Source organism: Engystomops pustulosus, chromosome 3, assembly GCF_040894005.1.
Source record: "Engystomops pustulosus chromosome 3, aEngPut4.maternal, whole genome shotgun sequence".
NCBI classification, from domain to species: Eukaryota; Metazoa; Chordata; class Amphibia; order Anura; family Leptodactylidae; genus Engystomops; species Engystomops pustulosus.
The window spans coordinates 4,991,718-5,063,075 of NC_092413.1; the positions used below are offsets into that span (position 1 = coordinate 4,991,718).

At 49.1% G+C, this 71,358-nt stretch overlaps 1 protein-coding gene across 1 annotated transcript; it reads left to right on the forward strand.

The window, feature by feature from the left end:
• The first annotated feature begins 5,393 nt into the window (after positions 1-5,393).
• On the forward strand, positions 5,394-47,065 carry CAPN11 (calpain 11). The gene is made up of 22 exons (XM_072139813.1): positions 5,394-5,530; positions 22,395-22,648; positions 22,821-22,890; positions 25,154-25,272; positions 25,725-25,858; positions 25,995-26,163; positions 26,526-26,609; positions 26,730-26,815; positions 27,053-27,127; positions 27,376-27,536; positions 27,618-27,787; positions 28,213-28,224; positions 32,619-32,830; positions 33,080-33,119; positions 33,308-33,373; positions 33,452-33,509; positions 33,810-33,874; positions 45,273-45,341; positions 45,769-45,847; positions 46,038-46,154; positions 46,256-46,314; positions 46,618-47,065. Exons 1-22 carry the CDS (start codon positions 5,416-5,418, stop codon positions 46,642-46,644), a joined length of 2,241 nt encoding a protein of 746 aa, XP_071995914.1. The 5' UTR covers positions 5,394-5,415; the 3' UTR covers positions 46,645-47,065.
• Positions 47,066-71,358: the final 24,293 nt, after the last annotated feature.

Here is a 71,358-nt window from a genome sequence, read left to right on the forward strand (position 1 = left end):
ACTGTATATATACAGGAGAAGTAGTACTGTGCACTGTATATATACAGGAGAAGTAGTACTGTGCACTGTATATATACAGGAGAAGTAGTACTGTGCACTGCCCATATATACAGGAGAAGTAGTACTGTGCACTGCCCATATATACAGGAGAAGTAGTACTGTGCACTGTATATATATACAGGAGAAGTAGTACTGTGCACTGTGTATATTCAGGAGAAGTAGTACTGTGCACTGTATATATACAGGAGAAGTAGTACTGTGCACTGTATATATACAGGAGAAGTAGTACTGTGCACTGTATATATATACAGGAGAAGTAGTACTGTGCACTGTATATATACAGGAGAAGTAGTACTGTGCACTGTATATATACAGGAGAAGTAGTACTGTGCACTGTCCATATATAAAGGAGAAGTAGTACTGTGCACTGTATATATATACAGGAGAAGTTGTACTGTGCACTGTCCATATATAAAGGAGAAGTAGTACTGTGCACTGTATGTATACAGGAGAAGTAGTACTGTGCACTGTCCATATATAAAGGAGAAGTAGTACTGTGCACTGTATATATACAGGAGAAGTAGTACTGTGCACTGCCCATATATACAGGAGAAGTAGTACTGTGCACTGCCCATATATACAGGAGAAGTAGTACTGTGCACTGTGTATATTCAGGAGAAGTAGTACTGTGCACTGTATATATACAGGAGAAGTAGTACTGTGCACTGTATATATACAGGAGAAGTAGTACTGTGCACTGCCCATATATACAGGAGAAGTAGTACTGTGCACTGTATATATATACAGGAGAAGTAGTACTGTGCACTGTGTATATTCAGGAGAAGTAGTACTGTGCACTATATATATACAGGAGAAGTAGTACTGTGCACTGTATATATATACAGGAGAAGTAGTACTGTGCACTGTATATATACAGGAGAAGTAGTACTGTGCACTGTATATATACAGGAGAAGTAGTACTGTGCACTGTATATATACAGGAGAAGTAGTACTGTGCACTGTATATATACAGGAGAAGTAGTACTGTGCACTGCCCATATATACAGGAGAAGTAGTACTGTGCACTGCCCATATATACAGGAGAAGTAGTACTGTGCACTGTATATATATACAGGAGAAGTAGTACTGTGCACTGTGTATATTCAGGAGAAGTAGTACTGTGCACTGTATATATACAGGAGAAGTAGTACTGTGCACTGTATATATACAGGAGAAGTAGTACTGTGCACTGTATATATATACAGGAGAAGTAGTACTGTGCACTGTATATATATACAGGAGAAGTAGTACTGTGCACTGTATATATACAGGAGAAGTAGTACTGTGCACTGTATATATACAGGAGAAGTAGTACTGTGCACTGTCCATATATAAAGGAGAAGTAGTACTGTGCACTGTATATATATACAGGAGAAGTTGTACTGTGCACTGTCCATATATAAAGGAGAAGTAGTACTGTGCACTGTATGTATACAGGAGAAGTAGTACTGTGCACTGTGTATATACAGGAGAAGTAGTACTGTGCACTGTATATATACAGGAGAAGTAGTACTGTGCACTGTATATATACAGGAGAAGTAGTACTGTGCACTGTATATATACACTGGAGAAGTAGTACTGTGCACTGTATATATACAGGAGAAGTAGTACTGTGCACTGTATATATACAGGAGAAGTAGTACTGTGCACTGCCCATATATACAGGAGAAGTAGTACTGTGCACTGCCCATATATACAGGAGAAGTAGTACTGTGCACTGTATATATATACAGGAGAAGTAGTACTGTGCACTGTGTATATTCAGGAGAAGTAGTACTGTGCACTGCATATATACAGGAGAAGTAGTACTGTGCACTGCCCATATATACAGGAGAAGTAGTACTGTGCACTGTATATATACAGGAGAAGTAGTACTGTGCACTGTATATATACAGGAGAAGTAGTACTGTGCACTGTATATATACAGGAGAAGTAGTACTGTGCACTGTATATATATACAGGAGAAGTAGTACTGTGCACTGTATATATACAGGAGAAGTAGTACTGTGCACTGTATATATACAGGAGAAGTAGTACTGTGCACTGTCCATATATAAAGGAGAAGTAGTACTGTGCACTGTATATATACAGGAGAAGTAGTACTGTGCACTGTATATATATACAGGAGAAGTTGTACTGTGCACTGTATGTATACAGGAGAAGTAGTACTGTGCACTGTGTATATACAGGAGAAGTAGTACTGTGCACTGTATATATACAGGAGAAGTAGTACTGTGCACTGTATATATACAGGAGAAGTAGTACTGTGCACTGTCCATATATAAAGGAGAAGTAGTACTGTGCACTGTATATATACAGGAGAAGTAGTACTGTGCACTGCCCATATATACAGGAGAAGTAGTACTGTGCACTGCCCATATATACAGGAGAAGTAGTACTGTGCACTGCCCATATATACAGGAGAAGTAGTACTGTGCACTGTATATATATACAGGAGAAGTAGTACTGTGCACTGTCCATATATAAAGGAGAAGTAGTACTGTGCACTGCCCATATATACAGGAGAAGTAGTACTGTGCACTGTATATATATACAGGGGAAGTAGTACTGTGCACTGTATATATATATACAGGAGAAGTAGTACTGTGCACTGTATATATACAGGAGAAGTAGTACTGTGCACTGTATATATACAGGAGAAGTAGTACTGTGCACTGTATATATACAGGAGAAGTAGTACTGTGCACTGCCCATATATACAGGAGAAGTAGTACTGTGCACTGTATATATATACAGGAGAAGTAGTACTGTGCACTGTATATATATACAGGAGAAGTAGTACTGTGCACTGTATATATACAGGAGAAGTAGTACTGTGCACTGTATATATATATACAGGAGAAGTAGTACTCTGCACTGTATATATACAGGAGAAGTAGTACTGTGCACTGTATATATATACAGGAGAAGTAGTACTGTGCACTGTATATATACAGGAGAAGTAGTACTGTGCACTGTATATATATACAGGAGAAGTAGTACTGTGCACTGTATATATATACAGGAGAAGTAGTACTGTGCACTGTATATATACAGGAGAAGTAGTACTGTGCACTGTATATATACAGGAGAAGTAGTACTGTGCACTGTATATATATACAGGAGAAGTAGTACTGTGCACTGCCCATATATACAGGAGAAGTAGTACTGTGCACTGTCCATATATAAAGGAGAAGTAGTACTGTGCACTGTATATATACAGGAGAAGTAGTACTGTGCACTGCCCATATATACAGGAGAAGTAGTACTGTGCACTGCCCATATATACAGGAGAAGTAGTACTGTGCACTGTATATATATACAGGAGAAGTAGTACTGATCACTGTGTATATTCAGGAGAAGTAGTACTGTGCACTGCCCATATATACAGGAGAAGTAGTACTGTGCACTGTATATATACAGGAGAAGTAGTACTGTGCACTGTATATATACAGGAGAAGTAGTACTGTGCACTGTATATATACAGGAGAAGTTGTACTGTGCACTGTATATATACAGGAGAAGTAGTACTGTGCACTGTCCATATATAAAGGAGAAGTAGTACTGTGCACTGTATATATACAGGAGAAGTAGTACTGTGCACTGTATATATATACAGGAGAAGTTGTACTGTGCACTGTATGTATACAGGAGAAGTAGTACTGTGCACTGTGTATATACAGGAGAAGTAGTACTGTGCACTGTATATATACAGGAGAAGTAGTACTGTGCACTGTATATATACAGGAGAAGTAGTACTGTGCACTGTCCATATATAAAGGAGAAGTAGTACTGTGCACTGTATATATACAGGAGAAGTAGTACTGTGCACTGCCCATATATACAGGAGAAGTAGTACTGTGCACTGCCCATATATACAGGAGAAGTAGTACTGTGCACTGCCCATATATACAGGAGAAGTAGTACTGTGCACTGTATATATATACAGGAGAAGTAGTACTGTGCACTGTCCATATATAAAGGAGAAGTAGTACTGTGCACTGCCCATATATACAGGAGAAGTAGTACTGTGCACTGTATATATATACAGGGGAAGTAGTACTGTGCACTGTATATATATATACAGGAGAAGTAGTACTGTGCACTGTATATATACAGGAGAAGTAGTACTGTGCACTGTATATATACAGGAGAAGTAGTACTGTGCACTGTATATATACAGGAGAAGTAGTACTGTGCACTGCCCATATATACAGGAGAAGTAGTACTGTGCACTGTATATATATACAGGAGAAGTAGTACTGTGCACTGTATATATATACAGGAGAAGTAGTACTGTGCACTGTATATATACAGGAGAAGTAGTACTGTGCACTGTATATATATATACAGGAGAAGTAGTACTCTGCACTGTATATATACAGGAGAAGTAGTACTGTGCACTGTATATATATACAGGAGAAGTAGTACTGTGCACTGTATATATACAGGAGAAGTAGTACTGTGCACTGTATATATATACAGGAGAAGTAGTACTGTGCACTGTATATATACAGGAGAAGTAGTACTGTGCACTGTATATATACAGGAGAAGTAGTACTGTGCACTGTATATATACAGGAGAAGTAGTACTGTGCACTGTATATATATACAGGAGAAGTAGTACTGTGCACTGTATATATACAGGAGAAGTAGTACTGTGCACTGCCCATATATACAGGAGAAGTAGTACTGTGCACTGCCCATATATACAGGTGTCATAAATTATGGGTTATGAGTTCCCTTCTTATGATAGGAGAGTCACCTTTGCCCTATAAGATAACGTAATTAAGGACATATACCATAGGGCAACAGATCCCACCCCCCTCTGTGATCCCCTTTGTTCTCTTCCCCCCCCCTTATCAAAAGAATTGGTAACTGGTTTCCTCTGTCCCTTGGAGGTGTTAATTAGTTTCCTGTGAAATGGTAGACTGGGTGTCTCCAAGGGCCTCATGGTTTTTCATGTGTCTTAAAATGACTCCTTAAGAACATGAAAAATTATACTTCAAAGAAAACTTAGTCATAAAGCAAATATTTTAATTTCTGGTCAACGGTTCTGGATCAGTATCCCCTTATATAGTCCTGGGGTGTCAAGCCCAAAGGATTTGAGAGGAAGGAAGCCAAGAAAACGCCTATTAGACAATTGGGCCAACATTTAATAATGGTGTTTGGTATTGTTAGATTTGTTAATTCATGCTGGTAAATGTGGTGGGCATGTCTTCTTATCAGGGGACTCTTGGGAAAAGATATAACATATTTTGGAAAAATGTCCCTGATTTTCCATCTTGATTAAGGTGTAGCCACACCCCTCTCACATGACCGAGGGGGCGGATCGATTATGTAGTTAAAAGTAACATGCCAGCATTGAATCCTTGTTGTCCATGGGGAATGCCTTCAAGCTGGCAGGACTTCCAAAATTTTCATCGGTTTTCCCCACCGCGGATCTTTATGCCAATCCAATTAGTAAGAGGTCTGTCTTTTCTTTTATTTTATCCCTTTTTATTTCACTGTTTGCTGTTATGTATGTCTGTTATTTTACCCTTTTTGTAACCATTAAGCATTGTGCCTATTTTGCATATTAAATAGTCCTTTAATAAGTTTTTCCTTGTGCTCTATACGTTCCCATACTTCTGGAGAGGGGAATTACCGCTAAGCTGTGTTACCGTGTGAATATCTTTGTGCTAGTAGTAGCTATAGACCGTGTGGGTCCAGGTGAACTGTACTGCATCTAGAAGAGTGTGTGTCTGGGTGTGTGTGCGCGGTCCTGGTGTAGGTTTCTCGTAAGCCGTAATTACGAGTGGTGGCAGCCGTGAAAAGTGAGTTGTATGGAACGGGTGACTTTCGGGGTGCTGAGTGGCCCTGTGTAGTAGCGTTCCATAGGCACGTAAGTGGTAGGGGGGTACATAGTGTGGTTGTGCGCCCCCTGGGCTGTGCGTGTGTAGTGTCTGGGATCCGAATGCGTTTGGTTTCCCTGACATGAGAATTCAGACTGAGTGGGTTTGCCGTGTGCTAGGAGAGTAGGAATTAGCGTAAGGACGCCATTTTGTGTGAGTGGGCGGAGCTTAGGGCTAATTTGCGTGGTCTCCTGGCGTACGTGAACCCCGTGTTTGGAACCCGGCGACTCGGGTTTGTGACAACAGGAGAAGTAGTACTGTGCACTGCCCATATATACAGGAGAAGTAGTACTGTGCACTGTATATATATACAGGAGAAGTAGTACTGTGCACTGTATATATACAGGAGAAGTAGTACTGTGCACTGTATATATACAGGAGAAGTAGTACTGTGCACTGTATATATACAGGAGAAGTAGTACTGTGCACTGTATATATACAGGAGAAGTAGTACTGTGCACTGTATATATATACAGGAGAAGTAGTACTGTGCACTGTATATATACAGGAGAAGTAGTACTGTGCACTGTATATATACAGGAGAAGTAGTACTGTGCACTGTGTATATACAGGAGAAGTAGTACTGTGCACTGTATATATACAGGAGAAGTAGTACTGTGCACTGTATATATACAGGAGAAGTAGTACTGTGCACTGTATATATACAGGAGAAGTAGTACTGTGCACTGTATATATATACAGGAGAAGTAGTACTGTGCACTGTATATATATATACAGGAGAAGTAGTACTGTGCACTATATATACAGGAGAAGCAGTACTGTGCACTGTATATATACAGGAGAAGTAGTACTGTGCACTGTATATATACAGGAGAAGTAGTACTGTGCACTGTATATATATACAGGAGAAGTAGTACTGTGCACTGTATATATATACAGGAGAAGTAGTACTGTGCACTGTATATATACAGGAGAAGTAGTACTGTGCACTGTATATATACAGGAGAAGTAGTACTGTGCACTGTATATATACAGGAGAAGTAGTACTGTGCACTGTCCATATATAAAGGAGAAGTAGTACTGTGCACTGTATGTATACAGGAGAAGTAGTACTGTGCACTGTGTATATACAGGAGAAGTAGTACTGTGCACTGTATATATACAGGAGAAGTAGTACTGTGCACTGTATATATACACAGGAGAAGTAGTACTGTGCACTGTATATATATACAGGAGAAGTAGTACTGTGCACTGTATATATACAGGAGAAGTAGTACTGTGCACTGTATATATACAGGAGAAGCAGTACTGTGCACTGTATATATACAGGAGAAGTAGTACTGTGCACTGTATATATATACAGGAGAAGTAGTACTGTGCACTGTATATATACAGGAGAAGTAGTACTGTGCACTGTATATATACAGGAGAAGTAGTACTGTGCACTGTATATATACAGGAGAAGTAGTACTGTGCACTGTATATATATACAGGAGAAGTAGTACTGTGCACTGTATATATACAGGAGAAGTAGTACTGTGCACTGTATATATACAGGAGAAGTAGTACTGTGCACTGTATATATACAGGAGAAGTAGTACTGTGCACTGTATATATATACAGGAGAAGTAGTACTGTGCACTGTATATATACAGGAGAAGTAGTACTGTGCACTGTATATATACAGGAGAAGTAGTACTGTGCACTGTGTATATACAGGAGAAGTAGTACTGTGCACTGTGTATATACAGGAGAAGTAGTACTGTGCACTGTATATATACAGGAGAAGTAGTACTGTGCACTGTATATATACAGGAGAAGTAGTACTGTGCACTGTATATATATACAGGAGAAGTAGTACTGTGCACTGTATATATATATACAGGAGAAGTAGTACTGTGCACTATATATACAGGAGAAGCAGTACTGTGCACTGTATATATACAGGAGAAGTAGTACTGTGCACTGTATATATACAGGAGAAGTAGTACTGTGCACTGTATATATATACAGGAGAAGTAGTACTGTGCACTGTATATATATACAGGAGAAGTAGTACTGTGCACTGTATATATACAGGAGAAGTAGTACTGTGCACTGTATATATACAGGAGAAGTAGTACTGTGCACTGTATATATACAGGAGAAGTAGTACTGTGCACTGTCCATATATAAAGGAGAAGTAGTACTGTGCACTGTATGTATACAGGAGAAGTAGTACTGTGCACTGTGTATATACAGGAGAAGTAGTACTGTGCACTGTATATATACAGGAGAAGTAGTACTGTGCACTGTATATATACACAGGAGAAGTAGTACTGTGCACTGTATATATATACAGGAGAAGTAGTACTGTGCACTGTATATATACAGGAGAAGTAGTACTGTGCACTGTATATATACAGGAGAAGCAGTACTGTGCACTGTATATATACACAGGAGAAGTAGTACTGTGCACTGTATATATACACAGGAGAAGTAGTACTGTGCACTGTATATATACACAGGAGAAGTAGTACTGTGCACTGTATATATACAGGAGAAGCAGTACTGTGCACTGTATATATACACAGGAGAAGTAGTACTGTGCACTGTATATATATACAGGAGAAGTAGTACTGTGCACTGTATATATACAGGAGAAGTAGTACTGTGCACTGTATATATACAGGAGAAGTAGTACTGTGCACTGTATATATACAGGAGAAGTAGTACTGTGCACTGTATATATATACAGGAGAAGTAGTACTGTGCAGTGTATACATACAGGAGAAGTAGTACTGTTCACTGTATATATATACAGGAGAAGTAGTACTGTGCACTGTATATATACAGGAGAAGTAGTACTGTGCACTGTAAATATATACAGGAGAAGTAGTACTGTGCACTGTATATATACAGGAGAAGTAGTACTGTGCACTGTATATATATACAGGAGAAGTAGTACTGTGCACTGTATATATATACAGGAGAAGTAGTACTGTGCACTGTATATATATACAGGAGAAGTAGTACTGTGCACTGTATATATATACAGGAGAAGTAGTACTGTGCACTGTATATATATATACAGGAGAAGTAGTACTGTGCACTGTATATATACAGGAGAAGTAGTACTGTGCACTGTATATATACAGGAGAAGTAGTACTGTGCACTGTATATATACAGGAGAAGTAGTACTGCGCACTGTATATATACAGGAGAAGTAGTACTGTGCACTGTATATATACAGGAGAAGTAGTACTGTGCACTGTATATATACAGGAGAAGTAGTACTGTGCACTGTATATATATACAGGAGAAGTAGTACTGTGCACTGTATATATACAGGAGAAGTAGTACTGTGCACTGTATATATATATACAGGAGAAGTAGTACTGTGCACTGTATATATATATACAGGAGAAGTAGTACTGTGCACTGTATATATATATACAGGAGAAGTAGTACTGTGCAGTGTATACATACAGGAGAAGTAGTACTGTGCACTGTATATATACTGGAGAAGTAGTACTGTGCACTGTATATATACAGGAGAAGTAGTACTGTGCACTGTATATATATACAGGAGAAGTAGTACTGTGCACTGTATATATACTGGAGAAGTAGTACTGTGCACTGTATATATACAGGAGAAGTAGTACTGTGCACTATATATACAGGAGAAGTAGTACTGTGCACTGTATATATATATACAGGAGAAGTAGTACTGTGCACTATATATACAGGAGAAGTAGTACTGTGCACTATATATACAGGAGAAGTAGTACTGTGCACTGCCCATATATACAGGAGAAGTAGTACTGTGCACTATATATACAGCAGAAGTAGTTCTGCAGCACATCTCCCCTCCACTCTCTGCAGCACATCGCTCCTGCTGCGGCCCCTGACATCTGCAAGGAGAGGCTGTTGTAGCTTTAAGACACGAGTCTCCTCCCCCTGTGCAGAGCTCCGCCCCCTGAGTGAGGGAGTGACTGAGCTGATACATTGTAGCAGAGCAGCTGCAGGGATTCCTCCTATACACATATATATATATATATACACACACAGGAGACCCCTGAGCGGCGCCCCCCAGCACCCGGACCCCAGCAGTGCACGGTGAGTGTCATTACTATTTCTTATCTGTGGGACACGCCCAGTTGCGGGTCTAGACTCTGTGGGTGACAGCACTTAACCCTTTCCTGTATCTCCGGGCCCCCACCCTTCCTCTCCCAAACTTCTTCCTCAGCAGCCGGTTACCCCTGTCACTGGGGGGAGAAGCTCCGGGTGCAGGATCCTGTCTGTAGTTTATTTTGGGTGGTGCAGATTACCCAGAACCCCCCGGGGGGCGAGAGGAGGGGGGGGGGGGATAAACTTCCGTGACATCCAGGATCACGAGAGGGGGATACTATCTATTACTCTCTGTTATCAGCCATTACATCCCGGGGAGAGGAGACTGTACAGGGGGGATACAATCTATTACTCTCTGTTATCAGCCATTACACCCCGGGGAGAGGAGACTGTACAGGGGGATACAATCTATTACTCTCTGTTATCAGCCATTACATCCCGGGGAACGGAGACTGTACAGGGGGATACAATCTATTACTCTCTGTTATCAGCCATTACATCCCGGGGGGAGGAGACTGTACAGGGGGGGATACAATCTATTACTCTCTGTTATCAGCCATTATATCCCGGGGAGAGGAGACTGTACAGGGGGGATACAATCTATTACTCTCTGTTATCAGCCATTACACCCCGGGGAGAGGAGACTGTACAGGGGGGGATACAATCTATTACTTTCTGTTATCAGCCATTACACCCCGGGGAGAGGAGACTGTACAGGGGGGATACAATCTATTACTCTCTGTTATCAGCCATTACATCCCGGGGAGAGGAGACTGTACAGGGGGGATACAATCTATTACTCTCTGTTATCAGCCATTACATCCCGGGGAATGGAGACTGTACAGGGGGATACAATCTATTACTCTCTGTTATCAGCCATTACACCCCGGGGAGAGGAGACTGTACAGGGGGGATACAATCTATTACTCTCTGTTATCAGCCATTACATCCCGGGGAGAGGAGACTGTACAGGGGGGGGATACAATCTATTACTCTCTGTTATCAGCCATTACACCCCGGGGAGAGGAGCCTGTACAGGGGGGGATACAATCTATTACTCTCTGTTATCAGCCATTACATCCCGGGGAGAGGAGACTGTACAGGGGGATACAATCTATTACTCTCTGTTATCAGCCATTACATCCCGGGGAGAGGAGACTGTACAGGGGGGGGGATACAATCTATTACTCTCTGTTATCAGCCATTACATCCCGGGGAGAGGAGACTGTACAGGGGGGATACAATCTATTACTCTCTGTTATCAGCCATTACACCCCGGGGAGAGGAGACTGTACAGGGGGATACAATCTATTACTCTCTGTTATCAGCCATTACATCCCGGGGAACGGAGACTGTACAGGGGGATACAATCTATTACTCTCTGTTATCAGCCATTACATCCCGGGGAGAGGAGACTGTACAGGGGGATACAATCTATTACTCTCTGTTATCAGCCATTACATCCCGGGGAATGGAGACTGTACAGGGGGATACAATCTATTACTCTCTGTTATCAGCCATTACATCCCGGGGAGAGGAGACTGTACAGGGGGGATACAATCTATTACTCTCTGTTATCAGCCATTACATCCCGGGGAGAGGAGACTGTACAGGGGGGATACAATCTATTACTCTCTGTTATCAGCCATTACATCCCGGGGAGAGGAGACTGTACAGGGGGGGATACAATCTATTACTCTCTGTTATCAGCCATTACATCCCGGGGAGAGGAGACTGTACAGGGGGGGATACAATCTATTACTCTCTGTTATCAGCCATTACACCCCGGGGAGAGGAGACTGTACAGGGGGGATACAATCTATTACTCTCTGTTATCAGCCATTACACCCCGGGGAGAGGAGACTGTACAGGGGGGATACAATCTATTACTCTCTGTTATCAGCCATTACATCCCGGGGAGAGGAGACTGTACAGGGGGGATACAATCTATTACTCTCTGTTATCAGCCATTACACCCCGGGGAGAGGAGACTGTACAGGGGAATACAATCTATTACTCTCTGTTATCAGCCATTACATCCCGGGGAGAGGAGACTGTACAGGGGGGGATACAATCTATTACTCTCTGTTATCAGCCATTACACCCCGGGGAGAGGAGACTGTACAGGGGGGGATACAATCTATTACTCTCTGTTATCAGCCATTACATCCCGGGGAGAGGAGACTGTACAGGGGGGGTACAATCTATTACTCTCTGTTATCAGCCATTACACCCCGGGGAGAGGAGACTGTACAGGGGGGATACAATCTATTACTCTCTGTTATCAGCCATTACATCCCAGGGAGAGGAGACTGTATAGGGGGATACAATCTATTACTCTCTGTTATCAGCCATTACATCCCGGGGAGAGGAGACTGTACAGGGGGGGATACAATCTATTACTCTCTGTTATCAGCCATTACATCCCGGGGAGAGGAGACTGTACAGGGGGGGATACAATCTATTACTCTCTGTTATCAGCCAATACACCCCGGGGAGAGGAGACTGTACAGGGGGGGGATACAATCTATTACTCTCTGTTATCAGCCATTACACCCCGGGGAGAGGAGACTGTACAGGGGGGATACAATCTATTACTCTCTGTTATCAGCCATTACATCCCGGGGAGAGGAGACTGTACAGGGGGGATACAATCTATTACTCTCTGTTATCAGCCATTACATCCCGGGGAGAGGAGACTGTACAGGGGGGGTACAATCTATTACTCTCTGTTATCAGCCATTACATCCCAGGGAGAGGAGACTGTATAGGGGGATACAATCTATTACTCTCTGTTATCAGCCATTACATCCCAGGGAGAGGAGACTGTATAGGGGGATACAATCTATTACTCTCTGTTATCAGCCATTACATCCCGGGGAGAGGAGACTGTACAGGGGGGATACAATCTATTACTCTCTGTTATCAGCCATTACATCCCGGGGAGAGGAGACTGTACAGGGGGGGATACAATCTATTACTCTCTGTTATCAGCCATTACATCCCGGGGAGAGGAGACTGTACAGGGGGGGATACAATCTATTACTCTCTGTTATCAGCCATTACACCCCGGGGAGAGGAGACTGTACAGGGGGGATACAATCTATTACTCTCTGTTATCAGCCATTACATCCCGGGGAGAGGAGACTGTACAGGGGGATACAATCTATTACTCTCTGTTATCAGCCATTACATCCTGGGGAGAGGAGACTGTACAGGGGGGATACAATCTATTACTCTCTGTTATCAGCCATTACACCCCGGGGAGAGGAGACTGTACAGGGGGGATACAATCTATTACTCTCTGTTATCAGCCATTACACCCCGGGGAGAGGAGACTGTACAGGGGGGATACAATCTATTACTCTCTGTTATCAGCCAATACACCCCGGGGAGAGGAGACTGTACAGGGGGGGATAGAATTTATTACTCTCTGTTATCAGCCATTACATCCCGGGGAGAGGAGACTGTACAGGGGGGGATACAATCTATTACTCTCTGTTATCAGCCATTACATCCCGGGGAGAGGAGACTGTACAGGGGGGGATACAATCTATTACTCTCTGTTATCAGCCATTACATCCCGGGGAGAGGAGACTGTACAGGGGGGGATACAATCTATTACTCTCTGTTATCAGCCATTACATCCCGGGGAGAGGAGACTGTACAGGGGGGATACAATCTATTACTCTCTGTTATCAGCCATTACATCCTGGGGAGAGGAGACTGTACAGGGGGGATACAATCTATTACTCTCTGTTATCAGCCATTACACCCCGGGGAGAGGAGACTGTACAGGGGGGATACAATCTATTACTCTCTGTTATCAGCCATTACACCCCGGGGAGAGGAGACTGTACAGGGGGGGGGGATACAATCTATTACTCTCTGTTATCAGCCATTACACCCCGGGGAGAGGAGACTGTACAGGGGGGGGGGGGGATACAATCTGTTACTCTCTGTTATCAGCCATTACATCCTGGGGAGAGGAGACTGTACAGGGGGGGATACAATCTATTACTCTCTGTTATCAGCCATTACATCCCGGGGAGAGGAGACTGTACAGGGGGGATACAATCTATTACTCTCTGTTATCAGCCATTACACCCCGGGGAGAGGAGACTGTACAGGGGGATACAATCTATTACTCTCTGGTATCAGCCATTACACCCCAGGGAGAGGAGACTGTACAGGGGGGGGGATACAATCTATTACTCTCTGTTATCAGCCATTACACCCCGGGGAGAGGAGACTGTACAGGGGGGGGGATACAATCTATTACTCTCTGTTATCAGCCATTACATCCTGGGGAGAGGAGACTGTACAGGGGGGGATACAATCTATTACTCTCTGTTATCAGCCATTACACCCCAGGGAGAGGAGACTGTACAGGGGGGGGGATACAATCTATTACTCTCTGTTATCAGCCATTACATCCTGGGGAGAGGAGACTGTACAGGGGGGGATACAATCTATTACTCTCTGTTATCAGCCATTACACCCCGGGGAGTGAGTGACTTGCAATCATCTCTTGCTCAGTTTTCACTAATTTATCCACATTATATAAAGGACTTAAAGAATCAGAGATATCTTCATTTCTGCGGCTCCTTTTATCATCACTTTGGAGTTTCTGCCCCTTTAAGACATTTGTTACTGTTAATATTTGTTTATTCAAAACATTTAGAGAAACTGATACATTGTATCCAGGAGCATAGAACAACTACTCCATACCAGGTTATACTGTCCTTCCTACAAAAGATAGGTGTGATGTCAGCAGGGGGCGGGGCTGTGACTACCTCTCACACAGGATATACAGGCAGGGGGCTGGGCTGTGACTACCTCTCACACACAATATACAGGCAGGGGGCGGGGCTGTGACTACCTCTCACACAGGATATACAGGCAGGGGGCGGGGCTGAAACTACCTCTCACACAGGATATACAGGCAGGGGGCGGGGCTGTGACTACCTCTCACACAGGATATACAGGCAGGGGGCGGGGCTGTGACTACCTCTCACACAGGATATACAGGCAGGGGGCGGGGCTGTGATTACCTCTCACACAGGATATACAGGCAGGGGGCGGGGCTACCTCTCACACAGGATATACAGGCAGGGGGCGGGGCTGTGACTACCTCTCACACAGGATATACAGGCAAGGGGCGGGGCTGTGACTACCTCTCACACAGGATATACAGGCAGGGGGCGGGGCTGTGACTACCTCTCAAACAGGATATACAGGCAGGGGGCGGGGCTGTGACTACCTATGAGGTAAGGGCTGGTGGTTAGCAGTGATAGATTGTGTAGGTGAGGATCTCTTGCTGTAATTTTGGGCGAGGTTCTTCCTTATCTCTTCTAATGATCCTCCAGTATAATCTTTACCTCCGGCTGCACATAATTCTCATTTTGCAGAACAGCAAACCCTGTTCTTGTAGTTTTCAGGGACTACTCTCCCATCATTGTCCTGGTTGCCTGTAGTAGTTTTTTCAGTATTTTTGGGCTAGTTGATGATGAGCAGGGGTGTGATTGGGGTACGGGGTGGCCATGACTTGGGGCGGGGGAGTCCTTAGTCCCTGGCTGTGTCACTTCCTGCAGGGTGTGAGCGGGCCCAGGTACACATCCAGAGCTGCCAGATTCCTCTCTATTATTTACCTGTCGCAGGTGAGGCGTGAGAGAGCAGACAGCGCTATTCTGTCCCCTCCTGTGTGCAATATTTACCCGTCACAGGTGAGGCTTTGCTCCTCTGTGTGAGAAAATGTGTGAGTTTTTGCAATTTGTTGACACTGATACATTGTAACAAACCCTCAGCAGTGAGAGCCGGGCACGTCTGGCTCCTTTCAGCTTCTCTGTGGCTCTTCCCTGATGACGGAGCGCACAGATATTCAAGGAATGTGAGAACTGTTTGAAGTTTATACGGCACCCGGCGGAGATGCCGCAGCCGAAATCATCTGGAGTCTGCAGCATAGAATCTCCTGACACCTGTAATGACATTAGATTGTCAGTTCCTGGGGTCAGTAGGGTGGGATCATATATGTGTACACATGCAGTGGACCAGTAGAATCGGCAGTGGCTTCCGCTCATTTATTATCCACCCATTTCCAGTAATTGATAAGGACTGGACATTTCCTTGTGATAATCAGTAGGAAATTCTATGGGGGGGGGGAGGGTGGGGAGAGAGAATTTACCAAAACTGAGCCCTATTAATACAGACCACGTGCCATAGCGCCCTACACTCCCCAGAGATGGAGGGAGGGAGTATTTCTTGGGGTAACGTGCGTGCCCATGGCGGTTCCAGAATTCTGGTTCTGCCCTTCCTCTCCTTTCATCAGTGCAGGTTCCTATAGCCTCCACCTATATGATCACACATACTACATCCCAGTATCTCTAGAGTTAGAGACATTGGTGATAATCTGCACAAAAAGGGATTGAAATGAAAACCCCAACCCCCACTGTCCACCAGATATACCAAAAATGTTTATAGGATCTAAAGCGGGAACATATGAGAAGTCTACAACTCTATGCTAAAAATGGGAAACCGAATAGGACCTGCAACATAAGAAGAAATATACAGGCGGCCCCCTACTTAAGAACACCCGACTTACAGACGACCCCTAGTTACAAACGGATCTCTGGATGTTGGTAATTTCCTGTACTTTAGTCCTAGGCTACAATAATCAGCTGTAACAGTTATCACAGGCGTCTGTAATTCAGATTTATTGTTACTCCTGGTTCTTAAGACAATCCAACATTTTTAAAATCCAATTGTCACAGAGACCAAAAAAATGTTTTGACTGGGCTTACAATGATAAAGTATATGGTTTCGACTTACATACAGACTCAACTTAAGAACAAACCTACAGAACCTATCTTGTGTTGACTGCCTGTATACCTAAATCTTTACTTAAATTCTATGCTTTGTGAACTAAGTAAACATCTTTCATTAAATGCGTTGAAGATCACAGGCTCGGCAAAGGGTAGAGTGGCGATGAAGGGCCCAGGTGTCCACCTCTAAAAAAAAGTATGAAACTGATTGAAAATGGTAAAAAAATAGCATAGATTATAAAATATGGATTGTAAAATCATGAAAACATATATGTTCGTGAAAAAGTCCCGAGAGCGAATTCTTTGTACTTCATGTGCTTCTTGTAAACAAATGAAAAAGTAAAAAATAATAAAAAGTAAAAAAAAATGAAAAAGTAAATGAAAAAATAATTTCCTTCATCATCTGACAAACCCAAAGTAACTGGTGCCGAACGTTCCAGGAGTCACTGACTTTGAATAAATGTTCTGCTGTTCCAGAGTGAGTGAAACTCTCCGGCAGCAGGAAAGGAGGGAACCTACCAGCCGGAGCAAGAGGAGTTGTCCCAAGTCTGTGATTTCTAGAGTATTTCATCTTTACATTTTTCATTTAAGTCCCCCAAGAAGTCCGGTCACCCCGAAAGGCAAAGAGAGGACGGGATAATGCGGAGAATCTCCATGGGGAATCCTCTCATCACTGCAGATGGAATTGCCGCCAGTTCAGCGCTGAATAGGGTGCAAGCCGATTCTTCCGTGACCAAACCTCTCATTAACAGAAAGAATCAGAAGACGAGACTCCCCGATACTGAGGAGCCGGTTGTGTGGACAGAGAAGTGTCCTCAGCTCATTTAGTGATGGAAGCAAGTCTACTGTATTCATATCTGATGGGAAACATTACTGGTCCACATACTGGGGAAAGACTGAAGCCAAAGTGTGTAAAGCAGTCAGTGAGAGGAGGTGGAGGAAGTGTCCGGGTTTGGAGAATGTTTTCTGCAGGAGTTGGACCTCTCATACAGATACAGGCAGAGGGAATACAAGTGTCAGAACCTTCTACACTACGTGGTCCATTCCTTGATCTTCACTCAATAAGCAGCAATTTCCTTGCAGGACAAGTCCTGGTCTGAACCCAATAGAAAACCTCTTGAAAATCCTTGGTGACAAAGTTCTTGCCAGGAAACCCACAAGAGTCACAGAACTAAGGAAGAGACTGGAAGAAGAGCGGAGCAAATCCCAGCTGTGTGAGAGACTAGTGAGGTCCTGTGTCCCGGGGGCTGAGGTCCTGTGTCCCGGGGGCTGAGGTCCTGTGTCCCGGGGGCTGAGGTCCTGTGTCCCGGGGGCTGAGGTCCTGTGTCCCGGGGGCTGAGGTCCTGTGTCCCGGGGGCTGAGGTCCTGTGTCCCGGGGGCTGGGCTCCTCTGTGTCCCGGGGACTGGGCTCCTCTGTGTCCCGGGGGCTGGGCTCCTCTGTGTCCCGGGGGCTGGGCTCCTCTGTGTCCCGGGGGCTGGGCTCCTCTGTGTCCCGGGGGCTGGGCTCCTCTGTGTCCCGGGGGCTGGGCTCCTCTGTGTCCCGGGGGCTGGGCTCCTCTGTGTCCCGGGGGCTGGGCTCCTCTGTGTCCCGGGGGCTGGGCTCCTCTGTGTCCCGGGGGCTGGGCTCCTCTGTGTCCCGGGGGCTGGGCTCCTCTGTGTCCCGGGGGCTGGGCTCCTCTGTGTCCCGGGGGCTGGGCTCCTCTGTGTCCCGGGGGCTGGGCTCCTCTGTGTCCCGGGGGCTGGGCTCCTCTGTGTCCCGGGGGCTGGGCTCCTCTGTGTCCCGGGGGCTGGGCTCCTCTGTGTCCCGGGGGCTGGGCTCCTCTGTGTCCCGGGGGCTGGGCTCCTCAGTAACTACAGGGGCTGTTTCTTTTAGGTTTGTGTTTGCTCACTTGGGGGGCTGTGCGTGCCCACGGCGGTTCCAGATTTCGGCTTCTGTTTTTCCCAGCATATTTCTGGGCTCGGTGCAGTAGATAAGTAAAATATATATCTACATTTTTATACTGTATTCTGGTGCCTACACAGTGTACCCCGGCTGTGTATATGTACTGTGTGCACCGGAACTATAGTGACCGGCTCTTATAGGTTTGTGTCCGTTAGAGGTTATGTGCATGGCCATGGGGGTCCAAGTTTTCAGGTTCTTCCTGGACTCCAGACCAGTAGTGTGTGTATAACCCCATATAACCCATACTATCCGTGCTCCCACATCAACATGTTGCCTATAACCTGTAATAGTCTTATAATGTCCGGCTTGCATGGCTTGCTACCTGCGACTCCTTTGCTTTGTTGCTTTTTCCTTTTCTCACCATTTTTTATTTATTTTTTTTATTCCTCTTACCTGCAATCAACATCTCTGCGGCGTCCAGCTCTCACTCACACTGCTGCTTGGAGTAAGCACTCATGGCCTTCCCAGGTATGTAGGCTTTAGGTGGTCAATGTCGGCAGCATATGGTGTAAGGACGTTGGTGGTGGACTTGTTGGCTCATACTCTTAATGGGTCTTATGTTGGAGTTTGGTGATGAATTCCTGGACTTAGAGGCCCGGGAAGGGATGGAGGCTGGCATAGAGGCCCGGGAAGGGACGGAGGCTGGCATAGAGGTCCAGGAAGGGATGGAGGCTGGCATAGAGGTCCGGGAAGGGACGGAGGCTGGCATAGAGGTCCAGGAAGGGATGGAGGCTGGCATAGAGGTCCGGGTAGGGATGGAGGCTGGCATAGAGGTCTGGGAAGGGATGGAGGCTGGCATAGAGGACCAGGAAGGGATGGAGGCTGGCATAGAGGTCCGGGTAGGGATGGAGGCTGGCATAGAGGTCCGGGAAGGGTTGGAGGCTGGCGTAGAGGTCCGGGAAGGGATGGAGGCTGGCGTAGAGGTCCGGGAAGAGATGGAGGCAGGTGGAGGCTGGCGTAGAGGTCCGGGAAGGGATGGAGGCTGGCGTAGAGGTCCGGGAAGGGATGGAGGCTGGCGTAGAGGTCCGGGAAGGGATGGAGGCTGGCGTAGAGGTCCGGGAAGGGATGGAGGCTGGCGTAGAGGTCCGGGAAGGGATGGAGGCTGGCGTAGAGGTCCGGGAAGGGATGGAGGCTGGCGTAGAGGTCCGGGAAGGGATGGGAAGGGAGGGGGGAAGGAGCCAAATGAGGAGGGGACTGTACCGGAGGTGGGGGGGAGACCACTGAGGAGGGGACTGTACCGGAGGGGGGGAAGGAGACCACTGAGGAGGGGACTGTACCAGGGGGGGGGGAGACCACTGAGGAGGGCACTACAGGGTCGGGGGGAAGGAGACCACTGAGGAGGGGACTGTACCGGAGGGGGGAAGGAGACCACTGAGGAGGGGACTGTACAGGAGGGGGGGGGGAGGAGACCACTGAGGAGGGGACTGTGCCGGATGGGGGGAGGAGACCACTGAGGAGGGGACTGTGCCGGAGGAGGGGAAGGAGACAACTGAGGAGGGGACTGTGCCGGAGGAGGGGAAGGAGACAACTGAGGAGGGGACTGTGCCGGAGGAGGGGAAGGAGACCACTGAGGAGGGGACTTTACCGGAGGAGGGAAGGAGACCACTGAGGAGGGGACTGTACCGGATGGGGGGAAGGAGACCACTGAGGAGGCGACTGTACCGGATGGGGGGAAGGAGACCACTGAGGAGGGGACTGTACCGGATGGGGGAAGGAGACCACTGAGGAGGGGACTGTACAGGAGGAGGGGGGGAGACCACTGAGGAGGGGACTGTACCGGATGGGGGAAGGAGACCACTGAGGAGGGGACTGTGCCGGAGGAGGGGAAGGAGACAACTGAGGAGGGGACTGTGCCGGAGGAGGGGAAGGAGACAACTGAGGAGGGGACTGTGCCGGAGGAGGGGAAGGAGACCACTGAGGAGGGGACTGTACCGGAGGAAGAGGGGGAAGGAGACCACTGAGGAGGGGACTGTACCGGATGGGGGGAAGGAGACCACTGAGGAGGGGACTGTACTGGATGGGGGGAAGGAGACCACTGAGGAAGGGACTGTACCGGATGGGGGAAGGAGACCACTGAGGAGGGGACTGTACCGGAGGGGGGAAGGAGACAACTGAGGAGGGAACTTTACCGGAGGAGGGGAAGGAGACCACTGAAGAGGGGACTGTACCGGAGGGGGGAAGGAGACCACTGAGGAGGGGACTGTACCGGAGGGGGGGAAGGAGACAACTGAGGAGGGGACTGTACCGGAGGGGGGAAGGAGACAACTGAGGAGGGGACTGTACCGGAGGGGGGAAGGAGACCACTGAGGAGGGGACTGTACCGGAGGGGGGGGGGGAGACCACTGAGGAGGGGACTGTACCGGAGGGGAGGGGGAGACCACTGAGGAGGGGACTGTACCGGAGGTGGGGGGGAGACCACTGAGGAGGGGACTACAGGGTCGGGGGGATCTTTATGGAGTCAGGTGACAGAAACTCATCTGAATTACAATTTATTAACCCCAAACACATCCGCCTATTGTACGGGTCTGCGGGGGAAGTGTAAATATTTACATAATTAGTCATAATAACGATCCTTATTAGGTGGCGCGTGACTCTGAGCCCTGGGGGATTCTGGGTAATGGAGAGACAGCGGCAGTCAGTGACCTGCAGATTGTGAGGTCATCAGACATTATGGCTCAGGTGATGTCACAGCGCTGCCGTGATGTCATCAGAGGGGTCATGTGATGTCCTCGCCTCTCACCGCTGGGATTTGGATGGGAGTCTGTGCTGAGTCAGGGAATATCTATGGGGGAGGCTGGCGATCTCCGCTCTCCGGGGGGCACTGACCGCGCTGGACTGCCCGGGTGTAGTATAATCCTCACATTATTCCACACCAGTGACCTCCCCGCAGATCATCACTCCCGTTATCTCCTTGCATATATAATGATCTCTCTGCAGATCATTTCTCTGCCTCCTCCTGCAGATTATTATTCCTGATCTCTCTGCAGATCATTTCTCTGCCTCCTCCTGCAGATGATTTCGCACCTCCCTCCTTACACTTCATACAGAGCCTCCCTGTGTACATAAGGCGCTGAATCCGTGTCCCATCAGGGAGGGGCCGATGGCCCAGAGTAAATATATATACAGTAAGAGGGGTGGGGGGGCAGGTACATAAGTAAGTGCCCACCTTCATATTCTGATTACCTGTCACCAGTAGGAGGGATATACAATATATATATATATATATACCGCGGCAGGTGATGTCATCACAATGTAATATACTTGTATGGGAGGTCAGCTGCTCTATGACCTCACCAGTGACATCATCGCTGTATAACACCTGCAATGGGGATATCGCTCTGCCCACCACTGGTCATTCAATTCACAACAAGCCGTAAAGTGAGAGACATTTCATTGCTAACCAAGTCGTGTGTACTGCCATCTAGTGACCAGAATTGGAATATACCGTCATATATTTTAGCATGTAGGACCGTGGGGTGGCTCCTGTCTGTAGGTCTGGTTATCCGTGTCTGCGCACACCGTGGGGCTCTTGTGGCACTGTACAGATTTTTTTTACTCTGTAAATAGGTGTCTCTCGGTTTCATCCGGTTCCTAATGTCTTCCAGGGGGAAAGATGATGCCATTTGGTGGGATTTCCTCCAAAATCAAGATCGATCGTCTGAAGGCGTCCGGTGTGGGATCCTATGACTGTGCGGTGAAATACCTCAACCAGGACTATGAGGGTCTGCGCCAGTCCTGCCTGGAGAACGGCTCTCTCTTTGAGGACCCCCACTTTCCAGCTGCCACCTCCTCCCTGGGCTTCAAGGAGTTGGGTCCGGGCTCCAGCAAAGTACAAGGGGTCCGATGGAAGCGGCCGTCGGTGAGTACCGCCGTGGGGTCTGACGTAACGCCATTTGGGGTGATCCGAAGTCTGACGAGGGGACGAGGGTCATAGCAAAAGTTATTAGTAAAGTAAAACTTTGCTTCATGAAGATTTATCCACATTTTGGTGACGGTGATGATGGAGACCGCCCTGTACACTCTCTCTGCAGGAAATCGTCTCGGATCCACAGTTCATCGTTGGGGGAGCCACCAGAACGGACATCTGTCAGGGGGCCCTGGGTGAGTCTGTGTCATGTTATATAACCACAGTGGAGCGCAGTCCAGATACACCCTGATACACAGCAGGAACATGATCAGCACTGCACCTGAGAGCTAACAGAGGAGCAGCAGTCCAGATACACCCTGATACACAGCAGAAACATGATCAGCACTGCACCTGAGAGCTAACAGAGGAGCAGCAGTCCAGATACACCCTGATACACAGCAGAAACATGGTCAGTGCTGCACCTGAGAGCTAACAGAGAAGCAGCAGTCCAGATACACCCTGATACACAGCAGAAACATGATCAGCACTGCACCTGAGAGCTAACAGAGGAGCAGCAGTCCAGATACACCCTGATACACAGCCGGAACATGGTCAGTGCTGCACCTGAGAGCTAACAGAGGAGCAGCAGTCCAGATACACCCTGATACACAGCAGAAACATGGTCAGTGCTGCACCTGAGAGCTAACAGAGGAGCAGCAGTCCAGATACACCCTGATACACAGCAGAAACATGATCAGCACTGCACCTGAGAGCTAACAGAGGAGCAGCAGTCCAGATACACCCTGATACACAGCAGAAACATGGTCAGTGCTGCACCTGAGAGCTAACAGAGAAGCAGCAGTCCAGATACACCCTGATACACAGCAGAAACATGATCAGCACTGCACCTGAGAGCTAACAGAGGAGCAGCAGTCCAGATACACCCTGATACACAGCCGGAACATGGTCAGTGCTGCACCTGAGAGCTAACAGAGGAGCAGCAGTCCAGATACACCCTGATACACAGCAGAAACATGGTCAGTGCTGCACCTGAGAGCTAACAGAGGAGCAGCAGTCCAGATACACCAGGAACATGGTCAGTGCTGCAACTGAGAGCTAACAGAGGAGCAGCAGTCCAGATGCACCCTGATACACAGCAGAAACTGGGTCAGTGCTGCAACTGGGAGCTAACAGAGGAGCAGCAGTCCAGATGCACCCTGATACACAGCAGAAACTGGGTCAGTGCTGCAACTGGGAGCTAACAGAGGAGCAGCAGTCCAGATGCACCCTGATACACAGCAGAAACTGGGTCAGTGCTGCACCTAAGGGCAAACAGAGGAGCAGCAGTCCAGATATACCCTGATACACTGCAGGAACAGGGTCAGTGCTGCACCTAAGGGCAAACAGAAGCAGCAGTCCAGATACACCCTGATACACTGCAGGAATAGGGTCAGTGCTGCACCTGAGAGCTAACAGAAGAGCAGCAGTCCAGATACACCCTAATACACAGCAGGAACATGGTCAGTGCTGCAACTGAGAGCTAACAGAGGAGCAGCAGTCCAGATACACCCTGATATACAGCAGGAACATGGTCAGTGCTGCACCTGAGAGCTAACAGAGGAGCAGCAGTCCAGATACACAGCAGGAACATGGTCAGTGCTGCAACTGAGAGCTAACAGAGGAGCAGCAGTCCAGATACACCCTGATATACAGCAGGAACATGGTCAGTGCTGCACCTGAGCGCTAACAGAGGAGCAGCAGTCCAGATACACCCTGATACACAGCAGAAACATGGTCAATGCTGCACCTGAGAGCTAACAGAGGAGCAGCAGTCCAGATACACCCTGATACACTGCAGGAACATGGTCAGTGCTGCACCTAAGGGCAAACAGAGGAGCCGCAGGATGGTAGATCATGTCTCTCTGTCTCTAACTTTCTGTTAGACTCTAATAATGACATCACTCTCGCCTGACACGGTGACATCACAACTTTGCCCTTGAATGTGATTGGCTGCCAATAGGAACATCATGTACAAACTCTCTAGAAGAATTGACATCATAGAGCGGTATCCGGACCCCCTCATCCGCACCATGTAGTGACCCGGGTCCAGCAGCTCAGCGGCTAATAATAGACAGGGCACGGCTGGTTAATCCTTAACTCTCTCACTGCTGGATGGGACATAAAGAGAAGAGGGCGGGTGGTTGTGTTACTGTGGCTCATGTAGAAATACATAAAAAAGGAGCTCCACTTCAGCAACATAAATTTTACTGACCTAGTAAAGGGATATTCCAGGACTCCTCGCATAATAGATGATTTTCGGGTTTGGGCAATAGCTGCAGCTTCTTCTATGTTTACCAGCCACAGCGCCATAGACTGCATGGAGGTTGTATCTGGTATTACACATTGTACGAGGTGCAGGTGAAGCACATGATCGCACTATGGGTCTCCGGAGGTCATGGTCATCTGACTGGGTGGTCCAGCCATGAGTCCTGATGGTTGGGTTCTGGTTCTTTGCAGGTGACTGCTGGCTCTTGGCTGCTATTGGATCCCTGACGTTGAATGAGGATCTCCTGCACCGGGTCGTCCCTCATGGGCAGAGCTTCCAGGAAGAGTATGCAGGAATTTTTCATTTCCAGGTAAACAATGGTGACCCCAGCCCCCTCCGTCTACCCAACTCTATTGGTTGAAGACCATCTGGGTAAACTATGGACCTCCAGTGAGAGGTAAAACACAATGGCCCAAATCTATCCAAAGTGGCGCCGTCTGCCTTGGTGCAGTTTTCCTCCCTCCTGCGCTGGGTGCACCAGGTGATCCCATAATGTCCTGCGCAGTTATAAATGGGGCACAAACCACACACCAACAAGCCCCTTTAGGTGCACAGAAGTGTCGGACACAAAAGTGGCGCAAACACATAATAAATACATGTACAAGATCCAAAGACCTTCTTATTAGTGCACAGATAGATACAAAACAGACACCATGATATATCTGGGGCAATGGGATCACATTCCCCAATCTGTTCCCACCGTGGGATCCATATAGCTAGGAATATAATATAATATGTCTCTTGTGGTCTCGTCCCCTATAGATCTGGCAGTTTGGGGAATGGGTGGACGTGGTGATTGATGATCGGTTGCCCGTGAAGGACGGAGAGTTGGTCTTTGTGCACTCTGCTGAGTGCTCGGAGTTCTGGAGTGCGCTGCTAGAGAAAGCCTATGCCAAGTGAGTAACCGCACAGCTGCCCATTGAGGTGTTGGGTTGACCTAGAGTGGCCCCCGGAGGCAGCAGGTGACACCTAAATGCTGACTTCTGCTCAGTAGCACTTGATGATACCCATCTTCCCTTCTCTCTCCCTCAGACTGAATGGTTCCTATGAAGCTCTCTCTGGGGGCAGCACCACCGAGGGCTTTGAAGACTTCACTGGTGGCGTCGCTGTCATGTATGAACTGAGAAAGGCCCCACGTGACCTGGACAAAATCATCAGCCGGGCACTCGCCCGGGGGTCCCTGCTGGGCTGCTCTATTGATGTAAGAATCTGCTCTTCCGACACATAAGATATAAGGTCTCTGATTTATAGACCCTTAAGGACATCAACACTGATAAATATTCCCCAGACAAACCCGAGGAAACCTCACAGATCTCACGTGGAGCTGCTCGATGTGAGATCCTTGTCAGAACAACCAATGCCTAATATTCTGACCCAAGGGTCTTTTGTGACATGTGACCACCACATCCAATGACTGATGGTGGGTCCTGGGCTCTCATGGGATCCGCTGATTAAGTAATCTATCACCATAGAGGAGTGGGCACTGTGCGGACCCCATGGCGGTGCCGTTATTGTTGTTTTGTTCTTCTTTTCTCTTCATAATCAGTCGTCTTCTCTTCTTAGATCACCAGTTCCTTTGACATGGAAGCCGTTACGTTCAAGAAGTTGGTAAAGGGCCACGCATATTCTGTAACTGGCCTGAAGGAGGTGGGTACCGCAGTGGGGGCGACAGAAGAGCCAATACGTGAGCTGGCTGCAGTGATGCCTTGATCCCGCAGCAGATACATTAGATCTGGGGAGCTTTACCGTCTTCTCTTCCACTAACAGGTGAATTATCGAGGTCAGGTGGAGAAGCTCATCCGTATTCGCAATCCTTGGGGCCAGGTGGAGTGGACAGGAGCCTGGAGCGACAAGTAAGAAAACGGATCAACGAGATTTTACTATGACCAGGAGATGAAGCCCCTTGTGTCTTCTCCTGGATGTCTTGCCTTCTATTTGGATCTTCAGGTCCCTGAACGTCCTTTTCTAGGTTACGTTGACAGAACCATGGATAAGCCACTGCTTTGTTGATCATCTTTCCGTTTCTACTGCCCTTGAGATTCTCCTGGCGCGGCAATGGTTGTAGTTTTTCTATGATTTGTCTTCCATAGCTCCTCTGAATGGAATGAAGTTGATCCTTCTGAGCGAGAAGACCTACGACTGAAGATGGAAGACGGCGAGTTCTGGTGAGTTCTCGATTATCTTCCTTCTTAACATTTTTCTCATAATCTTAGTATTTCGTGAACGGTCATCCACATAAGTTTTGGGATTAGAGAAAAGACCCTATGACACCCATGGCAGGTCACCCGGTCCACCTCTCATCCTGTAGGCCCCATGGGAGACGGTTGATGTTGACCTCTTTGTGCCCTATACCTGTCCCTATGATATGTCCCCATAGTCGACCATCATAAGTCTCTTCCCTTCTCTTCCTCAGGATGTCTTTCCAGGAATTCCTGCGCCAGTTTTCGCGGCTGGAGATCTGTAATCTCACTCCCGACGCTCTCGGCAAAGATGATCTCAGTAAATGGCACACGACCATGTATGAGGGGACCTGGCGGAGAGGTAGCACTGCGGGGGGCTGCAGGAATAACCCAGGTGAGGGGAGCAGGGGGGTCCGGAAGGACGATGCTCTTGTATAGACCCCTGTACTCATCACAATGATGACTCTGGTTGCAGCCACTTTCTGGATCAACCCTCAGTTTAAGATCACACTCCTGGAAGAAGACGATGACCCGGAGGACAATGAGCTGGCCTGCACCTTCCTGGTGGCACTAATGCAGAAAAACCGCAGGAGAGAAAGGAAAGTCGGGGGAGACATGCACACCATCGGCTTCGCTGTGTACGAGGTGAGATCCGCAGGAGTCGGGTCATTGGGGAAGTTCTGGACTGTTCTATCATCAGTGGGAAAGGGTTCTGGATCCTGGACAATCTCACCACAGCACACAATAGTCCTGCATCAGTCCTGTCCTGTGTCCTGGTGGGGAGGAGGATCCTGGACAATCTCACCACAGCACACAATAGTCCTGCATCAGTCCTGTCCTGTGTCCTGGTGGGGAGGAGGATCCTGGACAATCTCACCACAGCACACAATAGTCCTGCATCAGTCCTGTCCTGTGTCCTGGTGGGGAGGAGGATCCTGGACAATCTCACCACAGCGTACAATAGTCCTGCATCAGTCCTGTCCTGTGTCCTGGTGGGGAGGAGGATCCTGTGAGAAGCTGAATGTTTTATTTTCACCATCTTATTCCTTCTCTTCTCCTTTTTCTTGTAGGTCCCAGATGAGGTACGTGAAGTACGGAGTGTGCCGGTACAATGATGGGTTGTTACTCTGTATAGTATATATATCACTGTCCGGTATAGTATATAGCTCTGTCTGGTATAGTATATATATATATCGCTGTCCGGTATAGTGTATATCGCTGTCTGGTATAGTATATAGCTCTGTCTGGTATAGTATATAGCTCTGTCTGGTATAGTATATAGCTCTGTCTGGTATAGTATATATATATATATCGCTGTCCGGTATAGTGTATATCGCTGTCTGGTATAGTATATAGCTCTGTCTGGTATAGTATATAGCTCTGTCTGGTATAGTATATATATATATATCGCTGTCCTGTGCTAATCTCAATTTGCAGTTCTCATTCCTTTCCCTTCATCTTCTCCTCTTTTTCCATCACCTTCTTCTTCTTCTTCTTTTCCATTATTCTTCCTCCTTTTCTTGTTCATCTTTTCTAATCCCCCTATTTCTTGCCCCTTGTTGTGCATTGTATATTTACGACCATATGATTGATATCCAGTTCTCCACCTTCTTTCCTTCATCTTCTATATTTCCTCTTCCTCCTTCCTTCCTTTTCCCTTCCCTCGTCTTCCTCAGGTAACTCCTGTCCTGTATATTTACTGCTGTGTTTTCTATCTTGATTTCCAGTTCTTGTCCTTCTTTCCTCCGTCTCCAGTCTTTTCTCTTTCTCCTTACTTCTCCCTTACCCATCCCCCAGTCCTGTACATTGACTGCCTTGTGATTGATCTTGATTTCCTGTTCTTTTTTCCATCTTTGCTTATTTTCCTTCCTTTTGTCTGTCCTTTTCACGTCTCTCTCCTCCTTCCTCCTCCCTTTTCACGTCTCTTTCCTCTTCCTCCTCCCTTTTCACGTCTCTCTCCTCCTTCCTCCTCCCTTTTCACGTCTCTCTCCTCCTTCCTCCTCCCTTTTCACGTCTCTCTCCTCCTTCCTCCTCCCTTTTCACGTCTCTCTCCTCCTTCCTCCTCCCTTTTCACGTCTCTCTCCTCCTTCCTCCTCCCTTTTCACGTCTCTCTCCTCCTTCCTCCTTCCCTCTTCACGTCTCTCTCCTCCTTCCTCCTTCCCTCTTCACGTCTCTCTAATCCTTCCTCCTTCCCTCTTCACGTCTCTCTAATCCTTCCTCCTTCCCTCTTCACGTCTCTCTCCTCCTTCCTCCTTCCCTCTTCACGTCTCTCTAATCCTTCCTCCTTCCCTCTTCACGTCTCTCTCCTCCTTCCTCCTTCCCTCTTCACGTCTCTCTCCTCCTTCCTCCTTCCCTCTTCACGTCTCTCTCCTCCTTCCTCCTTCCTCCTTCCCTCTTCACGTCTCTCTCCTCCTTCCTCCTTCCTCTTCACGTCTCTCTCCTCCTTCCTCCTTCCCTCTTCACGTCTCTCTCCTCCTTTCTCCTTCCTCCTTCCCTCTTCACGTCTCTCTCCTCCTTCCCTCTTCACGTCTCTCTCCTCCTTCCTCCTTCCTCCTTCCCTCTACACGTCTCTCTCCTCCTTCCTCCTTCCCTCTTCACGTCTCTCTCCTCCTTCCTCCTTCCTCCTCCCTCTTCACGTCTCTCTCCTCCTTCCTCCTTCCCTCTTCACGTCTCTCTCCTCCTTCCTCCTTCCCTCTTCACGTCTCTCTCCTCCTTCCTCCTTCCCTCTTCACGTCTCTCTCCTCCTTCCTCCTTCCCTCTTCACGTCTCTCTCCTCCTTCCTCCTTCCCTCTTCACGTCTCTCTCCTCCTTCCTCCTTCCCTCTTCACGTCTCTCTCCTCCTTCCTCCTTCCCTCTTCACGTCTCTCTCCTCCTTCCTCCTTCCCCCTTCCCTCTTCACGTCTCTCTCCTCCTTCCTCCTTCCCCCTTCCCTCTTCACGTCTCTCTCCTCCTTCCTCCTTCCCCCTTCCCTCTTCACGTCTCTCTCCTCCTTCCTCCTTCCCTCTTCACGTCTCTCTCCTCCTTCCTCCTTCCCCCTTCCCTCTTCACGTCTCTCTCCTCCTTCCTCCTTCCCCCTTCCCTCTTCACGTCTCTCTCCTCCTTCCTCCTTCCCCCTTCCCTCTTCACGTCTCTCTCCTCCTTCCTCCTTCCCTCTACACGTCTCTCTCCTCCTTCCTCCTTCCCTCTTCACGTCTCTCTCCTCCTTCCTCCTTCCTCCTCCCTCTTCACGTCTCTCTCCTCCTTCCTCCTTCCCTCTTCACGTCTCTCTCCTCCTTCCTCCTTCCCTCTTCACGTCTCTCTCCTCCTTCCCTCTTCACGTCTCTCTCCTCCTTCCTCCTTCCTCCTTCCCTCTTCACGTCTCTCTCCTCCTTCCTCCTTCCCTCTTCACGTCTCTCTCCTCCTTCCTCCTTCCCTCTTCACGTCTCTCTCCTCCTTCCTCCTTCCCTCTTCACGTCTCTCTCCTCCTTCCTCCTTCCCTCTTCACGTCTCTCTCCTCCTTCCTCCTTCCCTCTTCACGTCTCTCTCCTCCTTCCTCCTTCCCCCTTCACGTCTCTCTCCTCCTTCCTCCTTCCCCCTTCCCTCTTCACGTCTCTCTCCTCCTTCCTCCTTCCCCCTTCCCTCTTCACGTCTCTCTCCTCCTTCCTCCTTCCCTCTTCACGTCTCTCTCCTCCTTCCTCCTTCCCTCTTCACGTCTCTCTCCTCCTTCCTCCTTCCTCCTTCCCCCTTCCCTCTTCACGTCTCTCTCCTCCTTCCTCCTTCCCTCTTCACGTCTCTCTCCTCCTTCCTCCTTCATTCTTCCCCCTTCCCTCTTCACGTCTCTCTCCTCCTTCCTCCTTCCCTCTTCACGTCTCTCTCCTCCTTCCTCCTTCCCTCTTCACGTCTCTCTCCTCCTTCCTCCTTCCCTCTTCACGTCTCTCTTCTCCTTCCTCCTTCCCTCTTCACGTCTCTCTCCTCCTTCCTCCTTCCCTCTTCACGTCTCTCTCCTCCTTCCTCCTTCCCTCTTCACGTCTCTCTCCTCCTTCCCTCTTCACGTCTCTCTCCTCCTTCCCTCTTCACGTCTCTCTCCTCCTTCCCTCTTCACGTCTCTCTCCTCCTTCCTCCTTCCCTCTTCACGTCTCTCTCCTCCTTCCTCCTTCCCTCTTCACGTCTCTCTCCTCCTTCCTCCTTCCCTCTTCACGTCTCTCTCCTCCTTCCTCCTTCCTCCTTCCCTCTTCACGTCTCTCTCTCTCCTCCTTCCTCCTTCCCTCTTCACGTCTCTCTCCTCCTTCCCTCCTCACGTCTCTCTCCTCCTTCCTCCTTCCCTCTTCACTTCTCTCTCCTCCTTCCTCCTTCCCTCTTCACGTCTCTCTCCTCCTTCCTCCTTCCCTCTTCATATCTCTCTCCTCCTTCCTCCTTCCTCCTTCCCTCTTCACGTCTCTCTCCTCCTTCCTCCTTCCCTCTTCACATCTCTCTCCTCCTTCCTTCTTCACATCTCTCTCCTCCTTCCTCCTTCCCTCTTCACGTCTCTCTCCTCCTTCCTCCTTCCCTCTTCACGTCTCTCTCCTCCTTCCTCCTTCCCTCTTCACGTCTCTCTCCTCCTTCCTCCTTCCCTCTTCACGTCTCTCTCCTCCTTCCTCCTTCCCTCTTCACGTCTCTCTCCTCCTTCCTCCTTCCCTCTTCATGTCTCTCTCCTCCTTCCTCCTTCCTCCTTCCCTCTTCACGTCTCTCTCCTCCTTCCTCCTTCCCTCTTCACGTCTCTCTCCTCCTTCCTCCTTCCCTCTTCACGTCTCTCTCCTCCTTCCTCCTTCCCTCTTCACGTCTCTCTCCTCCTTCCTCCTTCCTCCTTCCCTCTTCACGTCTCTCTCCTCCTTCCTCCTTCCCTCTTCACGTCTCTCTCCTCCTTCCTCCTTCCTCCTTCCCCCTTCCCTCTTCACGTCTCTCTCCTCCTTCCTCCTTCCCCCTTCCCTCTTCACGTCTCTCTCCTCCTTCCCCCTTCCCTCTTCACGTCTCTCTCCTCCTTCCTCCTTCATCCTTCCCCCTTCCCTCTTCACGTCTCTCTCCTCCTTCCTCCTTCCCCCTTCCCTCTTCACGTCTCTCTCCTCCTTCCTCCTTCCCCCTTCCCTCTTCACGTCTCTCTCCTCCTTCCTCCTTCCCTCTTCACGTCTCTCTCCTCCTTCCTCCTTCCCCCTTCCCTCTTCACGTCTCTCTCCTTCTTCCTCCTTCCCCCTTCCCTCTTCACGTCTCTCTCCTCCTTCCTCCTTCCCCCTTCCCTCTTCACGTCTCTCTCCTCCTTCCTCCTTCCCTCTTCACGTCTCTCTCCTCCTTCCTCCTTCCCTCTTCACGTCTCTCTCCTCCTTCCTCCTTCCCCCTTCCCTCTTCACGTCTCTCTCCTCCTTCCTCCTTCCCCCTTCCCTCTTCACGTCTCTCTCCTCCTTCCTCCTTCCCTCTTGTCCTGTCTTGTCTTCTCGTCCTGTTCTCACGCGTTTCGTCCCCTCAGTTTAAGGGCTGCCAGAACGTTCACCTTAAGAAGGATTTCTTCCTGCGGCACCAGTCCTGCGCCCGCTCCGAGACCTTCATAAACCTGCGGGAAGTGAGTAACCAGATCCGCCTGCCCCCCGGGGAGTACATCGTGGTGCCGTCCACCTTCGAGGCGCATAAGGAGGGCGACTTTGTGCTGAGGGTCTTCACTGAAAAGCAGTCAGAGACACAGTGAGTGTGGGCGGGGCCTGACATGTCCAAGGGCGGAGTCTGATGAACCCCTATATACTATATACTGCCCCCACACTGAAGTGCTTACTATATAATTACACAACCTATATATAAACCCACATGTAATAAAGTCTTCTACTCCAGTCACATCTAAAGCTGCAGCGACCCCCCCTGTGTGCTCCCATTTTGTTACTGGACTCCCGGTCTGTAATATTGGGGGTGTCACCCCTGTTGTTTGTGTCTCGGCAGAGAGCTGGATGAGGAGGTGTCTGCGGATCTCCCCGATGAGGTAGGTCATGGATTGTTTGATGTGGGGGAGGGTAGATATGGGGGACCCCCGTAGATAAGTTACAGCCCCCCCTGTAATGGCTGAAAACCTGCCCTAGTCCTGCTGACAGCTTGTTACAATGTATCAGTCCATGAATTGCTGCACTGATACACTGTAACGGCTCCGCTTCTTCTTGCTCTTGTTCTCAGGACCAGATCTCCGAGGACGACGTGGACGATTCCTTTAAGAACATGTTCCGGCAGCTGGCTGGAGATGTGAGTGGGGTCTCGCGTTACAATGTGTTAGTGCAGGTATTGATGACAATCCACCCATAATTCCTTCTCTTCCCTCAGGATATGGAGATCAGCGTCTTCGAGCTGCGGACCATCCTCAACAGAGTGGTGACAAGACGTGAGTGTACAGGACGTGCTCCAGTCACAGCCAGAGCTGCACCCACAGATCAGACACCTGGCCGGGGGGTCCCTACACCCCTCACAATGCAGCACAGCAGATAATACACACACTGCACCAGCAGGGGGCAGCAGTGTGACACAAGTGTGAGCGCAGCTCTGGAGGATCGTTATGGGTTAAGAAATGTCTATACAAAGCGTCTTCTAGTTACATCAGTCATAACATGAAGATTATTATTATTATTATTATTATTATTATTATTATTGCTGCTCATCTTCTCCTTCCTTCTTTCCTCACCAGACAAGGACCTAAAGACCGACGGGTTCAGCATGGAGGCGTGCCGGCAAATGGTCAACCTCATGGACGTATCCTTCACTAGCCGCACATGATAACCGGATCAGGGGGCTGTGTATGTAGTGAGCTCCCCCTAGTGGTGGTGTATAATGTGTATGTAGTGATCTCCCCCTAGTGGTGGTGTATAATGTGTATGTAGTGATCTCCTCCTAGTGGTGGTGTATAATGTGTATGTAGTGATCTCCTCCTAGTGGTGGTGTATAATGTGTATGTAGTGATCTCCCCCTAGTGGTGGTGTATAATGTGTATGTAGTGATCTCCCCCTAGTGGTGGTGTATAATGTGTATGTAGTGATCTCCTCCTAGTGGTGGTGTATAATGTGTATGTAGTGATCTCCTCCTAGTGGTGGTGTATAATCTGTATGTAGTGATCTCCTCCTAGTGGTGGTGTATAATCTGTATGTAGTGATCTCCCCCTAGTGGTGGTGTATAATCTGTATGTCGTGATCTCCTCCTAGTGGCGGTGTATAATGTGTATGTAGTGATCTCCTCCTAGTGGTGGTGTATAATGTGTATGTAGTGATCTCCTCCTAGTGGTGATGTATAATGTGTATGTAGTGATCTCCTCCTAGTGGTGGTGTATAATGTGTATGTAGTGATCTCCTCCTAGTGGTGGTGTATAATGTGTATGTAGTGAGCTCCCCCTAGTGGTGGTGTATAATGTGTATGTAGTGATCTCCCCCTAGTGGTGGTGTATAATCTGTATGTAGTGATCTCCCCCTAGTGGTGGTGTATAATGTGTATGTAGTGATCTCCTCCTAGTGGTGGTGTATAATGTGTATGTAGTGATCTCCTCCTAGTGGTGGTGTATAATCTGTATGTAGTGAGCTCCCCCTAGTGGTGGTGTATAATGTGTATGTAGTGATCTCCCCCTAGTGGTGATGTATAATCTGTATGTAGTGATCTCCCCCTAGTGGTGGTGTATAATGTGTATGTAGTGAGCTCCCCCTAGTGGTGGTGTATAATCTGTATGTAGTGATCTCCTCCTAGTGGTGGTGTATAATCTGTATGTAGTGATCTCCTCCTAGTGGTGGTGTATAATGTGTATGTAGTGAGCTCCCCCTAGTGGTGGTGTATAATGTGTATGTAGTGATCTCCCCCTAGTGGTGGTGTATAATCTGTATGTAGTGATCTCCCCCTAGTGGTGGTGTATAATCTGTATGTAGTGATCTCCCCCTAGTGGTGGTGTATAATGTGTATGTAGTGATCTCCGCCTAGTGGTGGTGTATAATCTGTAGTGATCTCCCCCTAGTGGTGGTGTATAATGTGTATGTAGTGATCTCCTCCTAGTGGTGGTGTATAATGTGTATGTAGTGATCTCCCCCTAGTGGTGGTGTATAATGTGTATGTAGTGATCTCCTCCTAGTGGTGGTGTATAATGTGTATGTAGTGATCTCCCCCTAGTGGTGGTGTATAATGTGTATGTAGTGATCTCCCCCTAGTGGTGGTGTATAATGTGTATGTAGTGATCACCTCCTAGTGGTGGTGTATAATGTGTATGTAGTGATCTCCTCCTAGTGGTGGTGTATAATGTGTATGTAGTGATCTCCCCCTAGTGGTGGTGTATAATGTGTATGTAGTGATCTCCCCCTAGTGGTGGTGTATAATGTGTATGTAGTGATCTCCTCCTAGTGGTGGTGTATAATCTGTATGTAGTGATCTCCCCCTAGTGGTGGTGTATAATCTGTATGTAGTAATCTCCCCCTAGTGGTGGTGTATAATCTGTATGTAGTAATCTCCCCCTAGTGGTGGTGTATAATCTGTATGTAGTGAGCTCCCCCTAGTGGTGGTGTATAATCTGTATGTAGTGAGCTCCCCCTAGTGGTGGTGTATAATCTGTATGTCGTGATCTCCTCCTAGTGGCGGTGTATAATGTGTATGTAGTGATCTCCTCCTAGTGGTGGTGTATAATCTGTATGTAGTGAGCTCCCCCTAGTGGTGGTGTATAATCTGTATGTAGTGATCTCCCCCTAGTGGTGGTGTATAATCTGTATGTAGTGATCTCCTCCTAGTGGTGGTGTATAAGGTGTATGTAGTGATCTCCCCCTAGTGGTGGTGTATAATGTGTATGTAGTGATCTCCTCCTAGTGGTGGTGTATAAGGTGTATGTAGTGATCTCCCCCTAGTGGTGGTGTATAATGTGTATGTAGTGATCTCCCCCTAGTGGTGGTGTATAATGTGTATGTAGTGATCTCCCCCTAGTGGTGGTGTATAATCTGTATGTAGTGAGCTCCCCCTAGTGGTGGTGTATAATGTGTATGTAGTGAGCTCCCCCTAGTGGTGGTGTATAATCTGTATGTAGTGATCTCCTCCTAGTGGTGATGTATAATCTGTATGTAGTGATCTCCCCCTAGTGGTGGTGTATAATGTGTATGTAGTGATCTCCCCCTAGTGGTGGTGTATAATGTGTATGTAGTGATCTCCCCCTAGTGGTGGTGTATAATCTGTATGTAGTGATCTCCTCCTAGTGGTGGTGTATAATGTGTATGTAGTGATCTCCTCCTAGTGGTGGTGTATAAGGTGTATGTAGTGATCTCCCCCTAGTGGTGGTGTATAATGTGTATGTAGTGATCTCCTCCTAGTGGTGGTGTATAATGTGTATGTAGTGACCCCCCCTAGTGGTGGTGTATAATGTGTATGTAGTGATCTCCCCCTAGTGGTGGTGTATAATCTGTATGTAGTGATCTCCCCCTAGTGGTGGTGTATAATGTGTATGTAGTGATCTCCCCCTAGTGGTGGTGTATAATGTGTATGTAGTGATCTCCTCCTAGTGGTGGTGTATAATCTGTATGTAGTGATCTCCCCCTAGTGGTGGTGTATAATCTGTATGTAGTGAGCTCCCCCTAGTGGTGGTGTATAATGTGTATGTAGTGAGCTCCCCCTAGTGGTGGTGTATAATCTGTATGTAGTGAGCTCCCCCTAGTGGTGGTGTATAATCTGTATGTAGTGATCTCCTCCTAGTGGTGATGTATAATCTGTATGTAGTGATCTCCCCCTAGTGGTGGTGTATAATGTGTATGTAGTGATCTCCCCCTAGTGGTGGTGTATAATGTGTATGTAGTGATCTCCCCCTAGTGGTGGTGTATAATCTGTATGTAGTGATCTCCTCCTAGTGGTGGTGTATAATCTGTATGTAGTGATCTCCCCCTAGTGGTGGTGTATAATGTGTATGTAGTGATCTCCTCCTAGTGGTGGTGTATAATCTGTATGTAGTGAGCTCCCCCTAGTGGTGGTGTATAATCTGTATGTAGTGATCTCCCCCTAGTGGTGGTGTATAATGTGTATGTAGTGTTCTCCCCCTAGTGGTGGTGTATAATCTGTATGTAGTGATCTCCCCCTAGTGGTGGTGTATAATCTGTATGTAGTGAGCTCCCCCTAGTGGTGGTGTATAATCTGTATGTAGTGATCTCCCCCTAGTGGTGGTGTATAATCTGTATGTCGTGATCTCCTAGTGGCGGTGTATAATGTGTATGTAGTGATCTCCTCCTAGTGGTGGTGTATAATCTGTATGTAGTGAGCTCCCCCTAGTGGTGGTGTATAATCTGTATGTAGTGATCTCCCCCTAGTGGTGGTGTATAATCTGTATGTAGTGATCTCCTCCTAGTGGTGGTGTATAAGGTGTATGTAGTGATCTCCCCCTAGTGGTGGTGTATAATGTGTATGTAGTGATCTCCCCCTAGTGGTGGTGTATAATCTGTATGTAGTGATCTCCCCCTCGTGGTGATGTATAATCTGTATGTAGTGAGCTCCCCCTAGTGGTGGTGTATAATCTGTATGTAGTGATCTCCCCCTAGTGGTGGTGTATAATGTGTATGTAGTGATCTCCTCCTAGTGGTGGTGTATAATGTGTATGTAGTGAGCTCCTCCTAGTGGTGGTGTATAATCTGTATGTAGTAAGCTCCTCCTAGTGGTGGTGTATAATGTGTATGTAGTGGTCTCCCCCTAGTGGTGGTGTATAATCTGTATGTAGTGATCTCCTCCTAGTGGTGGTGTATAATGTGTATGTAGTGACCCCCCCTAGTGGTGGTGTATAATGTGTATGTAGTGATCTCCCCCTAGTGGTGGTGTATAATCTGTATGTAGTGATCTCCCCCTAGTGGTGGTGTATAATGTGTATGTAGTGATCTCCCCCTAGTGGTGGTGTATAATGTGTATGTAGTGATCTCCTCCTAGTGGTGGTGTATAATCTGTATGTAGTGATCTCCCCCTAGTGGTGGTGTATAATCTGTATGTAGTGAGCTCCCCCTAGTGGTGGTGTATAATGTGTATGTAGTGAGCTCCCCCTAGTGGTGGTGTATAATCTGTATGTAGTGATCTCCTCCTAGTGGTGATGTATAATCTGTATGTAGTGATCTCCCCCTAGTGGTGGTGTATAATGTGTATGTAGTGATCTCCCCCTAGTGGTGGTGTATAATGTGTATGTAGTGATCTCCCCCTAGTGGTGGTGTATAATATGTATGTAGTGATCTCCTCCTAGTGGTGGTGTATAATGTGTATGTAGTGATCTCCTCCTAGTGGTGGTGTATAAGGTGTATGTAGTGATCTCCCCCTAGTGGTGGTGTATAATGTGTATGTAGTGATCTCCTCCTAGTGGTGGTGTATAATCTGTATGTAGTGATCTCCCCCTAGTGGTGGTGTATAATCTGTATGTAGTGAGCTCCCCCTAGTGGTGGTGTATAATGTGTATGTAGTGAGCTCCCCCTAGTGGTGGTGTATAATCTGTATGTAGTGATCTCCTCCTAGTGGTGATGTATAATCTGTATGTAGTGATCTCCCCCTAGTGGTGGTGTATAATGTGTATGTAGTGATCTCCCCCTAGTGGTGGTGTATAATGTGTATGTAGTGATCTCCCCCTAGTGGTGGTGTATAATCTGTATGTAGTGATCTCCTCCTAGTGGTGGTGTATAATCTGTATGTAGTGATCTCCTCCTAGTGGTGGTGTATAATCTGTATGTAGTGATCTCCCCCTAGTGGTGGTGTATAATGTGTATGTAGTGATCTCCTCCTAGTGGTGGTGTATAATCTGTATGTAGTGAGCTCCCCCTAGTGGTGGTGTATAATGTGTATGTAGTGTTCTCCCCCTAGTGGTGGTGTATAATCTGTATGTAGTGATCTCCCCCTAGTGGTGGTGTATAATGTGTATGTAGTGATCTCCCCCTAGTGGTGATGTATAATGTGTATGTAGTGATCTCCTCCTAGTGGTGGTGTATAATGTGTATGTAGTGATCTCCTCCTATTGGTGGTGTATAATCTGTATGTAGTGAGCTACCCCTAGTGGTGGTGTATAATCTGTATGTAGTGATCTCCCCCTAGTGGTGGTGTATAATGTGTATGTAGTGATCTCCTCCTAGTGGTGATGTATAATGTGTATGTAGTGATCTCCCCCTAGTGGTGGTGTATAATGTGTATGTAGTGATCTCCCCCTAGTGGTGGTGTATAATCTGCATGTAGTGATCTCCTCCTAGTGGTGGTGTATAATGTGTATGTAGTGATCTCCCCCTAGTGGTGGTATATAATCTGTATGTAGTGATCTCCTCCTAGTGGTGGTGTATAATGTGTATGTAGTGATCTCCCCCTAGTGGTGGTGTATAATGTGTATGTAGTGATCTCCTCCTAGTGGTGGTGTATAATGTGCATGTAGTGATCTCCTCCTAGTGGTGGTGTATAATGTGTATGTAGTGATCTCCCCCTAGTGGTGGTGTATAATGTGTATGTAGGGATCTCCCCCTAGTCGTGATGTATAATGTGTATGTAGTGATCTCCCCCTAGTGGTGGTGTATAATGTGCATGTAGTGATCTCCTCCTAGTGGTGGTGTATAATGTGTATGTAGTGATCTCCCCCTAGTGGTGGTGTATAATGTGTATGTAGTGATCTCCCCCTAGTCGTGATGTATAATGTGTATGTAGTGATCTCCCCCTAGTGGTGGTGTATAATCTGTATGTAGTGATCTCCCCCTAGTGGTGGTGTATAATGTGTATGTAGTGAGCTCCTCCTAGTGGTGGTGTATAATGTGTATGTAGTGAGCTCCTCCTAGTGGTGGTGTATAATGTGTATGTAGTGATCTCCTCCTAGTGGTGGTGTATAATGTGTATGTAGTGATCTCCTCCTAGTGGTGGTGTATAATGTGTATGTAGTGATCTCCCCCTAGTGGTGATGTATAATGTGTATGTAGTGATCTCCCCCTAGTGGTGATGTATAATCTGTATGTAGTGATCCCCCCCTAGTGGTGGTGTATAATGTGTATGTAGTGATCTCCTCCTAGTGGTGGTGTATAATCTGTATGTAGTGATCTCCTCCTAGTGGTGGTGTATAATCTGTATGTAGTGATCTCCTCCTAGTGGTGGTGTATAATGTGTATGTAGTGATCTCCCCCTAGTGGTGATGTATAATGTGTATGTAGTGATCTCCCCCTAGTGGTGGTGTATAATCTGTATGTAGTGATCTCCTCCTAGTGGTGGTGTATAATGTGTATGTAGTGATCTCCCCCTAGTGGTGGTGTATAATCTGTATGTAGTGACCTCCTCCTAGTGGTGGTGTATAATGTGTATGTAGTGAGCTCCCCCTAGTGGTGGTTTATAATGTGTATGTAGTGATTTCCCCCTAGTGGTGGTGTATAATGTGTATGTAGTGATCTCCCCCTAGTGGTGGTGTATAATCTGTATGTAGTGATCTCCTCCTAGTGGTGGTGTATAATGTGTATGTAGTGATCTCCCCCTAGTGGTGGTGTATAATGTGCATGTAGTGATCTCCTCCTAGTGGTGGTGTATAATGTGTATGTAGTGATCTCCCCCTAGTGGTGGTGTATAATGTGTATGTAGTGATCTCCCCCTAGTCGTGATGTATAATGTGTATGTAGTGATCTCCCCCTAGTGGTGGTGTATAATCTGTATGTAGTGATCTCCCCCTAGTGGTGGTGTATAATGTGTATGTAGTGATCTCCCCCTAGTGGTGGTGTATAATGTGTATGTAGTGAGCTCCTCCTAGTGGTGGTGTATAATGTGTATGTAGTGAGCTCCTCCTAGTGGTGGTGTATAATGTGTATGTAGTGATCTCCTCCTAGTGGTGGTGTATAATGTGTATGTAGTGATCTCCTCCTAGTGGTGGTGTATAATGTGTATGTAGTGATCTCCCCCTAGTGGTGATGTATAATGTGTATGTAGTGATCTCCCCCTAGTGGTGATGTATAATCTGTATGTAGTGATCCCCCCCTAGTGGTGGTGTATAATGTGTATGTAGTGATCTCCTCCTAGTGGTGGTGTATAATGTGTATGTAGTGATCTCCTCCTAGTGGTGGTGTATAATGTGTATGTAGTGATCTCCTCCTAGTGGTGGTGTATAATGTGTATGTAGTGATCCCCCCCTAGTGGTGGTGTATAATGTGTATGTAGTGATCTCCCCCTAGTGGTGGTGTATAATGTGTATGTAGTGATCTCCTCCTAGTGGTGGTGTATAATGTGTATGTAGTGATCTCCCCCTAGTGGTGGTGTATAATGTGTATGTAGTGAGCTCCCCCTAGTGGTGGTGTATAATGTGTATGTAGTGATCTCCTCCTAGTGGTGGTGTATAATGTGTATGTAGTGATCTCCCCCTAGTGGTGATGTATAATGTGTATGTAGTGATCTCCCCCTAGTGGTGGTGTATAATCTGTATGTAGTGATCTCCTCCTAGTGGTGGTGTATAATGTGTATGTAGTGATCTCCCCCTAGTGGTGGTGTATAATCTGTATGTAGTGACCTCCTCCTAGTGGTGGTGTATAATGTGTATGTAGTGAGCTCCCCCTAGTGGTGGTTTATAATGTGTATGTAGTGATCTCCCCCTAGTGGTGGTGTATAATCTGTATGTAGTGATCTCCTCCTAGTGGTGGTGTATAATGTGTATGTAGTGATCTCCCCCTAGTGGTGGTGTATAATCTGTATGTAGTGATCTCCCCCTAGTGGTGGTGTATAATGTGTATGTAGTGATCTCCTTCTAGTGGTGGTGTATAATGTGTATGTAGTGATCTCCCCCTAGTGGTGGTGTATAATCTGTATGTAGTGATCTCCTCCTAGTGGTGGTGTATAATGTGTATGTAGTGAGCTCCCCCTAGTGGTGGTGTATAATGTGTATGTAGTGATCTCCCCCTAGTGGTGATGTATTATGTGTATGTAGTGATCTCCTCCTAGTGGTGGTGTATAATGTGTATGTAGTGAGCTCCCCCTAGTGGTGGTGTATAATGTGTATGTAGTGATCTCCCCCTAGTGGTGATGTATTATGTGTATGTAGTGATCTCCTCCTAGTGGTGGTGTATAATGTGTATGTAGTGAGCTCCCCCTAGTGGTGGTGTATAATCTGTATGTAGTGATCTCCCCCTAGTGGTGGTGTATAATGTGTATGTAGTGATCTCCTCCTAGTGGTGGTGTATAATGTGTATGTAGTGATCTCCCCCTAGTGGTGGTGTATAATCTGTATGTAGTGATCTCCTCCTAGTGGTGGTGTATAATGTGTATGTAGTGAGCTCCCCCTAGTGGTGGTGTATAATGTGTATGTAGTGATCTCCCCCTAGTGGTGGTGTATAATGTGTATGTAGTGAGCTCCCCCAAGTGGTGGTGTATAATGTGTATGTAGTGATCTCCTCCTAGTGGTGGTGTATAATGTGTATGTAGTGATCTCCCCCTAGTGGTGGTGTATAATCTGTATGTAGTGATCTCCTCCTAGTGGTGGTGTATAATGTGTATGTAGTGATCTCCTCCTAGTGGTGGTGTATAATGTGTATGTAGTGAGCTCCCCCTAGTGGTGGTGTATAATGTGTATGTAGTGATCTCCTCCTAGTGGTGGTGTATAATGTGTATGTAGTGATCTCCCCCTAGTGGTGGTGTATAATGTGTATGTAGTGATCTCCTCCTAGTGGTGGTGTATAATGTGTATGTAGTGATCTCCTCCTAGTGGTGGTGTATAATGTGTATGTAGTGATCTCCTCCTAGTGGTGGTGTATAATGTGTATGTAGTGATCTCCTCCTAGTGGTGGTGTATAATGTGTATGTAGTGATCTCCTCCTAGTGGTGGTGTATAATGTGTATGTAGTGATCTCCTCCTAGTGGTGGTGTATAATCTGTATGTAGTGATCTCCTCCTAGTGGTGGTGTATAATCTGTATGTAGTGATCTCCTCCTAGTGGTGGTGTATAATGTGTATGTAGTGATCTCCCCCTAGTGGTGGTGTATAATGTGTATGTAGTGATCTCCCCCTAGTGGTGGTGTATAATGTGTATGTAGTGATCTCCCCCTAGTGGTGGTGTATAATGTGTATGTAGTGAGCTCCCCCTAGTGGTGGTGTATAATGTGTATGTAGTGATCCCCCCCTAGTGGTGGTGTATAATGTGTATGTAGTGATCTCCCCCTAGTGGTGGTGTATAATCTGTATGTAGTGATCTCCCCCTAGTGGTGGTGTATAATCTGTATGTAGTGATCTCCTCCTAGTGGTGTTGTATAATGTGTATGTAGTGATCTCCCCCTAGTGGTGGTGTATAATCTGTATGTAGTGATCTCCTCCTAGTGGTGGTGTATAATGTGTATGTAGTGATCTCCCCCTAGTGGTGGTGTATAATGTGTATGTAGTGATCTCCTCCTAGTGGTGGTGTATAATGTGTATGTAGTGATCTCCTCCTAGTGGTGGTGTATAATGTGTATGTAGTGAGCTCCCCCTAGTGGTGGTGTATAATGTGTATGTAGTGATCTCCTCCTAGTGGTGGTGTATAATGTGTATGTAGTGATCTCCCCCTAGTGGTGGTGTATAATGTGTATGTAGTGATCTCCCCCTAGTGGTGGTGTATAATGTGTATGTAGTGATCTCCTCCTAGTGGTGGTGTATAATGTGTATGTAGTGATCTCCTCCTAGTGGTGGTGTATAATGTGTATGTAGTGATCTCCCCCTAGGGGTGGTGTATAATGTGTATGTAGTGATCTCCCCCTAGTGGTGGTGTATAATGTGTATGTAGTGATCTCCCCCTAGTGGTGGTGTATAATCTGTATGTAGTGATCTCCTCCTAGTGGTGGTGTATAATCTGTATGTAGTGATCTCCTCCTAGTGGTGGTGTATAATGTGTATGTAGTGATCTCCCCCTAGTGGTGGTGTATAATGTGTATGTAGTGATCTCCCCCTAGTGGTGGTGTATAATCTGTATGTAGTGATCTCCCCCTAGTGGTGGTGTATAATGTGTATGTAGTGATCTCCTCCTAGTGGTGGTGTATAATCTGTATGTAGTGATCTCCTCCTAGTGGTGGTGTATAATGTGTATGTAGTGATCTCCCCCTAGTGGTGGTGTATAATGTGTATGTAGTGATCTCCCCCTAGTGGTGGTGTATAATGTGTATGTAGTGATCTCCCCCTAGTGGTGGTGTATAATGTGTATGTAGTGAGCTCCCCCTAGTGGTGGTGTATAATGTGTATGTAGTGATCTCCCCCTAGTGGTGGTGTATAATGTGTATGTAGTGATCTCCTCCTAGTGGTGGTGTATAATGTGTATGTAGTGATCTCCCCCTAGTGGTGGTGTATAATGTGTATGTAGTGATCTCCTCCTAGTGGTGGTGTATAAGGTGTATGTAGTGATCTCCCCCTAGTGGTGGTGTATAATGTGTATGTAGTGATCTCCTCCTAGTGGTGGTGTATAATGTGTATGTAGTGATCTCCCCCTAGTGGTGGTGTATAATGTGTATCTAGTGATCTCCCCCTAGTGGTGGTGTATAATGTGTATGTAGTGATCTCCTCCTAGTGGTGGTGTATAATGTGTATGTAGTGATCTCCCCCTAGTGGTGGTGTATAATGTGTATCTAGTGATCTCCCCCTAGTGGTGGTGTATAATGTGTATGTAGTGATCTCCTCCTAGTGGTGGTGTATAATGTGTATGTAGTGAGCTCCCCCTAGTGGTGATGTATAATCTGTATGTAGTGATCTCCCCTTAGTGGTGGTGTATAATGTGTATGTAGTGAGCTCCTCCTAGTGGTGATGTATAATGTGTATGTAGTGATCTCCTCCTAGTGGTGGTGTATAATGTGTATGTAGTGATCTCCTCCTAGTGGTGGTGTATAATCTGTATGTAGTGAGCTCCCCCTAGTGGTGGTGTATAATGTGTATGTAGTGATCTCCCCCTAGTGGTGGTGTATAAGGTGTATGTAGTGATCTCCCCCTAGTGGTGGTGTATAATGTGTATGTAGTGATCTCCCCCTAGTGGTGGTGTATAATCTGTATGTAGTGATCTCCCCCTAGTGGTGGTGTATAATGTGTATGTACTGAGCTCCTCAGGATGTGGTGACTGTGATGGTAAATTATTGGGTGTATATGGAGCAGTTTGCACTTGTCTTGTCTGATGTCCGGTATTTCGGCGCTGTATCCCCGCTCGCTCCCCGTTTTTTTTCTTTGACAAAATGACTTCCAGAAAGACGGCAGCGGGAAGCTCGGGATCGTGGAGTTCCAGATCCTGTGGAACAAAATCCGGAGTTGGCTGGTGAGTACAAGGGGGTGGAACTACAACTCCCAGCATGCATTATACACAGCGCGGAGGCAATGACTCCCCCTGAACCTCTCTGTGTGGTCACATGTTCTGTGGGGAGCGGTAACGAGCGCCAGCAAAACGAAATCCTAGTCTAGACAGAAGACTCCAAACTGATACATTGTAACAGCAAAGCGATGCACATTACACCAAACCCTCCACTGTGCGATGTCATGTCAGGGTTTGTTACAATGTATCAGTCCTGACAATCCTCTCATCTCTCTCCTTTCCATTTGGGCTGGAGATTTGGCAGCTTATTTATACTTGATACAATTGTAACGATTCTCAGCTGTGAGTAGTTTTCCATGGTGCAGTTTCTTCCGGGGGCAGTAAAGATAAATCCCCCCACATTGAGTCGTCACTGTTTCTCTTCGTGTCTTAGGGGATCTTCAGGGAACACGACCTGGACAAGTCTGGAACCATGAGCTCCTACGAGCTGCGGATGGCCCTGGAGGCTGCAGGTAAGTCTGTGCCCCGGGTGGAGTCTATTTCTGGGTCGGCGGGGGTAGTTTGGGCCGGTGCCCCAGGCGGTGCCTGTCCCTGGGTCGGCGGGGGTAGTTTGGGCCGGTGCCCCAGGCGGTGCCTGTCCCTGGGTCGGCGGGGGTAGTTTGGGCCCGGGTCAGAGTTGGTCACTGTCCCTTCTCTCCCCAGGGTTCCGGCTGAACAATAAGCTGATGCAGGTTCTGGTCGCCCGTTACGCTGACACCGAGCTGGGAATCGACTTTGACAACTTTGTGTCGTGCCTGGTGAAGCTGGAGGCCATGTTCAGTGAGTCCCTGTCTCCGCTGCAGGCGGCCGCCATCTTGGCTGGGCCCTTTGTCACTTCTTTTTCTTAACCAAAAATTTTTCTGCCATTAATTTTTTTTAAGGATTTTTCAAGGGGATTGACCCCGAGGGCAGCGGCGCAGCAGAGTTCAACCTGGGAGAGGTGAGTGCATGGCCGCAGGTGGCCCCTGGTGATGGGGCCCCACATCTGTACCATCAGGCTACAGGATAAGCTGCTAGAAATGATGTATGTAGACTGGCCACCAGGCGGCAGCACTGTACCAGTAGAATCCATGGGCCTGTATATACCGTATACATCAGGGGGAAGGTTCCTGCAGCTCCAGGACTTGATGGTGACATCACGCGGCAGTGTTCACACAGCTATGACATCATACATGATGTCACCGCTTCTCTCGCCCTTGGATACGGCGCAGATCTGTAGGATAACTCTCCTGTTCTCTTGCAGTGGTTGACGCTGACGATGTGTGGATAGACGTGGACCCCCGGACACAGCACGGTGCCCACTCACTAACCTCATCCTACAGGGGATATAATCACTAGGGCTAAACGCCAATCACGAAAGACTTCATTACACTCCCAGAAGCAGCCAATCGGAGCCCTGATCCTGACCCCGAGGGCTCCCGGTGCCTTGTAGATACAATCATAATAGAGTCTCTAGCCCCACCCACTGCGACAAACGAGCCCACAGACACCGCTTATCTCTGAACCCCCATAGCAGCATTTTATAGGAAAGTGTATTAGGATTGGGGCGTGTAGATCCGCAGCCGGCCCCCCCCCCCCCCCCCCCACTGGTGAAGGGCTCAACACACAGACTGGTGTGGGGGGGGCATCTGACCTGGCGAGGGCACCGCTCAGCCCCAGAGATTGATACAGCATGTACATGATAATAAAAAAAAACGGCAAAAAGAGTGTGCACCTTTATTTGTGAGCAAAATCACCCCAAAATTTCAGCTGAACCAACAAGGGGGAGAAGATGAAGACTGATATGGAGGTCTATGACCCGCTGTACACCATGGTGTATATATAGAAGGTGACCGCTAGCTACGGATGGTCCTGTGGATGGTGACCGCTGGCTACGGATGGTCCTGTGGATGGTGACCGCTGGCTACGGATGGTCCTGTGGATGGTGACCGCTGGCTACGGATGGTCCTGTGGATGGTGACCGCTGGCTACGGATGGTCCTGTGGATGGCGACCGCTGGCTACGGATGGTCCTGTGGATGGCGACCGCTGGCTACGGATGGTCCTGTGGATGGCGACCGCTGGCTACGGATGGTCCTGTGGATGGCGACCGCTGGCTACGGATGGTCCTGTGGATGGTGACCGCTGGCTATGGATGGTCCTGTGGATGGTGACCGCTGGCTATGGATGGTCCTGTGGATGGTGACCGCTGGCTATGGATGGTCCTGTGGATGGTGACCGCTGGCTATGGATGGTCCTGTGGATGGTGACCGCTGGCTACGGATGGTCCTGTGGATGGTGACCGCTGGCTACGGATGGTCCTGTGGATGGTGACCGCTGGCTACGGATGGTCCTGTGGATGGCGACCGCTGGCTACGGATGGTCCTGTGGATGGCGACCGCTGGCTACGGATGGTCCTGTGGATGGCGACCGCTGGCTACGGATGGTCCTGTGGATGGCGACCGCTGGCTACGGATGGTCCTGTGGATGGCGACCGCTGGCTACGGATGGTCCTGTGGATGGCGACCGCTGGCTACGGATGGTCCTGTGGATGGCGACCGCTGGCTACGGATGGTCCTGTGGATGGCGACCGCTGGCTACGGATGGTCCTGTGGATGGCGACCGCTGGCTACGGATGGTCCTGTGGATGGCGACCGCTGGCTACGGATGGTCCTGTGGATGGCGACCGCTGGCTACGGATGGTCCTGTGGATGGCGACCGCTGGCTACGGATGGTCCTGTGGATGGCGACCGCTGGCTACGGATGGTCCTGTGGATGGCGACCGCTGGCTACGGATGGTCCTGTGGATGGTGACCGCTGGCTACGGATGGTCCTGTGGATGGTGAGCGCTGGCAGAGTTTGACAGATAAACAGCCTTCTACTGAACCAAATGTATCACAATATCTGATAATTGATAAAATTGATGTAATTTCCATGTAGCCCCCCTTCCCCCCCTTATAGGAGAAGATAACAGATGGTCACAGCACTGGAAATGCTGCAGGATTGTAAATGCACTTACTGTAAATCTGGCAACATCTTTGATTGGAGAAGTCTTTTTAACTTTCTTCTTCTACCAGAATGCCATGTCAGCTTCTTCCAGCCACAACTCATCTCAGTAGAAAGCAACACAAAGATCTTGGTTCCTTCTTCACATAAACTTAATACTATTCTGCTTCTCCATTAGAGATCATTACTACATTACTATGCCCCAACAGGAGTCAAAATAGTAATGGTGCCCCCACAGTAGCCAATATATTTACAGGGTCCCTACAATAGCCAAGATAACATCGTAGTATATAAGATTGGGAAAAGACGCAAGACCTCAAAGCCCAACCTATAAGAATTACACAAATGTTTTTCCCTATAACCGGTGATATTTTTGCTCTCCAGAAAGGCATCCAGGCCTCTCCAGAACATGTACATAGAGTCCGCCATAACAACCTCCTCCATAGTCTCACTGCTCTTACAGTAAAGAATCCCTGTCTATGGTGATGGTAGAACCTCCTCCCCTCTAGGTGTAGAGGATGTCCCCTGTCTATGGTGATGGTAGAACCTCCTCTCCTCTAGGTGTAGAGGATGCCCCCTGTCTATGGTGATGGTAGAACCTCCTCCCCTCTAGGTGTAGAGGATGTCCCCTGTCTATGGTGATGGTAGAACCTCCTCTCCTCTAGGTGTAGAGGATGTCCCCTGTCTATGGTGATGGTAGAACCTCCTCTCCTCTAGGTGTAGAGGATGCCCCTGTCTATGGTGATGGTAGAACCCCCTCTCCTCTAGGTGTAGAGGATGCCCCTGTCTATGGTGATGGTAGAATCTCCTCTCCTCTAGGTGTAGAGGATGCCCCTGTCTATGGTGATGGTAGTATCTCCTCTCCTCTAGGTGTAGAGGATGCCCCCTGTCTATGGTGATGGTAGAACCTCCTCTCCTCTAGGTGTAGAGGATGCCCCCTGTCTATGGCGATGGTAGAACCTCCTCTCCTCTAGGTGTAGAGGATGCCCCTGTCTATGGTGATGGTAGAACCTCCTCTCCTCTAGGTGTAGAGGATGCCCCTGTCTATGGTGATGGTAGAACCTCCTCTCCTCTAGGTGTAGAGGATGCCCCTGTCTATGGTGATGGTAGAACCTCCTCTCCTCTAGGTGTAGAGGATGCCCCTGTCTATGGTGATGGTAGAACCTCCTCTCCTCTAGGTGTAGAGGATGCCTCCTGTCTATGGTGATGGTAGAACCTCCTCTCCTCTAGGTGTAGAGGATGCCCCCTGTCTATGGCGATGGTAGAACCTCCTCTCCTCTAGGTGTAGAGGATGCCCCTGTCTATGGTGATGGTAGAACCTCCTCTCCTCTAGGTGTAGAGGATGCCCCCTGTCTATGGTGATGGTAGAACCTCCTCTCCTCTAGGTGTAGAGGATGTCCCCTGTCTATGGTGATGGTAGAACCTCCTCTCCTCTAGGTGTAGAGGATGCCCCCTGTCTATGGTGTTGGTAGAACCTCCTCTCCTCTTGGTGTAGAGGATGCCCCCTGTCTATGGTGATGGTAGAACCTCCTCTCCTCTAGGTGTAGAGGATGCCCCTTGTCTATGTTGATGGTAGAACCTCCTCTCCTCTAGGTGTAGAGGATGCCCCCTGTCTATGGTGATGGTAGAACCTCCTCTCCTCTAGGTGTAGAGGATGCCCCCTGTCTATGGTGATGGTAGAACCTCCTCTCCTCTAGGTGTAGAGGATGCCCCCTGTCTATGGTGATGGTAGAACCTCCTCTCCTCTAGGTGTAGAGGATGGCCCCTGTCTATGGTGATGGTAGAACCTCCTCTCCTCTAGGTGTAGAGGATGCCCCCTGTCTATGGTGATGGTAGAACCTCCTCTCCTCTAGGTGTAGAGGATGCCCCCTGTCTATGGTGATGGTAGAACCTCCTCTCCTCTAGGTGTAGAGGATGCCCCCTGTCTATGGTGATGGTAGAACCTCCTCTCCTCTAGGTGTAGAGGATGCCCCCTGTCTATGGTGATGGTACAACCTCCTCTCCTCTAGGTGTAGGGGATGCCCCCTGTCTATGGTGATGGTAGAATCTCCTCTCCTCTAGGTGTAGAGGATGCCCTTGTCTATGTTGATGGTAGAACCTCCTCTCCTCTAGGTGTAGAGGATGCCCCCTGTCTATGGTGATGGTAGAACCTCCTCTCCTCTAGGTGTAGAGGATGCCCCCTGTCTATGGTGATGGTAGAACCTCCTCTAGGTGTAGAGGATGCCCCCTGTCTATGGTGATGGTAGAACCTCCTCTCCTCTAGGTGTAGAGGATGCCCCTGTCTATGGTGATGATAGAACCTCCTCTCCTCTAGGTGTAGAGGATGTCCCTGTCTATGGTGATGGTAGAACCTCCTCTCCTCTAGGTGTAGAGGATGCCCCTGTCTATGGTGATGGTAGAACCTCCTCTCCTCTAGGTGTAGAGGATGCCCCCTGTCTATGGTGATGGTAAAACCTCCTCTCCTCTAGGTGTAGAGGATGCCCCTGTCTATGGTGTTGATAGAACCTCCTCTCCTCTAGGTGTAGAGGATGCCCCTGTCTATGGTGATGGTAGAACCTCCTCTCCTCTAGGTGTAGAGGATGCCCCTGTCTATGGTGATGGTAGAACCTCCTCTCCTCTAGGTGTAGAGGATGCCCCCTGTCTATGGTGATGGTAGAACCTCCTCTCCTCTAGGTGTAGAGGATGCCCCCTGTCTATGGTGATGGTAGAACCTCCTCTCCTCTAGGTGTGGAGGATGCTCCCTGTCTATGGTGAGGGTAGAACCTCCTCTCCTCTAGGTGTAGAGGATGCCCCCTGTCTATGGTGATGGTAGAACCTCCTCTCCTCTAGGTGTAGAGGATGCCCCCTGTCTATGGTGATGGTAGAACCTCCTCTCCTCTAGGTGTAGAGGATGTCCCCTGTCTATGGTGATGGTAGAACCTCCTCTCCTCTAGGTGTAGGGGATGCCCCCTGTCTATGGTGATGGTAGAACCTCCTCTCCTCTAGGTGTAGAGGATGCCCCTGTCTATGGTGATGGTAGAGCCTGCTCTCCTCTAGGTGTAGAGGATGCCCCCTGTCTATGGTGATGGTAGAACCTCCTCTCCTCTAGGTGTAGAGGATGCCCCTGTCTATGGTGATGGTAGAATCTCCTCTCCTCTAGGTGTAGAGGATGCCCCTGTCTATGGTGATGGTAGAGCCTCCTCTCCTCTAGGTGTAGAGGATGCCTCCTGTCTATGGTGATGGTAGAACCTCCTCTTCTCTAGGTGTAGAGGATGCCCCCTGTCTATGGTGATGGTAGAACCTCCTCTCCTCTAGAAGTAGAGGATGCCCCCTGTCTATGGTGATGGTAGAACCTCCTCTCCTCTAGATGTAGAGGATGCCCCCTGTCTATGGTGATGGTAGAACCTCCTCTCCTCTAGGTGTAGAGGATGCCCTCTGTCTATGGTGATGGTAGAACCTCCTCTCCTCTAGGTGTAGAGGATGTCCACTGTCTATGGTGATGGTAGAACCTCCTCTCCTCTAGGTGTAGAGGATGCCCCCTGTCTATGGTGATGGTAGAACCTCCTCTCCTCTAGGTGTAGAGGATGTCCCCTGTCTATGGTGATGGTAGAACCTCCTCTCCTCTAGGTGTAGGGGATGCCCCCTGTCTATGGTGATGGTAGAACCTCCTCTCCTCTAGGTGTAGAGGATGCCCCTGTCTATGGTGATGGTAGAGCCTGCTCTCCTCTAGGTGTAGAGGATGCCCCCTGTCTATGGTGATGGTAGAACCTCCTCTCCTCTAGGTGTAGAGGATGCCCCTGTCTATGGTGATGGTAGAATCTCCTCTCCTCTAGGTGTAGAGGATGCCCCTGTCTATGGTGATGGTAGAGCCTCCTCTCCTCTAGGTGTAGAGGATGCCCCCTGTCTATGGTGATGGTAGAACCTCCTCTTCTCTAGGTGTAGAGGATGCCCCCTGTCTATGGTGATGGTAGAACCACCTCTCCTCTAGAAGTAGAGGATGCCCCCTGTCTATGGTGATGGTAGAACCTCCTCTCCTCTAGATGTAGAGGATGCCCCCTGTCTATGGTGATGGTAGAACCTCCTCTCCTCTAGGTGTAGAGGATGCCCTCTGTCTATGGTGATGGTAGAACCTCCTCTCCTCTAGGTGTAGAGGATGTCCACTGTCTATGGTGATGGTAGAACCTCCTCTCCTCTAGGTGTAGAGGAAGTGCCCTGTCTATAGTGATGGTAGAACCTCCTCTCCTCTAGGTGTAGAGGATGCCCCCTGTCTATGGTGATGGTAGAACCTCCTCTCCTCTAGGTGTAGAGGATGCCCCCTGTCTATGGTGATGGTAGATTCTCCTCTCCTCTAGGTGTAGAGGATGCCCCCTGTCTATGGTGATGGTAGAACCTCCTCTCCTCTAGGTGTAGAGGATGCCCCTGTCTATGGTAATGATAGAACCTCCTCTCCTCTAGGTGTAGAGGATGCCCCTGTCTATGGTGATGGTAGAACCTCCTCTCCTCTAGGTGTAGAGGATGCCCCCTGTCTATGGTGATGGTAGAACCTCCTCTCCTCTAGGTGTAGAGGATGTCCCCTGTCTATGGTGAGGGTAGAACCTCCTCTCCTATAGGTGTAGAGGATGCCCCCTGTCTATGGTGATGGTAGAACCTCCTCTCCTCTAGGTGTAGAGGATGCCCCCTGTCTATGGTGATGGTAGAACCTCCTCTCCTCTAGGTGTAGAGGATGTCCCCTGTCTATGGTGATGGTAGAACATCCTCTCCTCTAGGTGTAGGGGATGCCCCCTGTCTATGGTGATGGTAGAACCTCCTCTCCTCTAGGTGTAGAGGATGCCCCCTGTCTATGGTGATGGTAGAACCTCCTCTCCTCTAGGTGTAGAGGATGTCCCCTGTCTATGGTGATGGTAGAACCTCCTCTCCTCTAGGTGTAGAGGATGCCCCCTGTCTATGGTGATGGTAGAACCTCCTCTCCTCTAGGTGTAGAGGATGCCCCCTGTCTATGGTGATGGTAGAACCTCCTCTCCTCTAGGTGTAGAGGATGCCCCCTGTCTATGGTGATGGTAGAACCTCCTCTCCTCTAGATGTAGAGGATGCCCCCTGTCTATGGTGATGGTAGAACCTCCTCTCCTCTAGGTGTAGAGGATGCCCCCTGTCTATGGTGATGGTAGAATGTCCTCTCCTCTAGGTGTAGAGGATGCCCCTGTCTATGGTGATGGTAGAGCCTCCTCTCCTCTAGGTGTAGAGGATGTCCCCTGTCTATGGTGATGGTAGAACCTCCTCTCCTCTAGGTGTAGAGGATGCCCCCTGTCTATGGTGATGGTAGAACCTCCTCTCCTCTAGGTGTAGAGGATGTCCCCTGTCTATGGTGATGGTAGAACCTCCTCTCCTCTAGGTGTAGAGGATGCCCCCTGTCTATGGTGATGGTAGAACCTCCTCTCCTCTAGGTGTAGAGGATGTCCCCTGTCTATGGTGATGGTAGAACCTCCTCTCCTCTAGGTGTAGAGGATGTCCTCTGTCTATGGTGATGGCAGAAACTCCTCTCCTCTAGGTGTAGAGGATGCCCCCTGTCTATGGTGATGGTAGAACCTCCTCTCCTCTAGGTGTAGAGGATGTCCTCTGTCTATGGTGATGGTAGAATCTCCTCTCCTCTAGGTGTAGAGGATGCCCCTGTCTATGGTGATGGTAGAGCCTCCTCTCCTCTAGGTGTAGAGGATGTCCCCTGTCTATGGTGATGGTAGAACCTCCTCTCCTCTAGGTGTAGAGGATGTCCTCTGTCTATGGTGATGGCAGAAACTCCTCTCCTCTAGGTGTAGAGGATGCCCCCTGTCTATGGTGATGGTAGAACCTCCTCTCCTCTAGGTGTAGAGGATGTCCCCTGTCTATGGTGATGGCAGAAACTCCTCTCCTCTAGGTGTAGAGGATGTCCCCTGTCTATGGTGATGGCAGAAACTCCTCTCCTCTAGGTGTAGAGGATACCCCCTGTCTATGGTGATGGTAGACCCTCCTCTCCTCTAGGTGTAGAGGATGTCCCCTGTCTATGGTGATGATAGAACCTCCTCTCCTCTAGGTGTAGAGGATGTCCCTGTCTATGGTGATGGTAGAACCTCCTCCCCTCTAGGTGTAGAGGATGTCCCCTGTCTATGATGATGGTAGAACCTCCTCTCCTCTAGGTGTAGAGGATGCCCCCTGTCTATGGTGATGGTAGAACCTCCTCTCCTCTAGGTGTAGAGGATGCCCCCTGTCTATGGTGATGGTAGAACCTCCTCCCCTCTAGGTGTAGAGGATGTCCCCTGTCTATGATGATGGTAGAACCTCCTCTCCTCTAGGTGTAGAGGATGCCTCCTGTCTATGGTGATGGTAGAACCTCCTCTCCTCTAGGTGTAGAGGATGCCCCCTGTCTATGGTGATGGTAGAACCTCCTCTCCTCTAGGTGTAGAGGATGCCCCTGTCTATGGTGATGCTAGAACCTCCTCTCCTCTAGGTGTAGAGGATGTCCCCTGTCTATGGTGATGGTAGAACCTCCTCTCCTCTAGGTGTAGAGGATGCCCCCTGTCTATGGTGATGGTAGAACCTCCTCTCCTCTAGGTGTAGAGGATGCCCCTGTCTATGGTGATGGTAGAACCTCCTCTCCTCTGGGTGTAGAAGATGCCCCCTGTCTATGGTGATGGTAGAACCTCCTCTCCTCTAGGTGTAGAGGATGCCCCCTGTCTATGGTGATGGTAGAACCTCCTCTCCTCTAGGTGTAGAGGATGTCCCCTGTCTATGGTGATGGTAGAACCTCCTCTCCTCTAGGTGTAGAGGATGCCCCCTGTCTATGGTGATGGTAGAACCTCCTCTCCTCTAGGTGTAGAGGATGCTCCCTGTCTATGGTGATGGTAGAACCTCCTCTCCTCTAGGTGTAGAAGATGCCCCCTGTCTATGGTGATGGTAGAACCTCCTCTCCTCTAGGTGTAGAGGATGCCTCCTGTCTATAGTGATGGTAGACCCTCCTCTCCTCTAGGTGTAGAGGATGTCCCCTGTCTATGGTAATGGTAGAACCTCCTCTCCTCTAGGTGTAGAGGATGCCCCCTGTCTATGGTGATGGTAGAACCTCCTCTCCTCTAGGTGTAGAGGATGCCCCCTCTCTATGGTGATGGTAGAACCTCCTCTCCTCTAGGTGTAGAGGATGTCCCCTGTCTATGGTGATGGTAGAACCTCCTCTCCTCTAGGTGTAGAGGATGTCCCCTGTCTATGGTGATGGTAGAACCTCCTCTCCTCTAGATGTAGAGGATGGACCGTGTCTATAGTGATGGTAGAACCTCCTCTCCTCTAGGTGTAGAGGATGCCCCTGTCTATGGTGATGGTAGAACCTCCTCTCCTCTAGGTGTAGAGGATGCCCCATGTCTATGGTGATGGTAGAACCTCCTCTCCTCTAGGTGTAGAGGATGCCCCCTGTCTATGGTGATGGTAGAACCTCCTCTCCTCTAGGTGTAGAGGATGCCCCCTGTCTATGGTGATGGTAGAACCTCCTCTCCTCTAGGTGTAGAGGATGTCCCCTGTCTATGGTGATGGTAGTACCTCCTCTTCTCTAGGTGTAGAGGATGCCCCCTGTCTATGGTGATGGTAGAACCTCCTCTAGGTGTAGAGGATGCCCCCTGTCTATGGTGATGGTAGAACCTCCTCTCCTCTAGGTGTAGAGGATGCCCCCTGTCTATGGTGATGGTAGAACCTCCTCTCCTCTAGGTGTAGAGGATGCCCCCTGTCTATGGTGATGTATGGAGGCAGTATTGTACAGGTGTACAGTGTAGCGGTGTTTGGGGACGGTAGGGCAGTATTGTATAGGTGTACAGTGTAGCGGTGTTTGGGGACGGTAGGGCAGTATTGTATAGGTGTACAGTGTAGCGGTGTTTGGGGACGGTAGGGCAGTATTGTATAGGTGTACAGTGTAGCAGTGTTTGGGGACGGCAGGGCAGTATTGTATAGGTGTACAGTGTAGCAGTGTTTGGGGACGGTAGGGCAGTATTGTATAGGTGTACAGTGTAGCGGTGTTTGGGGACGGCAGGGCAGTATTGTATAGGTGTACAGTGTAGCGGTGTTTGGGGACGGTAGGGCAGTATTGTATAGGTGTACAGTGTAGCGGTGTTTGGGTACGGTAGGGCAGTATTGTATAGGTGTACAGTGTAGCAGTGTTTGGGTACGACAGGGGAGTATTGTATAGGTGTACAGTGTAGCGGTGTTTGGGTACGGTAGGGCAGTATTGTATAGGTGTACAGTGTAGCAGTGTTTGGGTACGACAGGGGAGTATTGTATAGGTGTACAGTGTAGCGGTGTTTGGGGACGGTAGGGCAGTATTGTATAGGTGTACAGTGTAGCAGTGTTTGGGGACGGTAGGGCAGTATTGTATAGGTGTACAGTGTAGCGGTGTTTGGGTACGGCAGGGCAGTATTGTATAGGTGTACAGTGTAGCGGTGTTTGGGGACGGTAGGGCAGTATTGTATAGGTGTACAGTGTAGCAGTGTTTGGGTACGGCAGGGCAGTATTGTATAGGTGTACAGTGTAGCGGTGTTTGGGGACGGCAGGGCAGTATTGTATAGGTGTACAGTGTAGCGGTGTTTGGGTAGGGTAGGGCAGTATTGTATAGGTGTACAGTGTAGCGGTGTTTGGGTGCGGTAGGGCAGTATTGTATAGGTGTACAGTGTAGCGGTGTTTGGGTACGGCAGGGCAGTATTGTATAGGTGTAGCGGTGTTTGGGGACGGTAGGGCAGTATTGTATAGGTGTACAGTGTAGCGGTGTTTGGGGACGGTAGGGCAGTATTGTATAGGTGTACAGTGTAGCGGTGTTTGGGTACGGCAGGGCAGTATTGTATAGGTGTACAGTGTAGCGGTGTTTGGGGACGGTAGGGCAGTATTGTATAGGTGTACAGTGTAGCGGTGTTTGGGGACGGTAGGGCAGTATTGTATAGGTGTACAGTGTAGCAGTGTTTGGGGACGGCAGGGCAGTATTGTATAGGTGTACAGTGTAGCGGTGTTTGGGGACGGTAGGGCAGTATTGTATAGGTGTACAGTGTAGCGGTGTTTGGGTACGGTAGGGCAGTATTGTATAGGTGTACAGTGTAGCGGTGTTTGGGGACGGCAGGGCAGTATTGTATAGGTGTACAGTGTAGCGGTGTTTGGGGACGGTAGGGCAGTATTGTATAGGTGTACAGTGTAGCGGTGTTTGGGTACGGTAGGGCAGTATTGTATAGGTGTACAGTGTAGCGGTGTTTGGGGACGGTAGGGCAGTATTGTATAGGTGTACAGTGTAGCAGTGTTTGGGTACGACAGGGGAGTATTGTATAGGTGTACAGTGTAGCGGTGTTTGGGGACGGTAGGGCAGTATTGTATAGGTGTACAGTGTAGCAGTGTTTGGGGACGGTAGGGCAGTATTGTATAGGTGTACAGTGTAGCGGTGTTTGGGTACGGCAGGGCAGTATTGTATAGGTGTACAGTGTAGCGGTGTTTGGGGACGGTAGGGCAGTATTGTATAGGTGTACAGTGTAGCGGTGTTTGGGTACGGCAGGGCAGTATTGTATAGGTGTACAGTGTAGCGGTGTTTGGGGACGGCAGGGCAGTATTGTATAGGTGTACAGTGTAGCAGTGTTTGGGTACGGCAGGGCAGTATTGTATAGGTGTACAGTGTAGCGGTGTTTGGGGACGGTAGGGCAGTATTGTATAGGTGTACAGTGTAGCAGTGTTTGGGTACGGCAGGGCAGTATTGTATAGGTGTACAGTGTAGCGGTGTTTGGGGACGGCAGGGCAGTATTGTATAGGTGTACAGTGTAGCGGTGTTTGGGTAGGGTAGGGCAGTATTGTATAGGTGTACAGTGTAGCGGTGTTTGGGGACGGTAGGGGAGTATTGTATAGGTGTACAGTGTAGCGGTGTTGTACAGGTGTACAGTGTGGCGGTGTTTGGGTGCGGTAGGGCAGTATTGTATAGGTGTACAGTGTAGCGGTGTTTGGGTACGGCAGGGCAGTATTGTATAGGTGTAGCGGTGTTTGGGGACGGTAGGGCAGTATTGTATAGGTGTACAGTGTAGCGGTGTTTGGGGACGGTAGGGCAGTATTGTATAGGTGTACAGTGTAGCGGTGTTTGGGTACGGCAGGGCAGTATTGTATAGGTGTACAGTGTAGCGGTGTTTGGGGACGGCAGGGCAGTATTGTATAGGTGTACAGTGTAGCAGTGTTTGGGGACGGCAGGGCAGTATTGTATAGGTGTACAGTGTAGCAGTGTTTGGGTACGGCAGGGGAGTATTGTATAGGTGTACAGTGTAGCGGTGTTTGGGGACGGCAGGGGAGTATTGTATAGGTGTACAGTGTAGCGGTGTTTGGGGACGGTAGGGCAGTATTGTATAGGTGTACAGTGTAGCGGTGTTTGGGTACGGCAGGGCAGTATTGTATAGGTGTACAGTGTAGCGGTGTTTGGGGACGGTAGGGCAGTATTGTATAGGTGTACAGTGTAGCAGTGTTTGGGGACGGCAGGGCAGTATTGTATAGGTGTACAGTGTAGCGGTGTTTGGGGACGGTAGGGCAGTATTGTATAGGTGTACAGTGTAGCGGTGTTTGGGTACGGTAGGGCAGTATTGTATAGGTGTACAGTGTAGCGGTGTTTGGGGACGGCAGGGCAGTATTGTATAGGTGTACAGTGTAGCGGTGTTTGGGGACGGTAGGGCAGTATTGTATAGGTGTACAGTGTAGCGGTGTTTGGGTACGGTAGGGCAGTATTGTATAGGTGTACAGTGTAGCAGTGTTTGGGTACGACAGGGGAGTATTGTATAGGTGTACAGTGTAGCGGTGTTTGGGGACGGTAGGGCAGTATTGTATAGGTGTACAGTGTAGCAGTGTTTGGGGACGGTAGGGCAGTATTGTATAGGTGTACAGTGTAGCGGTGTTTGGGTACGGCAGGGCAGTATTGTATAGGTGTACAGTGTAGCGGTGTTTGGGGACGGTAGGGCAGTATTGTATAGGTGTACAGTGTAGCAGTGTTTGGGTACGGCAGGGCAGTATTGTATAGGTGTACAGTGTAGCGGTGTTTGGGGACGGTAGGGCAGTATTGTATAGGTGTACAGTGTAGCAGTGTTTGGGTACGGCAGGGCAGTATTGTATAGGTGTACAGTGTAGCGGTGTTTGGGGACGGCAGGGCAGTATTGTATAGGTGTACAGTGTAGCGGTGTTTGGGTAGGGTAGGGCAGTATTGTATAGGTGTACAGTGTAGCGGTGTTTGGGGACGGTAGGGGAGTATTGTATAGGTGTACAGTGTAGCGGTGTTGTACAGGTGTACAGTGTGGCGGTGTTTGGGTGCGGTAGGGCAGTATTGTATAGGTGTACAGTGTAGCGGTGTTTGGGTACGGCAGGGCAGTATTGTATAGGTGTAGCGGTGTTTGGGGACGGTAGGGCAGTATTGTATAGGTGTACAGTGTAGCAGTGTTTGGGTACGGCAGGGGAGTATTGTATAGGTGTACAGTGTAGCGGTGTTTGGGGACGGTAGGGCAGTATTGTATAGGTGTACAGTGTAGCGGTGTTTGGGTACGGCAGGGCAGTATTGTATAGGTGTACAGTGTAGCGGTGTTTGGGGACGGCAGGGGAGTATTGTATAGGTGTACAGTGTAGCGGTGTTTGGGTAGGGTAGGGCAGTATTGTATAGGTGTACAGTGTAGCGGTGTTTGGGGACGGTAGGGGAGTATTGTATAGGTGTACAGTGTAGCGGTGTTGTACAGGTGTACAGTGTGGCGGTGTTTGGGTGCGGTAGGGCAGTATTGTATAGGTGTACAGTGTAGCGGTGTTTGGGTACGGCAGGGCAGTATTGTATAGGTGTAGCGGTGTTTGGGGACGGTAGGGCAGTATTGTATAGGTGTACAGTGTAGCAGTGTTTGGGTACGGCAGGGGAGTATTGTATAGGTGTACAGTGTAGCGGTGTTTGGGGACGGTAGGGCAGTATTGTATAGGTGTACAGTGTAGCGGTGTTTGGGTACGGCAGGGCAGTATTGTATAGGTGTACAGTGTAGCGGTGTTTGGGGACGGCAGGGCAGTATTGTATAGGTGTACAGTGTAGCAGTGTTTGGGGACGGCAGGGCAGTATTGTATAGGTGTACAGTGTAGCAGTGTTTGGGTACGGCAGGGCAGTATTGTATAGGTGTACAGTGTAGCGGTGTTTGGGGACGGCAGGGCAGTATTGTATAGGTGTACAGTGTAGCGGTGTTTGGGTACGGCAGGGGAGTATTGTATAGGTGTACAGTGTAGCGGTGTTTGGGGACGGCAGGGGAGTATTGTATAGGTGTACAGTGTAGCGGTGTTTGGGTACGGTAGGGCAGTATTGTATAGGTGTACAGTGTAGCGGTGTTTGGGGACGGTAGGGCAGTATTGTATAGGTGTACAGTGTAGCAGTGTTTGGGTACGGCAGGGGAGTATTGTATAGGTGTACAGTGTAGCGGTGTTTGGGTACGGTAGGGCAGTATTGTATAGGTGTACAGTGTAGCAGTGTTTGGGTACGGCAGGGGAGTATTGTATAGGTGTACAGTGTAGCGGTGTTTGGGTACGGTAGGGCAGTATTGTATAGGTGTACAGTGTAGCAGTGTTTGGGTACGGCAGGGGAGTATTGTATAGGTGTACAGTGTAGCGGTGTTTGGGTACGGTAGGGCAGTATTGTATAGGTGTACAGTGTAGCGGTGTTTGGGTACGGCAGGGCAGTATTGTATAGGTGTAGCGGTGTTTGGGGACGGTAGGGCAGTATTGTATAGGTGTACAGTGTAGCGGTGTTTGGGTACGGTAGGGCAGTATTGTATAGGTGTACAGTGTAGCGGTGTTTGGGGACGGTAGGGCAGTATTGTATAGGTGTACAGTGTAGCGGTGTTTGGGTACGGTAGGGCAGTATTGTATAGGTGTACAGTGTAGCGGTGTTTGGGTACGGTAGGGCAGTATTGTATAGGTGTACAGTGTAGCGGTGTTTGGGTACGGTAGGGCAGTATTGTATAGGTGTACAGTGTAGCGGTGTTTGGGGACGGCAGGGCAGTATTGTATAGGTGTACAGTGTGGCGGTGTTTGGGGACGGTAGGGCAGTATTGTATAGGTGTACAGTGTAGCAGTGTTTGGGTACGGCAGGGGAGTATTGTATAGGTGTACAGTGTAGCGGTGTTTGGGTACGGTAGGGCAGTATTGTATAGGTGTACAGTGTAGCAGTGTTTGGGTACGGCAGGGGAGTATTGTATAGGTGTACAGTGTAGCGGTGTTTGGGTACGGCAGGGCAGTATTGTATAGGTGTAGCGGTGTTTGGGGACGGTAGGGCAGTATTGTATAGGTGTACAGTGTAGCAGTGTTTGGGTACGGCAGGGGAGTATTGTATAGGTGTACAGTGTAGCGGTGTTTGGGTACGGTAGGGCAGTATTGTATAGGTGTACAGTGTAGCGGTGTTTGGGTACGGTAGGGCAGTATTGTATAGGTGTACAGTGTAGCGGTGTTTGGGGACGGTAGGGCAGTATTGTATAGGTGTACAGTGTAGCAGTGTTTGGGTACGGCAGGGGAGTATTGTATAGGTGTACAGTGTAGCGGTGTTTGGGTACGGTAGGGCAGTATTGTATAGGTGTACAGTGTAGCGGTGTTTGGGTACGGCAGGGGAGTATTGTATAGGTGTACAGTGTAGCAGTGTTTGGGTACGGCAGGGGAGTATTGTATAGGTGTACAGTGTAGCAGTGTTTGGGTACGGCAGGGGAGTATTGTATATTGTATAGTATGTTGGTGTGCAGGTTATATTGCGGTATTATATAATTGTATAATATGGGCAGCAGTTTGTAGCTTCTCCATGTAGCAGTGTTATTTATGTGCAGGTCGTGGCTTTGTTATTTCTCAGCTCCTGTTTTAGACTTGATGATTATTTTAATCTCCTGAGATCTCCACCTCTATTTATACCATAAGAAACAATGAAGCAAAAAAATTATCGCCCAAGACTGAGGAAATCCTACACCAGACTGTGATACGCCCTGTATCCAACACAGAAAGGATCACCCCCATCATCCCCCAGCCTGGAACCTCTGGTCTCCCAGGCAGAGCAGACATAACTAATGGATTCAGAGACCTATTGGGGGAGATTTATCAGAAGCGTCTGAGGTAAAACTGTTCTGGTTGCCCACGGAAACCAATCAGAGCTCAGCTTTAAGCAGCTGTGGGAAAATGAAAGCTGAGCTCTGATTGGTTACCATGGGTAACAGTAGCAGTTCTGCTGTCAGAGACCTCTGATAACTCCACCCCATCCTGTCCACATACAACAGACATGACCAATCAATGCATAGACCTGTGCTGTTCATAGAGCAGACATGACCAATCAATGCATAGACCTGTGCTGTTTATAGAGCAGACATGACCAATCAATGCATAGACCTGTCCTCTTTACAGAGCAGACATGACCGATCAATGCATAGACCTGTGCTGTTTATAGAGCAGACCTGACCAATCAATGCACAGACCTGTGCTGTTTATAAAGCAGACCTGACCAATCAATGCATAGACCTGTGCTGTTTATAGAGCAGACCTGACCAATCAATGCACAGACCTGTGCTGTTTATAGAGCGGACATGACCGATCAATGCACAGACCTGTGCTGTTTATAAGGCAGACCTGACCAATCAATGCACAGACCTGTGCTGTTTATAAAGCAGACCTGACCGATCAATGCATAGACCTGTGCTGTTTATAGAGCAGACCTGACCAATCAATGCATAGACCTGTGCTGTTTATAGAGCAGACCCGACCAATCAATGCACAGACCTGTGCTGTTTATAGAGCAGACCTGACCAATCAATGCATAGACCTGTGCTGTTCATAGAGCAGACCTGACCAATCAATGCATAGACCTGTGCTGTTTATAGAGCAGACCTGACCAATCAATGCATAGACCTGTGCTGTTTATAAAGCAGACCCGACCAATCAATGCATAGACCTGTGCTGTTTATAGAGCAGACATGACCAATCAATGCATAGACCTGTGCTGTTTATAAAGCAGACCCGACCAATCAATGCACAGACCTGTGCTGTTTATAAGGCAGACCTGACCAATCAATGCACAGACCTGTGCTGTTTATAAAGCAGACCTGACCAATCAATGCATACACCTGTGCGGTTTATAGAGCAGACCCGACCAATCAATGCACAGACCGCTGCTGTTTATAGAGCAGACCCGACCAATCAATGCATAGACCTGTGCTGTTTATAGAGCAGACCTGACCAATCAATGCATAGACCTGTGCTGTTTATAAAGCAGACCTGACCAATCAATGCATAGACCTGTGCTGTTTATAAAGCAGACCTGACCAATCAATGCACAGACCTGTGCTGTTCATAGAGCAGACCTGATCAGTCAATGCATAGACCTGTGCTGTTCATAGAGCGGACATGACCAATCAATGCACAGACCTGTGCTGTATATAAAGCAGACCTGACCAATCAATGCATAGACCTGTGCTGTTCATAGAGCGGACCTGACCAATCAATGCATAGACCTGTGCTGTTCATAGAGCAGACCTGACCAATCAATGCATAGACCTGTGCTGTTTATAGAGCAGACCTGACCAATCAATGCATAGACCTGTGCTGTTTATAGAGCAGACCTGACCAATCAATGCATAGACCTGTGCTGTTTATAGAGCAGACCTGACCAATCAATGCATAGACCTGTGCTGTTCATAGAGCGGACATGACACCTGGATATACTGAATAGACATGGCCCAGTGACCCTTGGGCGGCTCCACTCCTGGGGTCCTGGGGGTCAGAGAGTTTGTGGAATGTTGGGCCATTAGTCGGACACTTTCTGCTATCAGGGATGTGGCAGACGTTACAGAGCAGCGGGTGCTGGGGTGGTCACAGCGAGGGGCAGCTGCGACTGATGGACGGAGGGGGAACAGCTGTGGGGACAGGACAATGGTCTGATTGTCCCTCAGCTGCTGTGTGTGGTGTAAATATAGAACATGAGAGGAGGAACGAGTGTCAGCTCTGGGGGTCACTAGTAACCGCACCTTCTGTGTACAATACAAGACTCATGGGGTATCGTAAGGATAACCCCCAAAATTGTGAATGGTATATAATCCGATATATCACTGCTACCTGTCTCCTGTATAATATCATTGCTACCTGTGCCCTCCTCCTGTATAATATCACCGCTACCTGTCCCCTCCTCCTGTATAATATCACTGCTACCTGTCCCCTCCTCCTGTATAATATCACTGCTACCTGTCTCCTGTATAATATCATTGCTACCTGTGCCCTCCTCCTGTATAATATCACCGCTACCTGTCCCCTCCTCCTGTATAATATCACTGCTACCTGTCCCCTCCTCCTGTATAATATCACTGCTACCTGTCTCCTGTATAATATCATTGCTATCTGTCCCCTCCTCCTGTATAATATCACTGCTACCTGTCTCCTGTATAATATCACTGCTACCTGTCCCCTCCTCCTGTATAATATCACTGCTACCTGTCTCCACCTCCAGTATAATATCACTGCTACCTGTCCCCTCCTCCTGTATAATATCACTGCTACCTGTCTCCTGTATAATATCATTGCTACCTGTCTCCTCCTGTATAATATCACTGCTACCTGTCCCCTCCTGAATAATATCACTGCTACCTGTCCCCTCCTCCTGTATAACATCACTGCTACCTGTCTCCTGTATAATATCATTGCTATCTGTCTCCTCCTGTATAATATCACTGCTACCTGTCTCCTGTATAATATCACTGCTACCTGTCTCCTGTATAATATCACTGCTACCTGTCTCCTGTATAATATCACCGCTACCTGTCCCCTCCTCCTGTATAATATCACTGCTACCTGTCCCCTCCTCCTGTATAATATCACTGCTACCTGTCCCCTCCTCCTGTATAATATCACTGCTACCTGTCCCCTCCTGAATAATATCACTGCTACCTGTCGCCTCCTCCTGTATAATATCACTGCTACCTGTCCCCTCCTCCTGTATAATATCACTGCTACCTGTCCCCTCCTCCTGTATAATATCACTGCTACCTGTCCCCTCCTCCTGTATAATATCACTGCTACCTGTCCCCTCCTCCTGTATAATATCACTGCTACCTGTCGCCTCCTCCTGTATAATATCACTGCTACCCCTCTCCAGTATAATATCATTGCTACCTGTCTCCTCCTGTATAATATCACTGCTACCTGTCCCCTCCTGAATAATATCACTGCTACCTGTCCCCTCCTACTGTATAATATCACTGCTACCTGTCTCCTGTATAATATCACTGCTACCTATCCCCTCCTCCTGTATAATATCACTGCTACCTGTCCCCTCCTCCTGTATATCACTGCTACCTGTCACCTCCTGTATAATATCACTGCTACCTGTCCCCTCATCCTGTATAATATCACTGCTACCTGTCCCCTCCTCCTGTATAATATCACTGCTACCTGTCCCCTCCTCCTGTATAATATCACTGCTACCTGTCCCCTCCTGAATAATATCACTGCTACCTGTCCCCTCCTCCTGTATAATATCACTGCTACCTGTCCCCTCCTCCTGTATAATATCACTGCTACCTGTCACCTCCTGTATAATATAACTGCTATCTGTCATCTCCTGTATAATATCACTGCTACCTGTCCCCTCCTCCAGTATAATATCACTGCTACCTGTCCCCTCCTCCAGTATAATATCACTGCTACCTGTCCCCTCCTCCTGTATAATATCACTGCTACCTGTCCCCTCCTGAATAATATCACTGCTACCTGTCCCCTCCTCCTGTATAATATCACTGCTACCTGTCCCCTCCTCCTGTATAATATCACTGCTATCTGTCATCTCCTGTATAATATCACTGCTACCTGTCCCCTCCTCCTGTATAATATCACTGCTACCTGTCACCTCCTGTATAATATCACTGCTACCTGTCTCCTGCTGTATAATATCACTGCTACCTGTCTCCTGCTGTATAATATCACTGCTACCTGTCTCCTCCAGTATAATATCACTGCTACCTGTCCTCCTCCTGTATAAAACCACTGCTATCTGGAGAGTGATGATGATATCCATTATATCACACTTCATCCTAATGTTATGCAGGGAATTAGACATGGCGGCTGGAGAGCGGGGCTCATGGTATGGGGTGAATGTTTGGGGCGCGGGTCCTGGTGGCAGCAGCTGCCCTCGCCCCTGCACAGCTGCTGATTGTGTGTGTGACATGTGCACATAGCTCAGCCTTGATAGATGGATACTCTCTATTGCTCTCTGTTATCAGCCACTTCAGGCAGATGATTCTTCTTATAATCTCCGGACCATCATTCATGTCTCCAAAAATCTTCAGAACTTCCAAAATCTCAAAATAATAATATAATGTGGTGTAGAATATGGGGGGACGTAGAGACGTCAGCTGCCGATGAGAGAAAGGGGGACAGGTGCCGGGGAGGGGGGAAGGTAATGATTAAGGGAAGAGCACAGCTGACAGGGGGCAGGGGACAGATGGAGGAGGGTATGTGGGGGTCAGAGGGCAGGTACAGGTGGTAGAGGGCAAAGATAGGGGGACAAGGTACAGGGGGGCAGCGGACACGGGACAAGGTACAGGGGGGCAGCTGACAGGGGACAAGGTACAGGGGGGCAGCAGACAGGGGACAAGGTACAGGGGGGCAGCTGACAGAGGACAAGGTACAGGGGGGCAGCAGACGGGGGACAAGGTACAGGGGGGCAGCTGACGGAGGACAAGGTACAGGGGGGCAGCTGACAGGGGACAAGGTACAGGGGGGCAGCTGACAGGGGACAAGGTACAGGGGGGCAGCAGACAGAGGACAAGGTACAGGGGGGCAGCAGACAGAGGACAAGGTACAGGGGGGCAGCAGACAGGGGACAAGGTACAGGGGGGCAGCAGACAGGGGACAAGGTACAGGGGGGCAGCAGACAGGGGACAAGGTACAGGGGGGCAGCTGACAGGGGACAAGGTACAGGGGGGCAGCAGACAGGGGACAAGGTACAGGGGGGCAGCTGACAGGGGACAAGGTACAGGGGGGCAGCAGACAGAGGACAAGGTACAGGGGGGCAGCGGACAGGGGACAAGGTACAGGGGGGCAGCTGACGGAGGACAAGGTACAGGGGGGCAGCAGACAGGGGACAAGGTACAGGGGGGCAGCAGACAGGGGACAAGGTACAGGGGGGCAGCGGACAGAGGACAAGGTACAGGGGGGCAGCGGACAGGGGACAAGGTACAGGGGGGCAGCGGACAGGGGACAAGTTACAGGGGGGCAGCGGACAGAGGACAAGGTACAGGGGGGCAGCAGACAGGGGACAAGGTACAGGGGGGCAGCAGACAGGGGACAAGGTACAGGGGGGCAGCAGACAGGGGACAAGGTACAGGGGGGCAGCAGACAGGGGACAAGGTACAGGGGGGCAGCAGACAGAGGACAAGGTACAGGGGGGCAGCAGACAGGGGACAAGGTACAGGGGGGCAGGGGACAGATGGAGGAGGGTATCGGGGGTCAGAGGGCAGGTACAGGTGGTAGAGGGCAAAGATAGGGGGGCAGCAGACAGAGGACAAGGTACAGGGGGGCAGCTGACGGAGGACAGGGTACAGGGGGGCAGCTGACAGGGGACAAGGTACAGGGGGGCAGCAGACAGAGGACAAGGTACAGGGGGGCAGCTGACAGGGGACAAGGTACAGGGGGGCAGCAGACAGAGGACAAGGTACAGGGGGGCAGCTGACAGGGGACAAGGTACAGGGGGGCAGCTGACAGGGGACAAGGTACAGGGGGGCAGCAGACAGAGGACAAGGTACAGGGGGGCAGCTGACAGGGGACAAGGTACAGGGGGGCAGCTGACAGGGGACAAGGTACAGGGGGGCAGCAGACAGGGGACAAGGTACAGGGGGGCAGCTGACAGAGGACAAGGTACAGGGGGGCAGCGGACGGAGGACAAGGTACAGGGGGGCAGCAGACAGAGGACAAGGTACAGGGGGGCAGCTGACAGGGGACAAGGTACAGGGGGGCAGCGGACAGAGGACAAGGTACAGGGGGGCAGCGGACGGAGGACAAGGTACAGGGGGGCAGCGGACGGAGGACAAGGTACAGGGGGGCAGCTGACAGGGGACAAGGTACAGGGGGGCAGCTGACGGAGGACAAGGTACAGGGGGGCAGCTGACGGAGGACAAGGTACAGGGGGGCAGCTGACGGGGGACAAGGTACAGTGGGGCAGCTGACGGGGGACAAGGTACAGGGGGGCAGCTGACAGAGGACAAGTTACAGGGGGGCAGCTGACAGAGGACAAGGTACAGGGGGGCAGCTGACAGGGGACAAGGTACAGGGGGGCAGCTGACTGAGGAGAAGGTACAGGGGGGCAGCGGACAGGGGACAAGGTACAGGGGGGCAGCAGACAGGGGACAAGGTACAGGGGGGCAGCTGACAGGGGACAAGGTACACGGGGGCAGCTGACAGGGGACAAGGTACAGGGGGGCAGTGCACAGATGGAAGGTAACAGGGGCAGAGGGCAAGTGAAATAGGGCAGAGACGGGAATGGGGCATCCAAACTGGGCACGCACAGGGGGCACCTCACAAAAGGCAGGGACAAGGTGGTAGCTGACAGATGGAAGGTGCCAAGGGGCAGTGGAAAGAGGACAGGTACAGGAGTGACAGAGGGCAAAGAATAAGTGGCAGCTACAAGGGGGGCAAGTACAAGGGGCAGGTAAAAGAGAGGGGGCTGCCATAACTGGGCACTTACAGGGGGGAGCTGTGAGGGCAAGTACAGGGGGGCAGCTAGAAGAGAGAGGGGGCTGCCATAACTGGGCACTTACAGGGGGGCAGCGGACGGAGGTGAGTTGCAGTAGAGCAGATGACAGGGGGCAGGTACAGATGGACTAGCCGAGAGGGGCTTGTACAGGGGGCAGATACAATGGAGAAGCTGGCAGTGATTAGATCAATTGGTGAAACTTCTAACCAGCACAGAAACATGGAACTGCAGCAGGGATCAGTGCGCCTGTAGATTGCAAGCTCTTGGGTACAAGAACGGTGGGGGGGGGGGGTCACTGCTCTGAACATTTTGACACTAATAAACAATGCAAGGGTTAATGCATAGCTGACAGCTGCTCCCCCCATCTCAGCTGTTCCCCATCACATAGGGGGGGTCGGTGGGCGGATTATAAAGAGTCAGGTGCCCCCCCTCCCCAAAAGACTCCTCACTACAGAGCTCCACAGACTCACACAAGACTCTCACCCAACACAAGGTAAGTCTCCAGGGGTGCAATGTACAAGGACAGAGCAATGTTCTGCAGGGAGGCGAGAAGTGTAACAGTCTGCAGGATATATTCATATGTATCTATCAGAAGTTAGAGGGTCCAGGCTGTCAGTGAAGGAAACAGGGCTGTACTAACACATTGCTACAGACCCTCAGCTGTGATCATTCACCCAGTGACTGGTGACAAGCTGAGATCTTACACGTGGTGATGAGCCTTCACTCACTGTAACGACACCCCAGCAGTTGTTACACTGTGCGGCTCTTCTGCCTGTGTCGTTACAATGTATCCATACAGATCCCAGGGGGATTCCTTAGGGGGTCAGTAGATGAGTCCTGGAGAGGACCCCGCACCTCTACTAAATGTATAGATAACTCTCTCAGCTCTGGACCCCTAATAATCTGTATGTGTTATATAGGGGGAGGGATGTATAGAATCGGGGGATGGTGTGGTGCATAAAGGGTTACACTGAAGATGGAAAGAACCAAAAGGAATCTACAGAGTGATGTCACCAGAAAAGACTGCGGGACCACAGCGGCGGAATATAGGGGTAGAAAGTACAGGGTGTGGGGGTGACATGTGCAGGGGTGACAAGGGGGTAGCATGTACAGGGTGCAGGGGTGACATGTGCAGGGGTGACACGGGGGTAGAAAGTACAGGGGGTGGGGGTGACATGTACAGGGTGCAGGGGTGACAAGGGGGTAGCATGTACAGGGTGCAGGGGTGACACGGGGGTAGCATGTACAGGGTGCAGGGGTGACATGTGCAGGTGTGACACGGGGGTAGAAAGTACAGGGGGTGGGGGTGACATGTACAGGGTGCAGGGGTGACAAGGGGGTAGCATGTACAGGGTGCAGGGGTGACATGTGCAGGGGTGACACGGGGGTAGAAAGTACAGGGGGTGGGTGTGACATGTACAGGGTGCAGGGGTGACAAGGGGGTAGCATGTACAGGGTGCAGGGGTGACACGGGGTAGCATGTACAGGGTGCAGGGGTGACATGTGCAGGGGTGACACGGGGGTAGCATGTACAGGGTGCAGGGGTGACATGTGCAGGGGTGACACGGGGGTAGAAAGTACAGGGGGTGGGGGTGACATGTACAGGGTGCAGGGGTGACAAGGGGGTAGCATGTACAGGGTGCAGGGGTGACACGGGGTAGCATGTACAGGGTGCAGGGGTGACATGTGCAGGGGTGACACGGGGGTAGAAAGTACAGGGGGTGGGGGTGACATGTACAGGGTGCAGGGGTGACAAGGGGGTAGCATGTACAGGGTGCAGGGGTGACACGGGGGTAGCATGTACAGGGTGCAGGGGTGACATGTGCAGGGGTGACACGGGGGTAGAAAGTACAGGGGGTGGGGGTAACATGTACAGGGTGCGCTGGGGTGACATGGGGGTAGAAAGAACAGGGGGTGGGGGTGACATGTACAGGGTGCAGGGGTGACACGGGGGTAGAAAGTACAGGGTGTGGGGGTGACATGTACAGGGTGCTGGGGTGACATGGGGGTAACATGTACAGGGTGCGGGGGTGAAATGGGGGTAACATGTACACGGTGCGGGGGTGACATGGGGGTAACATGTACAGGGTGCGGGGGTGACATGGGGGTAACATGTACAGGGTGCGGGGGTGACATGGGGGTAACATGTACAGGGTGCGGGGGTGACCTAAGGGGTAGCATGTACAGGGTGCGGGGGTGACATGTACAGGGTGCAGGGGTGACAAGGGGGTAGCATGTACAGGGTGCGGGGGTGACATGTACAGGGTGCAGGGGTGACACGGGGGTAGAAAGT

What these genes read in the sequence shown, in the direction of transcription:
- CAPN11 (XM_072139813.1), top strand. Translation starts at nt 5,416, where the DNA reads ATGCCAGCATTGAATCCTTGTTGTCCATGGGGAATGCCTTCAAGCTGG. An exon ending in CATCTGTCAGGGGGCCCTGG is followed by an intron (nt 22,891 to 25,153) that starts GTGAGTCTGTGT and finishes GGTTCTTTGCAG; the next exon opens with GTGACTGCTGGCTCTTGGCT. An exon ending in GATGGCCCTGGAGGCTGCAG is followed by an intron (nt 45,848 to 46,037) that starts GTAAGTCTGTGC and finishes TTCTCTCCCCAG; the next exon opens with GGTTCCGGCTGAACAATAAG.